Source organism: Engraulis encrasicolus, chromosome 1, assembly GCF_034702125.1.
Source record: "Engraulis encrasicolus isolate BLACKSEA-1 chromosome 1, IST_EnEncr_1.0, whole genome shotgun sequence".
Classification (NCBI taxonomy): Eukaryota; Metazoa; Chordata; class Actinopteri; order Clupeiformes; family Engraulidae; genus Engraulis; species Engraulis encrasicolus.
Genome location: NC_085857.1, coordinates 24,309,746 through 24,381,834, shown reverse-complemented (window position 1 = coordinate 24,381,834; position 72,089 = coordinate 24,309,746). Strand labels below are relative to the sequence as shown.

Genomic DNA, 72,089 nt, shown 5'->3' with positions numbered 1-72,089 from the left:
CAATAGACTCGAACCCTGCGTGTCCACAGGAACTGTTTCTCACCACCTGTAAAGACAGGTAAGAACAATAATTGTTATTGTTATTAATTAAGATTCGTGTGTGTTATCATTTATCAATATATTAATATTTATTTGAGTTTTTATTTGAAAATGTATGTATTGTGGTTTTTTTAATAGTTTCTTTCTGGAATAAAAATAACATATAATGGAGAGGCATAGACAGAGCAGAGAGAGAGAGAGAGAGAGAGAGAGAGAGAGAGAGAGAGAGAGAGAGAGAGAGAGAGAGAGAGAGAACTACATTGTAAGCACATAATGCTATCTCTGCTCATTTTGTGTGGATAAAGCGATAGTGTATGTAAAATATGTAAAAGTAAGTGTAATGAACAATGTTGTTGAAGGCATCAGATGGACATACAGTACGTCTCTTAGACGCAATACTTGGGTATGAATTTCTGTCTGTCTGTCTGTCTGTCTGTCCATCCGTCCGTCCGTCCGGACAGCCGGCCGGGTGGCCGTCCGTCCGTGCCCTGAAAGAAGGTTGTGTTACATTACATTACATTACATTGCATCATATGTCACATTACGTCCAAAGCGACTTACAATTGAAGACATGATGATAACAAACAACACTTGCAGATACAAAGGAAATATACAGAACAAAAGGTGCAAGTGCCAACTGAAGTTAGTTTTTACATCAGCAAAGAGGTCATTTGAGTAGAGACACAAAAAATTTACCCACATACCCAAAGCAGTAGCATGCCTCAACTCAGGCATCAGTGTAGTAAATATTCATGAAAGAGGAGAGTCTTCACCTGATTCTTGAAGGCTGAGAGAGATTATCCAAGTCTTGTTGTTTCTGAAAGTTTGTGCCACCAATGAAGGCCAATGACAAAGCGGGCAGGGGGCATGCCAAGGCGGTTTGTTTTGGAGGAGCGCAGCTCTCTGGCAGGAACAAACAGCCTTATGACCTGCAGGTAAGCTGGGGCTATTCCCAGAGATGTTTTTGTAGGCCTTGACCCAGGCAGCCACCGGTAGCCAGTGCAACTTGATAGATAGAGGAGTAACATCCCCCCCCCCCCCCCCATATTTCCATGATTTTATTCTTGGTTCAATCAGCTCTCATTCTTTTGACAGATTGCACCTGAGGAAAGTTTTTAAACAACCAGTTTTGCCCTCTTACTGGCAAGCAAATGAAATGAATTTGTCACAGAATTGCTGCTAGTTCGGGTTCCAATTGCTGTGCGTATTTGCATACTGAATGTGAGCAGTGTTTCCGTTTATTGGTAAATCATTTACAAGTTCCTGATAGAGCCATGTTGTATTTTGTTGGGGAAAAATCTGTCTGTCTGTCTGTCTGTCTGCCTGCCTGCCTGCCCCACCCTCTCTCTCTTTCAGTGTCTCTGCCCGTCTGTCTGTCTCTTCCACTCTCTCTCTGTCTCTCTCTGTCTCTCTCTGTCTCTCTCTCTCTCTCTCTCTCTCTCTCTCTCTCTCTCTCTCTCTCTCTCTCTCACACACACACACACACACACACACACACACACACACACACACACAAACACAATTACAACGGTGCATTCAATGCATCACCATACATTATAAACAGTACACAATATGCTATAATAGAGCCACTTGAAGAAATGCTGTCAACATGTGCCATCGGCACCCAGGCATGTCACAGCCAGAGGTGGCCATTTGAAGTAAAAACCAAAACCTGCCAGTTTCCTTCCAACATAACTTCACTGAGTAACTGGTCTACACTTACTTTATAGCTGCAATGCACATGATTATGTGCTAATTGGAGCAAATGTTGGTGTTCTCTTTTTAGGTTTTGTTTTTGCAGTAGTGGGGGCAGCCATGGCTCATGACCTTTAGATCAGAGGGTTGCAGGTTCAAATCCCGCACTTACCAGCACATTCACCCATGGCTGAAGTGCCCTTGAGCAAGGCACCTAAACCCACATTGCTCCAGGGCCTGTAATTAATACCCTGTACCTAAATAACTGTAAGTAGCTTTGGATAATAGTGCCAGCTACGTAAGTGTAATGAAAGGTAACAACGTCAAGGCAAGCCACCTCATCAGGTACAAATGGAATAATTGGTGTAACCGCTTTGTAATATTATGTGTTGTACTTACACCATAAATTTGCATTTAGCCTACTTTTTCTTTGGCCACCTCTGGTCACTGCTAGGTGTTAAATCCTCTTGTGTGTTTATTATTTTATTTTGTGAAGAACATTACGCCCACACAATACAGGTCTCTTTACACAATACAGTATACCAGAATTCTCATGAACCTATACATTCATAAACATAAATCATTTTGACAGTTTACTCTCAAATATAGGCCTACAGCCCATTGCTTCAGTGTTTTGAGTGGCATTGCAGAGCTCAACTGAAGATGGATACAGTCATCTTCTATTTACTTCCCCCTTCAGCTTTCATGTCAATTAAAAATGATTATTAGATGATAATGGCCTACAGATAAAAATATGGATTTGAGACATGATGCTACATGACATGATTTGTCTTTTCCGCAGGTGGGTTAACACAGTTATGCTATTCGCTAAAGGTTCCTCTGTTCTCAAAACATCGCTCTTCTGTTTTTTATCAGGTAATCATAGTCCCACATCACTATGTTAAGATTGAAAGTGAAAGCCCAATTGAGAAACTCCAACTCCCATTGTCATTGTGACACAGCACCCCATAGCACACAAGTTTTCACTGCACACAATCAAATTGCATTTATGCCTCACCCGTGCAAGGGGGCAGCTCCCAACGGCGCCCCAAGGGAGCAGTGCGGCAGGACGGTACCATGCCCAGAGTACCTCAGTCATGGAGGAGGATGGGGGAGAGCACTGGTTAATTACTCCCCCCACCAATCTGGCGGGCCAGGAGTCGAACTGGCAACCTTTGGGTTATAAGTCTGACGCCCTAACCTCTTACCCATGACGGCCCTGTTAAGTCTACACTGTAAAAGATTTCAAACTGAAATTTACAGCTAATTGATGGGGAATAATTGCCAGCAAATTGTTTTAAATTTACAACAAATTGCAGAAAAAAACAGTTGCCAGCAAGTCGTTTAAAATTACAACACTGTTCCGTTTTCAAAACTACTCTGACCATGGCACATGTCCTGCCCCCTCATCCGCCCGCCTCCTCCCGCCTCCACCCCGCTGCCCGCCTCCATGTCTAAGATGCCTTCAACATGGTATCGTCCCCATCCTCCACCATGACTGAGATAGCATGGTACCATAATGCCACTCTGCTCTAAGCATATACTTCTACAAGTTCAGCCTTGCATGGGTGAGGCACAAATAATAAATCACTCAGCATAGTGTTGTCACAGTGACAGTGATAGTTTCCTCAAGAGGACTTTCATTTATCAAATCATCTCAAAGGGGAATTCAAAAACAGTCACAATAAGGACTGTATGGAAATGCATTTGTCACCAATCAAGTGGTCTAAATGTAATATTATGCAAAAAACACCATAAAGCATGCTATGCTACAAGATGGCTCTCAAAAGATGAAACAACCCAACCAGTTAACCTGTCAGGCAGCCAACCAGTTAACCGGCCAGATAGCCAACTGGCCTTGACAGACTGGCTGGTTGACTGGCCAGCTGCCTGTCCGATTCACTGGCTGGTTGACTGGCTGCCTGGCTAAACCAGCCAGGCAGCCAGTCAACCGGACAGGCAGCCGGCCAGTCAACCAGCCAGTCAACAAGCAAGGCAGCAAGCCAGTCAACTGACCAGGCGGACAGGCTGTCAGTCAACCTGCCAGGCAGCTAGCTGGTCAACTGGCACTATGCTGTCAGCCACCTTGTCAACAAACCAACCACTCATCTAGTCAGCTAATCAATTGATTGCCAGTACCAGTGAGCGCCAGTGAGTCAGGCGCTATGCTGTGCCATTCAGACAAGCAACCAAAGCAGTGTGACAGTCCAGGTTTATATAGTGGGGCAAGTGAACCATGTGACCAGAGTAATCAGGCATTGGGCAGGTGCTGGCAATCATTGAATCACGGCATGAAAGTGATTAGTAATAAAGTGAGGCAAGGCACTAATTGACAGATTGGTTAGGCATAGAGTGTGACAACAGAGCAACAAGAGAGATCTGTATCAAAAAGCTAACAAGTTCCTAGAATGTTCCAATCATTGATGCTCCTGCTCTAGAACTACAGTTTAAAAACAGACTGGGCTCCTTCTAAGATAGTGTTTAAAAAAGTATAAGGATATTCTTAAATGGATTGGTTTTGGCCATTGTTTAATGCACATATCAAAACTTTTCAGTTTTTACAGTTTCAAAAAGTTTTCATTCTGATCCATGTTTACAAGTAAACATTCCATATCGTCGGCTTGCTACCAAAACCGCCTAAGTCCGAATTTGGTCGAAATGAGATTTTTGCATAAACTTACTCCCCTACCACAACTGCATCACCCTGCCTTTCTGCCAGGGTCATTGATCAATCACAACAGTAACCAGAGTCAAAAATCTGTATGTATAAAGTCACACACTGCCTATGAGAAAATGAATGACCAGGGACGTAGCTATAGGGAGGACAAGGAGGGCATTTGTCTGTAGGCCTAGGGCCCTCCTGCAGGTGGCAGGGGTAGGGGCCCTATTATGATCTTGGCAGGTGGTATGGGGGCCCTATCTATTCATCCTGGGGCCCTGTGCACAATTATTCTGCCAATGTGAATGACTTGGGTAACTTGACTTAGCCATTTTTGATGCAAGAAACAGTTTATTTACATCTGTTAAGAGTTTTCTCTCTCTCTCTCTCTCTCTCTCTCTCTCTCTCTCTCTCTCTCTCTCTCTCTCTCTCTCTCTCTCTCTCTCTCTCTCTCTCTCTCTCTCTCTCTCTCTCTCTCTCTCTCTCTCTCTCTCTCTTCAAAGACAATGGCCATGTTTCAAAACTTTATCCTTAGACATCTGTCTGAGATAATCTTGTTACCACACAATGGTTTTAGCCTTACATTAATTTATGATTTTAGCCTTTAAACGAATTGAGCAATTATTAATCATGAGCTTTACTTGATGTAATCATAGGTGTACAAAAAACTGCCATAGGCTTCATCCTCTTATGACAATCTGTTATTTTATACATTTATCTAATATTTTTTAATGTAGGTTTTGAACAGCATTGGGTTGATATCACGAGTGCAATACATGATTGCATACACAGTAGAATAATTAACTCCAATGTACAAAGGATCCAGTAGTGGTTCTATACCATATTCTGAATGCCACGGTCATGGTGTTGAAGTGGGCGGGGCACAGTTCTATGACCAGGTTACCTCGGTCATGGGCAAGGTTGGGAGGGTGGGGCAGTTCTATGAGCATGGAAAATAGCAGAAGTTAATCAAAGATGATACACAAGGAGGAGACAGTTTGTGACGAGGTACAAGGACCAAAAGAAGTGCCCCACCCCTTCATCCTCCTCCATGACTGATGGGACCTCAACATGGAGATTGGAGGCCACTGCATGGCTTACTCTACTGTATGTGACACCAGTGGTGTAGTCTACGTAGAACGCGGGTATACGGAGTATACCCACTTCTAAATTTCAGTATACCCACTTAAAATTGATTGATCCATTGTTTTGAATAGCACAAATATATACAGTATACCCACTTCAAAAAAATGCTCAACTACACAGTATACCCAGCATAAAAAGTAGACTACACCACTGTATGTGATACCGCAATCTGGATCTCTCCTGATATGAGAAATAAATGTATTACCACTGTAGCAACTTCTCTGGCACAATGGCAATAAGAGTTTTACTTTGGATGAAAATAATGATTTCATTGAAAGCTAATATGACTGAAAGTGTAAGAAAGTAAAAGAAATCTGTGAAAATCTGTTGGTAGACATGAGTTTTACCAGCATGCTAGATTGTTACAAGGTCTACAGAAATATTTCAATTATTCACCATTTCCAGGATTAAAGTTTTTTTTCCATTATTTTGAGTAATTACTACTTTTTGGGAATGCACGCACCAAGCAATACACGGGTGTTAAGTGCAGGTGCAGACGCCGACCTCTGTTGGTCTTTTGTCATTCAGGATTTAAGTTTGGAATAAAAATAAAAAAGAATAGTATAACTATCAAAATAATATGCAGTGCATTGTTCTTGTTGTGCTGCATCAAATAATTTATTTTAAAGTGTTTTGTTTTCCTTATATTAGGAGCCATTTCATGTTTGACTTGAAGCTTCACTCAAAATAAATAAAGAAAATAAATTAACATCTTAGACAGGTACTGTTTGTAGTGGACCAATGACACAGACAGGATGACAGGATGATGCAGATGTGGTAGGGAGTAAAGTTCTGCAAAAATCTCCTTTGACCAAAATTATTAGGGGGGACTAACAATTGCTCTTTGCCCAGGGTCTCAGATTTCCTAGAACCGCCACTGATGTTTGGCGCCCCCTTTGGCGATTAGTTTTTCCCTGTTTTCCGAAAACCCCAAAATCGGACTTAGGCGGTTTTGGTAGCAAGCCGACGATATATATATCGTCGGCTTGCTACCAAAACCGCCTAAGTCCGAATTTGGTCGAAATGAGATTTTTGCATAAACTTACTCCCCTACCACAGCTGCATCACCCTGCCTTTCTGCCAGGGTCATTGATCAATCACAACAGTAACCAGAGTCAAAAATCTGTATGTATAAAGTCACACACTGCCTATGAGAAAATGAATGACCAGGGACGTAGCTATAGGGAGGACAAGGGAGGCATTTGCCTGTAGGCCTAGGGCCCTCCTGCAGGTGGCAGGGGTAGGGGCCCTATTATGATCTTGGCAGGTGGTATGGGGGCCCTATCTATTCATCCTGGGGCCCTGTGCACAATTGTTCTGCCAATGTGAATGACTTGGGTAACTTGACTTAGCCATTTTTGATGCAAGAAACAGTTTATTTACATCTGTTAAGAGTTCTCTCTCTCTCTCTCTCTCTCTCTCTCTCTCTCTCTCTCTCTTCAAAGACAATGGCCATGTTTCAAAACTTCATCCTTAGACATCTGTCTGAGATAATCTTCTTACCACCCAATGGTTGTAGCCTTACATTAATTTATGGTTGCAGTCTTAAAAGGAATTGAGCAATTATTAATCATGTGCTTTATGTGATGTTATCACAGGTGTATGAAAGACTGCCATAACCCATATCCTCTCATGTCGATCTATTATTTCATACATTCATTCAATATTTTATAATGTAGATTTAAAACAGAATTGGATTGATATCACAAGTGCAATACATAATAGCATACACAGAATATCTATCTCAAATTTGTAATGGATCCAGTAGTGGTTCTATACCATATTCTGAATGCCACAGTCATGGTGTTGAAGTGGGCGGGCACAGTTCTATGACCAGGTTACCTCGGTCATGGGCAAGGTTGGGAGGGTGGGGCAGTTCTATGAGCATGGAAAATAGCAGAAGTTAATCAAAGATGATACACAAGGAGGAGACAGTTCGTGAGGAGGTACAAGGACCAAAAGAAGTGCCCCACCCCTTCATCCTCCTCCATGACTGATGGGACCTCAACATGGAGATTGGAGGCCACTGCATGGCTTACTCTGTGTGGCACTGCAATCTGGATTTGTCCTGATATGAGAAATGAATGTATTACCACTGTAGCAATTGCTCTGGCACAATGACAAAAAGAGTTTTACTTGGATGAGAATGTAAATAATGATTTCAATGAAAGCTAGCATGACTGTAAGTGTTAGAAAGTAAAATAAATCTGTGAAAATCTGTTGGTAGACATGAGATTTGCCAGCATGCTAGATTGTTACAAGGTCTACAAAAATATTTCAATTATTCACCATTTCCAGGATTAAAGTTTTTTTCCATTATTTTGAGTAATTACTACTTTTTGGGAATGCACGCACCAAGCAATACACGGGTGTTAAGTGCAGGTGCAGACGCCGACCTCTGTTGGTCTTTTGTCATTCAGGATTAAAGTTTGGAATAAAAATAAAAAAGAATAGTATAACTATCAAAATAATGTGCAGTGCATTGTTCTTGTTGTGCTGCATCAAATAATTTATTTTAAAGTGTTTTTCTTAGGAGCCATTTTATGTTTGACTTGCAGCTTCACTCAAAATAAATAAAGAAAATAAATTAACATCTTAGACAGGTACTGTTTGTAGTGGACCAATGACACAGACAGGATGACAGGATGATGCAGATGTGGTAGGGGAGTAAAGTTCTGCAAAAATCTCCTTTGACCAAAATTATTAGGGGGGACTAACAATTGCTCTTTGCCCAGGGTCTCAGATTTCCTAGAACCGCCACTGATGTTTGGCGCCCCCTTTGGCGCCTAGTTTTTCCCTGTTTTCTGAAAACCCCAAAATCGGACTTAGGCGGTTTTGGTAGCAAGCCGACGATATGTGGAATTGTCTACACAGTGGTTGGACAAAATAACTGAAACACCTGTCCTTTTAATGTGTGGGAAGTTTCATGGCTCAAGTGGGTCAGCCTGTTGGCCAATCTTCATTAATTGCACATTGCACCAGTAAGGTGAAGTTGAGTTGAATTGCTGGTGAAAAGTTACCAGCTAACTGTTGTAAAATTACAACAAATTTGCTGGCAAAAAAGTTGCCAGCTCATTGGTGTGAAATTAAAGCAAATTGCTGGTGAAAAGTTGCCAGCTAATTGAAGTAAAATTAAAGCAAATTGCTGGCAATAAAAAGTTGCCAGCTAATTGTTGTAAAATTACAACAAATTTGCTGGCAAAAAAAGTTGCCAGCTCATTGTTGTGAAATTAAAGCAAATTGCTGGTGAAAAGTTGCCAGCTAATTGAAGTAAAATTAAAGCAAATTGCTGGCAATAAAAAGTTGCCAGCTAATTGTTGAAAAATTACAACAAATTTGCTGGCAAAAAAGTTGCCAGCTCATTGTTGTGAAATTAAAGCTAATTGCTGGTGAAAAGTTGCCATCTAATTGAAGTAAAATTAAAGCAAATTGCTGGCAATAAAAAGTTGCCAGCTAATTGTTGTAAAATTACAACAAATTGCTAGCAACAAGTTGCCAGCTAATTGTTGCGTTCTTCCAACGCAAACACTGGAAACTTCACAACATACAGCCTTTGAAAATAATGGTCCTGGGCCTCTGCTTCCATTCCTTCTGATGGGATTTTGAGATATATTCTGTTGCCGAAGCCATCAAAAAGCCAAATTGAACCACAGGGGGGCTGCCACACCTGAGCATCGTTTATGCTCTATGACCTGCCCATCGTCTGTATAATTGGACAAACCATCATTAGCCTCTCCCATGCCCTTTTAGCAGAGAGAAGCCCGTTTTGAATTGCACTGAGCTGAAATTAGCGCACCTGGACGTCATTTACAATCAGCTGGCTCATGACCAAAGAAGGTAGATTGGATAAGCAGTATCACTCAATGGAAAATGCATTGGCCACAGTGTAGTAGTTGGGGGCAGTCGTGGCTCAGTGGTTAGAGCACTTGGTTGGCAACCCAAGGGTTCCCGGTTCAATGCCCGACCGGACCGCAGCTGAAGTGCCCTTGAGCAAGGCACCTAAGGCTCCCCGGGCGCCACTCAGCTGGCAGCCCACTGCTACGGACTAGTGTGTGTAATTCAATGTGATTCACTAGCCCAAATGGGATAAATGCTCCAATCCAAATTGGCTCCAATTGGCTTCGTAGTATGAGGGTGTTGCTTTAATGCCATAGAACTAATACATTTATGCTTAATGACATAGTGCACATGGTCAGTGTGTGCGATGCCATGATGGACAAAATTTGTTCTCCACAAATTTGGTCGAAAGAGGATATCCGGTTGTCAGTGCTCAGTTTGTGGCCAAATTTACTGCAGCTGCCGGTCAGCATTAATTGCGGGGGATAATTAAGGACAGGTGACAAACATTCACTATTGTATCCTATGACCTGTTCCACACTTTACCATGCTTCCAATTTGACCATGGAAGAAGAAAATTGGACTCCCACAAAATTTACTGCAGCTGCCGGTCAGCATTTATTGCGGGGGATAATTAAGGACAGGTGACAAACATTCACTATTGTATCCTATGACCTGTTCCACACTTTACCATGCTTCCAATTTGACCATGGAAGAAGAAAATTGGACTCCCCTTGCTATCATTCCGTACTACGCTCCGATGATGTCTGTAAACCCTCCTATGTCTACCTCCTTGCTCATGACCAGGTGTGTGCGATTGAAGAGTTCAAATTCTCTCCACCTCTATCAGGCCTGTATGCATGTTTTAAAAGCATCCAATCAGAATGTGACCTGAGCTCCATAATTTCTGCATGTGGCTTTGCATACATTTGCATTAGGACAGCAGCCCTGACAAAACAGATCTTTACAACAGTATGTTGTAAAAAGTACTATGTGCTGCTGTACATTTACAATTGTGAATTGTACTCTATATGATATCCCACAATGCATTGCACATTACAGCAGTGAATAGTAAACTGGTATATACATCTTCTTGATGTAGAATTCTAATGTGAAATCACAACAATCTTTTACAGTGTATAATTAGAAAATAGATACTAAATTCTAATACTAAACGAAAGCATGGTATAGCAATTTAAGTTCTGCCCTGACCAAAACAATCCCTAACCTTAACCTGTCAGCAAATACATGTTTTTGAGAAATACCTTTTCCAGTTGGTTGATAGGCTATCAAATTCATGTACTAAATGAAAGAATAGGATACTAACTGTCCCCAGACCAAAACAATCCCTAACCCTAACCTGTCCGTAAGAAATGTTTTTTGAGAAAAAAATCTTAGAAATTAGAAAAATCATGAAAGACAAGCCTGTGGGAACATAGACCTGCAGGAACATAGAGAAAGAACTTCCGTGAGTCCATCATGGAAAACACTTGCATAGCACGGTACAGGTATTTTGACAAAATCCGTGAAATTGACACAGATTTTGTCCCAAAAGTCTTTGTGCATTCCACAGAATTCTGAGAGATCATTTGCCATCGCAGCGTGTATGATTCATGATTAAGATGAAATTGTATCTCATGGGAATAAAGACTAATGTACAGTACTTAGAGGTTATTGTGTGGTCTTTCCTGTTTAAGGATGCCTGGCTGAATTCACTGTGGCCTCCACCTGGAATGACAAGTGTGCAGGTAAATGAAATGATCACGTAACCTGAAAATAGTAAAATTGTAAAAATAGTGTCATAGATGTTCTTATTCAGCATATTTGTTGTCCATCTGTATGAATACCTACACATGTAAACACATGAAATACAAGCAAATATTTATTTTTGAATGATGACATTTCAATCAGGTCTGCGGGAAAAGACAGATTTGCTTATGGTGTGTGTGTGTGTGCGTGCGTGCGTGCGTGCGTGCGTGCGTGCGTGCGTGCGTGCGTGCGTGCGTGCGTGCGTGCGTGCGTGCGTGCGTGCGTGCGTGCGTGCGTGCGTGCGTGCGTAGGGCTCGTCTGTGGAGTTGCACAGCTACTACAAATACCCTGATGGTCACACAGTTGACAAGACATTCTGGTTCATAGATGACAAAAAAGATACCGATTTGGCCCCTTTTCCACAGTATAAAGACCGGGTGAATTATATTAAAAAAGATCCCAGTCACCACACCCTGCAAATTAAGACACTTAAAGGGACACTGTGTGAGATTTTTAGTTGTTTATTTCCAGAATACATGCTGCCCATTCACTAATGTTACCTTTTTCATGAATACTTACCACCAGCATCAAATTGTAAGTTTTCATTATGACTGGAAAAATTGCACTTTTCATACATGAAAAGGGGGATCTTCTCCATGTTCCGCCATTTTGAATTTCCAAAAATAGCCATTTTTAGCTGCAAAAATGACTGTACTTGGACCATACTAGAAAATATTTGTTTATTACTTAGTAAACTTTCATGTAAAGATCAAATTTGGCAATAGGCAGCCCAGTTTCAAGGAGCAGCATAGTTGCAGTACCTTTTTTGACCATTTCCTGCACAGTGTCCCTTTAAGAGTGAAGACTCTAATAACTATGGATTCAGGTTTACAACCAACAAGAATGAAATGTTTTCTGGGAGTTATGTACCTCTATCTATCTATCTTGCCAACTAATGTAGCATTATTTAACTGGGCTTTTATACATAGTGCTCTTTCATATACAATGCCTCGTTTTTCAGATCTGCAGGTGCTGGTGGATCCTGCATCAGTGAAATGGGGATCCAGAGTGACACTGACCTGCAGCACCACCTGCAGTCTGAGTAGCAACCCCACCTACATCTGGTACAAGAACTCACAGCCTGTTACCAACAAATACACAGCTACTGGTAACATCCTGACCATAAACTCAATTCAGAATGAGGATGCTGGTCGTTACTCCTGTGCTGTAAGAGGACATGAAGACCTCCCATCACCAGCTGTGTGTAAGTACAAGATCACCTGATTATTGATATGTTGATTGAGATTCTTTTTGATGCTTTTTTGTTAGTCTCTCTCTCTCTCTCTCTCTCTCTCTCTCTCTCTCTCTCTCTCTCTCTCTCTCTCTCTCTCTCTCTCTCTCTCTCTCTCTCTCTCTCTCACACACACACACACACACACACACACACACACACACACACTGTGTCCCCCTAATGAATATTATTATTACACTGCAATGTGTGTGTGTGTGTGTGTGTGTGTGTGTGTGTGTGTGTGTGTGTGTGTGTGTGTGTGTGTGTGTGTGTGTGCGTGCGTGCGTGCGTGTGTGTGTGTGTGTGTGTGTGTGCGTGTGTGTGTGTGTGTGTGTGTGTGTGTGTGTGTGTGTGTGTGTGTGTGTGTGTTACAGGTGTTTTTAAATGCTGGGGTGTGGCCTACAACCCAGAGATCATGTGTGCCTTGGAGGGCTCATCAGTGGAGTTGCACAGCTACTACAAATACCCTGATGGTCACACAGTTGACAAGACATTCTGGTGTGTAAATGGCCATCAAGACCTGAAGACCGATGAACAGTACAAAGACTGTGTGACGTACCCCAAATCCCAATAACCACACTATAAGCATTAGAAACCTCAATAGTGATGACACCAGAGACTATAAATTCAGATTTGAAGCCAAAGAGGCAGGAGGGTGTAATGGGGTCAATGTCCAACTCACAGTCACAGGTTAAGTATTTGATTACATGCAATGCTAATGCAACGCTTTAAAATATATTTTAGTGGCTTTTACAAACTCTGCTTATGCCAACTTTTTCAGGTCTGCAAATGATCATAGATCCTCCAACAGTGAATGAGAAAGTCAAAGTGACACTGACCTGCAGCACCACCTGCAGTCTGAGTACCAACCCCACCTTCATCTGGTACAAGAACTCACAGCCTGTCACCAAAAAACACACAGCTACTGGCAACACCCTGACCATTAACTCAGCTACACCTGGAGATGCAGGAAACTACTCCTGTTCTGTAGCAGGCCATGAGAGTCTTGTTTCACCCGGAAGTACTCTGACGGTCAGATGTAAGTTTATAAGACGGATATAGTATTTCAACAGAATTATTATTTGGCAATTCCATTCCAATTGAACAAATGTCCACACACGTACGTCTAAAAATCCTCTGAGAATATTACCGGGTGTACCAGAGAGAAAGGATTGAAATCTTTGAAAAGTGAAATCGCATTCTTTCCAAGTTACAGACAAAGCATTGTTTATTATTTCATTAGTGAAATGACCCCATTATAAAACATGAGACAGAAAAAACAATACTGTTGACAAATTCATGGCAAGAACTTTAGTGTTACGGTTGGTTTAGAATTGTTATTGTGCTATATATTTTGCATAGAAACTGAAAGTGGAAAACATTTATTTCTCGCAGATGGCCCCAGAGGCACTTTGCTATCAGTTCAACCATCTGGTCAGATACTGGAGGGGTCTTCAGTGAATCTGACCTGCAGCAGTGATGCCAATCCACCTGTGCACACATACACATGGTTCAAGAATGGAGATCTGCCTTCAGTTGGGGCTGATCCAAGTTATATTCTTTCCGATATAAGTTCTGAGCGAAGTGGACTCTATCACTGTGTGGTTAAAAATGACTTTGGAAATGACAAATCCGCTGAAGTTCAAATAAATGTGGAATGTAAGCTTCAAACTTTAAAACAGCTAGTATCAGTCATACGGTAATAAACTACTATCCGCACGTATGACACCCTAGTCTGTTACCATAAGTTGCCATGTGCATTGTGGTTGGTCTTCTTTGTGACTTACAAAAAGTCATGATAACAAATATTACTATACATCTTCAACCATTTTTTGTCGTCATTTCTAGATAAACCAAGAAACATCACAGTGTTAATCAGTCCCGTTGGAGACATCAAAGAGGGCGACTCAGTGACTCTGACCTGCAACAGTAATGCCAACCCACCAGTGGAGAAGTACACCTGGCACAAGAAGAATCCCCATCCTGACTGGGTTGTAGATGGACAAAATTACACCATCAGAGCTGAGATCAGTACTGTAATGTACTTCTGTAGGGCAGAAAACACACATGGATCCAGGGATTCAAATGCCTTTCCTCTGAATGTGCAGTGTGAGTATGCTAACATTCATTCAGTAGTCACATGGCCCATAATGCACGTCGTACCACCAATGGCACGCTGTAATAGTCATAATAAGGTTAATTGCTACATACTAACTACACAATGACATAACAGAGGGCCTTTAGAAATGCACTATGACTCGGACATTTGCTACGTGTACATGATGTTTTTGAATCGGATCTAATAGATCGGATTTAAGTAGATCGGATTAAGAGTTATTTTGCGACGTGTATACATGGCAATTTCACTTAAATGCGATTAAACGTCTGGGGAAAATAAAGCATTGCGATTGGACTGAGGACGCACGTGCTGAGTGAGCCAAATAAGGCGTGGGGGCGTGGTCGCCAAACCTCCGGGGAACTACTGGGACACAAGCTTATCTTCAGCCCGAAAATGAATTCCCTCAGTGGAATCAAGGCTGGTAAAATCCCCTTTGGGTCTGGTTCTTTCAAATGCTAGTTAGCACCCTCCTAGCTTAGAAAAACGAACTGGTGAAAGGGTGATGTGGAGTAACTTTGTTGTGCTTAATTACTTCGTGGGGCACTTTTACATCAATATATGGAAGCCACAAAATTTATAGTCGCTTAGGGACTTTAAATAAAGCAAAACTTTCATGTGAAAATCAACAGGAAGTGTCGCCATCTTTTTCTCACTGACAAAGAGCACAGGCTTTTGGCGCCATCGTGTGGTCAACGAGCATGCGTGGAACGACCGGATTTATTGTAATTCTGATTAAAAGGTTACATGACAGAGGAACGTGTTTAATCGGATTTAAAAGAGGAATAAACCACCCACTTTAATCGGACTTAAGTTTAAATCGGAATAAACTTAAATCCTGTTCGGTAAGTGTTTACATGATGTTTTTAAAGTGGAATTAAGTTTTAATGAGATTTAAAGTGAGTTAAATCGGATTTAAATGCCTCATGTAAACGTACCAATTGCCATTCTACTAACAGCAAATTTATAATGCTGTGTTTTAACGTATTAACAAACTCACGAACACAGTGAGATGTACAATAAACATAAGCTCTTCGAGACACTTCTTTACGGTTGTTTTGAGAATACTATTATATTGTGCTGCAATGTACATTAAGCCAGGAAAGGAGTAAAATCCTTAGACTTCATAGCCATTAGGCCACTGTTGCCCTATGAGATCTTAGAAACACATTTTTGCTCCTGTTAAAAAACAAAATCCCAACAATAGTGCTGTAAACTTGAATTTTGAAAAATAATTTCACAACATTTGTCTACAAGCCTATTGGTTGCAAACTGTAATACTTATGCGTGAGTCATATACATTATTCTTTACAGATCCGCCTAAAACATCCTCTGTATCAGTGTATCCCCCTGGTGCAGTGTCAGAGGGCGACTCAGTGACTCTGACCTGCAGCAGTGATGCCAACCCACCTGCTGAGAACTACACCTGGTATGTAAACAGACATGGGTCCGTGTCCGTGTCTGGCCAAGGTCGGATCTACATCATCACTAACGTCACGGCTGATGATGGTGGAGATTACTACTGCTCAGCTGGGAACAAGCATGGAACCGTCAACTCCAGCACTACACATCTGGATGTGCTCTGTAAGTAGTATTTCACTTATCCAAACAGTTTGCCTGATTATCATGACTTTCACATTTCTTCGAGACTTGGTCTGTCCAAGATCATAACACCTAACATTCTTAAATGGGCATGGTTGACCCACCTTCCTTGGTTTGCTACTGGTCGAGTGCAGAACAGGCTGAGCCAAAGTTTAAATCAAACATTTCTAAGTCCCCAATAGAACATCTCTGCTTAAACAACGTCACTGCCTTGAACACGCCTGTACCCAGGACGGTTGGAAAAGCTCAAAGTTGATTAGTTCCCGACAAAGTGGGTGGAGTTCCCGCTGTGGAGGGAACCCGAATGTACATGAACAGGCAGTTTTCCTGAGTGAGTGTAGCTGAGCCGAAGGTGTTGCGTTACTGCGAGGGTGGAGCCTGGGTACAAAACAGTAGCTTGTGTATTTAACGTTCAGACTACCACTATCTACTGTATACTCAGCCTTAACATGTTCACACACACACACACACACACACACACACACACACACACACACACACACACACACACACACACACACACACACACACACACACACACACACACACACACACACACACACACACACACACAGTTTGGAGTTGAGCTGCACTTCCTGGAAAAAAGCATCAATTCAGGACATAGGTACTCAGTCCAGCCATCTTTCTCTCTCTCAGACACACACACATCCACAGACTGCCCAAGTAACACAGTATTGACTATGGACTGTTTTAGACTCCCCCAGGCACATCACCATCAGTCGCCCCAGTGACCTTCAGGACTCTATGATCTTGACCTGTAGCAGCGAAGCCAATCCCCTTCCTGATCGGTACACCTGGTACAGGCAGATAGACGACAATGGCTCCACAGTTCTCCATGGTTATGGGATGACCTTGACCCTCAAGGCTGGTCAGAGTGGGTTCTATAATTGTGAGGCGAAGAACGACCTTGGGTCCAGTAACTCCACCAGGGTGCTGGTGTTCATGGCGGCTGTCTCTGACAACAGTGGGAAGAGTGAGTATTACGAAATTGTATTTACATTTTAAAGAAGTGGTGTCTGTGTAACGTGCTTAACTCCTTCGTGTTGACACTCTGGTGCAACCAGTGCAGGACAAGAAATAAAAGAGAAAAAAGGTGCAGCATGGATGGCTTTTGTTTTTGCTTATTTATTTTTTTTAAAAAGTGCATTAACGCTCGTGTTTTGACGCCAACGTTTGTGTTGGAATTACATGAATGTAATGTGTAACTGTCTCTCCTCAGATTCCTGTTGGCACACCACTGTAATGTATCCTGTCTTTGGAGCCATCCTGGTGATCCTTCTCTTCCTATTGGCCGTCATAGTCAGCAGGCAAGTGGCAGAAAAAACATTATATCATGAATCGCTGTACAGTGTGAATGAATACATAAATACATACCTACATACTGTACATCCATACATTCATTCACACATACTGTACATACATACGTAAGGCAACTTTTCTCCTCTTCACTACACATACAGTACATACATGCATACATAATGCGCATACAGTTCACACACACATGCACAAACACACACACACACACACACACACACACACACACACACACACACACACACACACACACACACACACACACACACACACACAAAACATTGGATAAGCAAAAAAAACTAAATAGTGGTTAGCAGATGCTTATGTGTATTTCAGTGTGGTTTGTCACTGTCCACACAATGTAATAAAAGTGAACTATTTTCAGGTATGTGTACAAGCACAAGAGACTGCAGGCCAGTTCAACTGAAGCATCACTCAGCAATGTGAAGGTAAACACACAGCATTGCAAACATAACTCCAGCCGTAGAGACTCTATGATAGCATACCGATTTAATAGATATGGCCGAAATTCTGTGATGGGTGGTGCTTTCTCTTTATTCCCACAACTCTATGTTCTCGCAGTCTTATGTTCCAAGTTATGTTCCCACTCGATTTTGCTAGCGTTTCTCTCTCTCTCTCTCTCTCTCTCTCTCTCTCTCTCTCTCTCTCTCTCTCTCTCTCTCTCTCTCTCTCTGCACACAGTGTTTTAGTCAGCTGATGGTAGCGCCAAATACACATTGCATGCATGAGGCATTGGCTAGGGGCTAAGTTAACATCTCTGATTGCTCTTATTTCTCATTTTCTTATTCAGGAAGCCTCAGCTCCAGTGTACGCCAACATCTCCACAAAGCCCTTGCCCAGCCCCATTGCCCCCATCAAACAAGCTGCCGATCTTGGTGAAGACAGCAACAACATCTGTGGCAGCAATAACAAAGACGGAATCTTGTACGCCAGCGTCCAGTTTAAGGCTAAAGACAAGAAATACTGGTCATCTACAGAGCCCGGTGAAGGTAAAGGTGGCGTCTGCGCCTCAGCATTTCATGGAGAGTTTGGTTCATAATTCCAAAGGAGATTCAATACAGGAAAATGTTCTACTTTTCCAAAGCAGTTTATTTCTGAGTCATATCCAGCTCCTGTGCGTGACTCCTCGTCTGTTTCATCTTCAGAGTCTGCCAGCCTGGAGGGTGGGGTGCAGTACGCCAGCATTAAATTCAGGAGGTCCGAGCCAACCCCGCAGCTGGCAAACTCAGAGCTTCCTGTGGAGGGACTCAGTGCTGCCACCAAGTGAGTATAGGCTAGCATTACAGTAATAGCATACAGAGGGGTGCTGTGGCATGTGGCCTTAGGACTGTGTTGTGTTTTGCCAACCTCCCACATACGGTATAGCCTTGTATACCGATGCTCATGGGGGACCCGAGTTTGAGTCAGGCCTGGGCCCTGTCCCATCTCTCTCTCCCACTCTCGTCCTGTCATACTTCCGACTGTCTTATCATTAATAAAGACGCAAAAAAGGAAATATAGTAAGTACATATTCTTCTCATTCATCCAGCCAGGTAGTAGAGTAGAGTAGAGTAGAGTAGAGTAGAGTAACTTTATTAATCCCCAGGGGGAAATTCAGGTATCCAGTAGCTTACATAAATACACAAATAAACGAATGCCCACATGGACATTTCAAGACACAAATAACACAGGAATAGTCAGGGAGGGGAAAATAAAAATAAAAATAGTAAAGATAAAGAATGTGAAAAAGTAATATGTAAAAAATGTAAAAAGGTAATTGTGCAAAAAGACATTCTGTGAGTTGGGATAGACCATGTGCAGAAAACATACTCTGTCAGTTAAGGTAGACAGTCTTAACATCAACCAGGTCACATCAACCAAAGAGCAGTGATGTGCTGAATGGATTCATAGTCCATCTATCTGGACAGGTAAAACAAGGTTATTTGAAATACATTTGGTACTGGAGGATTGTAGCTTCCAAATGCTGCTTACTTTATCACTGACACAGAGTTCAGTTGTAAGTAACTAACTGGACTTCTTCGTGGAGCTTGGAAACACAAGAGGAATCTGTTAAAAGTCCAATGTAATATGAGATGAGAGTACAACAAGCAAACAACAGAAAACAATGTTAAATAATGTAAAATAAGAACAATCTTGACACTCTTGTTTTTGTTTTATTTTAAGAAGCTAGTCCATATTTGAACATGATCAAAAAGGCAACAATAGGGGGTGCTGTGGTGAAGCGTGCCAAACACCCTACATGTGGCCTTACATGGGGAACAGGGTTCGAGTCCGGCATTGGACAACCCTACCCGGTCTCTCTCTCTATCTCTCTCTCTCTCTCTCTCTCTCTCTCTCTCTCTCTCTCTCTCTCTCTCTCTCTCTCTCTCTCTCTCTCTCTCCTGTTCATTTCCTCTCTTCTCTCACTCATACAGTGCCGCCAGTTACTATTGGCACCCTTGAAGTTTAAGTACATTATGGGACATATCTCCAGACAACAAATAATAAGGTCAACCATGATTTTTCTATAGATAGCTTGTGGTTGATACTAATATAAAAATTATCAACAGCATTAAATACTAAACTATGAGAGGGAAAAAATTGAAGACGGTAAAGCGCCCGGGATCAATGGTATTGGCACCCTTCTGGTGGTGCCAATACTAACTGGCGGCGCTGTATTTAAGGCCCAAAAGCCTGAAAAACTTGCAAGTTCAGTAACCTTGGTTCATATTAAAGGGATCTCCATGTAGGCCTACTTGGCCTAATGGCAAAGGAGATGGGCCTTAGATCAGGGAGTTGCAGGTTTGAATCCCTCCCTTCTACTTGAACAAGGCACCTAACCCAACACTGCTCCTCAAGGAACTGTAACCAATACCCTGAACATAATAACTGTAAGTTACTTTGGTTTAAGTGTAATAGGCAGCTAAGTGTAATGTAAATGTAATGTCTTCTGTCCACAGGGAAGAAGTTGACTGTGACATCTACAGCAAAGTCAACAAGAAACCCAGGCCATGACAGACAAGGGCCCTACCTGACCGGACTCCTATTCTATGATGACCAATGATACTGTAGGCTACTTCAGTTAAATATCCCGTGTGAATTTTCAGAGGTGGCAATAGTGAAAGTAGAAGTAATCTAGAAATGCAGACCTCCACCAAGGAAGCTGGTTGATAGAACATTTGACTGTGTTACACCCCATCTTTTCACCCTCTTTTTTGTGGAGTTAGAAACTGGAATGTCAATCTCGCAATGCTGAAGAATCTTGAAAAAAATCCACCAAAATGTAATCATTTGTTCCTTTTGCCATTTCCAACAACTCAACAAAGTTTCATCCAAATCCGTTCATAACGTTTTGAGTCATCCTGCTGACAGACCGACAAACATAACCTCCTTGCTGGAAATAAAAACAAAACCTGCCATAGTGTCCTTCCAACACAAGTAACTTCACTGAGTAACTGGTCTATGGTTACAGTATCATGTGCCTGATTTTGTGCTGTTTGGATCCAATGTGGCTGTTTTCTTTTTAGGTTTCTGTTTTGTTTTTTGTTCAGGGACAACAATGTCCAGACACCTCATTAGGCACATGGGAATAACTGGTGTAACCATATGCGTAGCCAGGGGTGGGCCTAGGTGGGCCTGGGCCCGCCCACTTGACATCTAAGCCCAACCCATTCACACTTGACAGTCAACTGTTGCCTCATCGAACTATAATTAATGGCATAGCACTGAGCGATAATTAATCATTTTGTCAAAAGTCTGGTTCATCTTCTGTGACTTCTATGATTTCAATTTCAAAGTATCATTTTTGGGCGCGATATTATAATATCTACCTATTCGCTTTCGGGTTGGGCCCGTCTGATTTTTTCTGGGCCCGCCTATGCCCTGTAACCACTAATATCATGTGCTGGTGTTGTACTGTACTTGCACCATAGATTTACTTCTACTTTTACTCTCTGTCTATTTCATTAAGTGGCTTATTTCCAGAGCGTATGCTGCCTATTCACAAATGCCATTTCATTCATATCGTCGGCTTGCTACCAAAACCGCCTAAGTCCGAATTTGGTCGAAATGAGATTTTTGCACAAACTTACTCCCCTACCACAACTGCATCACCCTGCCTTTCTGCCAGGGTCATTGATCAATCACAACGGTAACCAGAGTCAAAAATCTGTATGTATAAAGTCATACACTGCCTATGAGAAAATGAATGACCAGGGACGTAGCTATAGGGAGGACAAGGAGGGCATTTGCCTGTAGGCCTAGGGCCCTCCTGCAGGTGGCAGGGGTAGGGGCCCTATTATGATCTTGGCAGGTGGTATGGGGGCCCTATCTATTCATCCTGGGGCCCTGTGCACAATTATTCTGCCAATGTGAATGACTTGGGTAACTTGACTTAGCCATTTTTGATGCAAGAAACAGTTTATTTACATCTGTTAAGAGTGTCTCTCTCTCTCTCTCTCTCTCTCTCTCTCTCTCTCTCTCTCTCTCTCTCTCTCTCTCTCTCTCTCTCTCGCTCTCTCTCTCTCGCTCTCTCTCTCTCTCTCTCTCTCTCTTCAAAGACAATGGCCATGTTTCAAAACTTCATCCTTAGACATCTGTCTGAGATAATCTGGTTAACACACAATGGTTGTAGCCTTACATTAATTTATGATTGTAGCCTTAAATAGAATTGAGCAATTAATAATCATGTGCTTTATTTGATATTATCACAGGTGTACAAAAGACTGCCATAGACTCCATCCTCCTATGACAATCTGTTATTTCATACATTTATCTAATATTATATAATGTAGATCTTGAAAAGCGTTGGGTTGATATCACTAGTGCAATACATTATTGCATACACAGTAAGATAACTAACTCCATTGTGTAAAGGATCCAGTAGTGGTTCTATACCATATTCTGAATGCCACGGTCATGGTGTTGAAGTGGGCGGGGCACAGTTCTATGACCAGGTTACCTCGGTCATGGGTAAGGTTGGGAGGGTGGGGCAGTTCTATGAGCATGGAAAATAGCAGAAGTGAATCAAAGATGATACACAAGGAGGAGACAGTTCGTGAGGAGGTACAGGGACCAACAGAAGTGCCCTACCCCTTCATCCTCCTCCATGACTGATGGGACCTCAACATGGAGATTGGAGGCCACTGCATGGCTTCCTCTGTGTGGTACTGCAATCTGATGAGAATGTAAATAATGTTTTTATTGAAAGCTAATATGACTGAAAGTGTTTGAAAGTAAAATAAATCTGTGAAAATCTGTTGGAAGACATGAGATTTACCAGCATACTAGATTGTTACAAGGTCTACAAAAATATTTCAATTATTCACCATTTCCAGGATTAAAGTTTTTTTTCCATTATTTTGAGTAATTACTACTTTTTTGGGAATGCACACACCAAGCAATACACGGGTGTTAAGTGCAGGCGCAGACGCCGACCTTTGTTGGTCTTTTGTCATTCAGGATTAAAGTTTGGAATAAAAATAAAAAAGAATAACTATCAAAATAATATGCAGTGCATTGTTCTTGTTGTGCTGCATCAAATAATTTATTTTAAAGTGTTTTGTTTTCCTTAGGAGCCATTTCATGTTTGACTTGCAGCTTCACTCAAAATAAATAAAGAAAATAAATTAACATCTTAGACAGGTACTGTTTGTAGTGGACCAATGACACAGACATGATGACAGGATGATGCAGATGTGGTAGGGGAGTAAAGTTCTGCAAAAATCTCCTTTGACCAAAATTATTAGGGGGGACTAACAATTGCTCTTTGCCCAGGGTCTCAGATTTCCTTGAACCGCCACTGATGTTTGGCGCCCCCTTTGGCGATTAGTTTTTGCCTGTTTTCCAAAAACCCTAAAATCGGACTTAGGCGGTTTTGGTAGCAAGCCGACGATATACAATATGCCCATGTCAGATATTTACAACCACCATCAATCTTTAGGCTACACAGGGTGGCACGTTCTGGCCAACTGAGAACCGTGCTGGAGCCCGTTCCCGCACCTAATCACGAACCGGCCGTCGTGTTCATGCAAAAGATCTTAGCATTCGCGAACCGGAGAGTTGGTTCGCAATGCGAACCGCAAAATACTTGTTTTTTCTCTGCGAACCGTGACGACAACGTGGCCGTTAGAAGGTTCATCCGGGTAATACAGTCATGTGCAGAAAAGGTTCAGAAACCGGTATGAACACGGACGGTTCGCAGGTAAGCACTTTAGTACCGAACGTAATTGGTGCGAGCACCAGCACCGCCTCCGTTCTGGTCGGCCTGAAAACCCCTAAGGGCAAGCAAGACCTAGAGCCGGTTCTGACCTCTATGGGGCCCTAGGCAAAAATGTGCCAAGGGGCCCCCATAAAGCGCGCACATCCCCCAACCCCCCCCCGCAAAACGTGAACCACAGACACAAAATTTGACTCAAATCAAGCTTAATTAAAAAGTCTCCCTTTCTGCGCTCTTGAGACAAAAACATCAACAATGTCATAACCAATTGTGAACATGTAGACAACGGTGGCTGTACTGAACATGCGACTACCTCAGCTTCAGGTGTACCTGGCTCATCTGTGTACTACCTGAACATTGTGCTGGCCCTCCACTGGCTGACTGACTGGAGCCTGAGCTGGTCAGAAACTTAAGCATAGTGCCTGTAAAATATAACTAAGGCTTCAATTAATTTAGCTCCATCAAATTGTTTGCATGTAAAATTACCATATTTTATAGCCTGCCCCCTAGTAGCTTGCCTTTAGTAATCTGGTCTAAAACGTTTTAAAAAAAAATGAATAGGCCTATGATAAGAAACTCATATGTAAAATAGAAATTATTTAGCTATATACCATGTGTTATTATGAATGTTATCGCACATTATTGTGAATATTATAATGTGTTCACTATTTATTGGGATTCACCTTCGTCACAAGTTTCAGTCATTCACCAAAGGTCTGGATTTATTAGTCTATCCAAGCAAGCCGCGCCCCCTTGCTATTGTTATCACCCACACACACACACACACACACACACACACACGCACGGCACTCCTTCTCTCTCTCACTCCCTCCTCCTCCATTGCTTAGACTGCACGGACGTCTTATCAAAAATCTTAAGCGCCTGTCAAAACCAAAATCAATGTCTGTGTATGTTGATATTTGTTTCTAAACAATCGAGAGGCAGCCACGCATAGCCTACAACAGCGCGCGCGCAAACTCTCTCACACACACAGAAAGGGTACCGTTTCTCTCTCACACTCCCTCCTTCGTTGCTTCGACTGCACTGACGTTTCATCGGCTAAACGAACGGCTCGTCAGATTATGATTCAACTAGTACACCTTTCGAAACAACAGTAAAACGTTGACAACACCACCCTTTCCTCTCACATTCTCTCTAGCCTAGGCTACCTGTTGATTCAGTTGAACTAATTGCACAAGCTAAACGAAACGCTACTCTTGTGGTTCTCAACAACTTCTACCTTTTAAAACAACAGTAAAATGTTAATCCCCCTTTTTCCAACATGTGACTGTATCGAAGACCTGGGCACTTTTTAACCCGGCATTGCTGTGCAATACAAAAGCCCATTGACACTTCTGCTCCATACGAAATTGGCCACAGAAGAAGGAGGATCACAATGAGTGGAAGCATAACCGTAACAACAGAGGAGTTACGTTGCCTACCTGACTGCTGTTCTCGTCGCTCATTATCATGAATTTCCTTTTTCTTTTTGTCGTTTCCACAGGGAAAATGTCATTTCATGTTGGACGTTTCACGTTTTGTGTGACGGAATCAATAATAAACAATGAAATCAGTTCGCGTTTTTTTTTTAACTATCAACGTCAGTAACGTAACGGGTCGCGCGAGGCCTTACGCTGCGAGCGTAGTGAGCGTATTGGAAGCGCCGGCTCTGGCAAGACCTAGGTCATGATGGCAACAGACCCCACCCTGAACCATACTGCTTTCTCTCTGACGACAGGCATTGTTGTGTTTTGTTTTAATTTATATCAAATTAAGTTGCTCATATTGCCAAAGTTCACAATAAGTTCACAATCTCTTCTCTTCTCTTCTCTTCTCTTCTCTTCTCTTCTCTTCTCTTCTCTTCTCTTCTCTTCTCTTCTCTTCTCTTTCTCTCTCTCTCTCTCTCTCTCTCTCTCTCTCTCTCTCTCTCTCTCTCTCTCTCTCTCTCTCTCTCGCACTCACAGAGACACACAAACACACACGCACACACTGTCACACGCCCTGTCTTTCACTTAAACACCAACACACTTAATCTGACACTCTCATATAGGCCTAATGGATGTAGTAGCAGAGATTCTTTAAGTCTCTTTACTGTCTCTGGTAGTAGGCAGAGCCATACAGAGGGGAGAGTTACGCGATTGGAGGACCAGGAATTAAATTGCAGCCCCGCCTTTCAACGAGATAAGGTCGTGCCTAAAGCGGCTGTCTTCCCATAGACTCAACATAGAACCACCACATTAACAGCCAAAAATAAGGACTAACGAACTATACTGCGGGCGGGGTAATCACCACAAATATGTAAACTATCAACTGTGTTGGTGGTGATAATCACAACAGTTTTACCATCTGTGATGTTTATCTGAAGTTATTACTACGAACAGTAAGTCTTGTCATATTCCCTGCATTGCATCGCATTGCATTTGCTGTGTGCTGCGCCCACTACTAGGCACTAACATTCGCAACGCTGAGCAGTACTGAGAAGCTAAAACAGCTAATTTTGCTAATGAGGAAGTCGGCCCTAGCACACAACAGAGATTGCCTGACTCTGTCCTCTGTATGGCTCTGGTAGTAGGTTATATAGCCTACAGCAGGGCTGGGCTGGTAGTCTGGCATACAGGGCATTTTCCCGGTGGGCCGACAGTCCCCAAGGGCCGTTACTGTTGTTGTTGTGGTTGTTTTCCTGGGGGTTGGCCCACAAATTAGAGCGGAAGGCCCATTGGTTCTTCACCAATGTAGATAGTGGATTCAGCCAGTGAAGATATTGTATGAAAGAGGCCTGTGTGTCTTTGGGGCCAATCTATGCCAAAAATGCCCGGGACACTTTTCGGTCCCTGTCCAACCCTGGCCTACAGTGGTTTCACCTTCTCTCATGGGTATAGACTTTACACAGCATCAGTCAACATACACAAACTACATCAGTCAACACAAACTATATCACACACGCAGGGCTCTAAATTAACTTTTTCCACCACCAGCCAATTTGGCTAGTAGACATTTTTTCTTACTAGCCAAATGGAAGGTCAACTAGCCATTTTTTTTATCTCACCAAAATAAACCATGCGTTAATTATGTTGCTTTTAATTATTCCATTAAACTATATCCTCAACACAGATAAACAATATAAACATTATACTCAACAATTTCACTGTTCAGTTTATTCTATAATTATTTAGTAATTATTTTTATTACCTGCATTTTCATTATTTTTCATTCAATTTCCTCTGAAAACAGTGAATTGCATCACACATGCCTCTCACATACCAGACCTACGCTGGACCATATACTGTAGGCCCTACAGACAGCCAAACACTACCCTATTACACCATCACCCAAACCTCACATGCAGTATAGGCCTAGGCCTATACCTCACACAAAAACAGCATGCCTTCAACACACATGTTGCACACATACCAGACTTTCAACATACACTAGCCAAACACTACAAAACCTCATATCCCCCACACAGTATCACTTACACTTCACACTCAGTAGGCCAAATGCCATGGATAATGCACAGAAGAGAGGGGTGGGGAGGAGAAGAGGAGGACACACACACATGCCCACACACGCACGCACACGCACACGCACACGCACACACACACAGCCAACTCAGTGCGATGTGTATGATGTCTGCATTGTGTGTTTCTTAATGCTGCTGCTGCTGCTGCTGCTTCACACCTTTAGGTTCCTGCAGGATTAATACTTGCTTCACTCTAATATCATGCGCTTGGAATGACAATAATTAGGCGACGCTATGTCTAAACTAGTAGCCTAGACATCCAATAACATCACGGAGACCACCAGCTTACTTTGCTACTTTCATAGCGTCGCTAGTTTTTTGTTAGCGTTTTTTTTTTTCACTTACTCGTTCATCCATGTCAAACTCGTGCATGGTCTTTCCGATGGCGTGGGCATTATTAGGAAACTCCATCGTAGGTAGGTACGGTAGTTGCGAGGACCTCGCAAATATCAGACGACTTCTGACAGCAGGGCTACACGGTTTTGACAGACAGCTGTCATGCTCCTCCACTCATGCCGTTTTCGCTCCACCACCACCACCACTCCATTTCAGCGTCACTACAGTTGCAAGTTGCATTCACCGACACATAACCTTTCTCTAACCACTGCCACATTCTTTTTCACCCGTCCAAAACCTAAAAAACCGAAGTAAACCGCGCTAGTCCGCTCATTGAAAATATTTGATCAACAGTAGTTCCAGCGCGGGCATCTAACATGCAGCCAATGAATGTGAAGCTGCGTTATTGTGATTAACGGCCAGCCAATGGGTGTGGGCTATATCATGACGGTAGGCCTAAGGTTCATGGGTAATGTAGGCGCCGTTTTACGTTCATCAGACGGCAGTCAGCCACAGATCTGTGCCGGCAGCTGTTTGACGTTCGGGCGCGCGCTAGAGTCTACCGGCCAATTTGGCTAGTGGATGATTTTTTCTACTAGCCAAAATTGATTTTCACCCGCATTTGGCGTGTTGGCGTGCGTTAATTTAGAGCCCTGCACACACGTATCCCAAGACTTACATGTACACATTCAGACTTACTCACACTTACTCTCACACACTACTGCCAGCCAGATTTCATCCAGATTTCAAGTTGTTTGTTGTAACTGATTCTCTATGCACCGTATTCATTGAAGCACTACTTTATATACTGTTTGAGAATGTGATATGATTAACACATGTCTGTGTGTGTTTTTGACTGCACTTGTGAGAATAAAGGATTTGAATTACTCTGCCTGCTGCTCAATGTGGGGTGGGAGAAGCTGGGGAAGACTGAAAACTTTATCCACCTTTTTACCCCGCCCATTTTAAAAAAAGGTTTATTGCTACCACTTTTGCCTTGTATTTTTTACTCCAAAGTATCCAGGTAGGCATTGCTTTGAAGTCGTCACTCTGCCTAAAATCTACTGACCCTGCACCAGCCTCGCCTGGTCAACTTAAAAATATGAGCCCTGCAGGTGTGTGTGTGTGTGTGTGTGTGTGTGTGTGTGTGTGTGTGTGTGTGTGTGTGTGTGTGTGTGTGTGTGTGTGTGTGTGTGTGTGTGTGTGTGTGTGTGTGTGTGTGTGTGTGTGTGTTCCCTAGATTAGTGGTGAGTGCAGCAGACTGAAGCTCAGTTTCACATGGCCGACAGAGAAACAAGGTCCCCTAGACCTGCCCCCCCCCCCCACACACACACACACACACCCCATAAGCCCTGGACCTGTGTGTGCACACATGTGTGTGGAAGCCATGCAGGGAAGCCAACAGCAGAGGGACATTGGTCAGCTGTCCCGGGCCCAGAACTGGGTCCTCATTACATTGTGTTGAGTGGTGGGGACCTTTCAGATGACTAGATGTCCTGGGGCCCGGCCAAAGCTGTCAGCGTCCCCTGCATACCTGCGTACATACATGCATGTGTGTGTGCATGTCTATGTGTGTCTCCATGTGCAGGGCTGGCTTGGGGAATAAATAGGGCCCGGGCACTTTTGGCTTAAAGGGACCCCTCATAATTCTGGTGTATGACAACCTCCAGAGCTGCTGTGGGAATGTGTGTGTGTTTTTGAGAGCACTTTGAGTCAACTCTTGTGATATAAAATGTGTATATTGTGCTATATAAGTACATGCTGTTGTTGTTATCTGTGTATATGAGGCCTTACTTTGTATTTGCTATTCTATTAGAGGGTTTAGAAAAGGAGAAACACACAGACAGACACACACACACACACACACACACACACACACACACACACACACACACACACATAGAGATACACACACACACACACACACAAGCATAATCAGAAGTAAAAACGTATGCATTGTGATTGGGATGAATGCTTACCATTGATAATTAAAAATGGAGAAGTGTGCGCGCACACACACACACACACACACACACACACACACACACACACACACACACACACACACACACACACACACACACACACACACACACACTTGCAACACACTTGCAACCCACACCCATTTTAGGCTTATTGCTAACTTAGGTAACCGTGTCGTACTGTGTCACTGACAGCAGGCTCGAACCCTGCATGTCCACCGGGGTGCAGGGTAGTGTTGATAACAGAGAGAGTAGAGAGAGAGAGGTTCCATTTGCCCATTGTTTCCGGGTTCTATTATTGCAAGGGGGAGGGGGGGGGGAATCCCCCTTTAGGCAGACCTAAGGACTGTTCTTTTCAATGCTAGGAGTATTATGACACGCCCTTTTAGGCAGACCGGAACCTGGTCATGTTAGCTGCCCATAGCAACCTATTACATTGTCATATCTCTATATACAGTATATCACGAAAGTGAATACACCCCTCACAGTTTTGCAGATTTTTGAGTATATCTTTTCATAGGAAAGCATTACAGAAATGTAACTTTTACACAATGATTAGTGACCTTTTAACAACATATTTAACCGCTTAAATTTCTTGTTCACTCAGAAAAAAACTAAATACAGCCATTAATGTTTGAACATGTACTCACAAAAGTGAGTACACCCCAGATTAAAATCCGGTAGAGAAGGGGCTATGTTGACTCGAATCGTCTCGAAATGAAACGAAATGAAAAGGGATGACAAGGGAGGTCATCAGTGTGCGTTTCAACCTTTCTTTGCATTGAACTTTTACATTTTGAGTCTGCATCTGGCTTAAATAGATTGGTGTGAGATTTGAATGCAATCCTATGGAGAATATCATGATCTGCTTCAGTAGTCACAGTGCATGTTGACATGCATGTTTCTTTTAGGTGTATTTCAGATTGCCAATGTTGACAGCATTCATGCATCCCCAAACCATGTCAGTCCCACTACCATGCTTGGCTTATGAGAGGATACACCTTTTTTGTAAAACTCACTTGTTTACCACCACACATGCTTGACACCATCTAAGCAAATTTGTTTATCTTGGTCTCTTCAGATCACACAACATGGTTCCAGTGATCCATATCCTTGGTCTGTTCATCTCTCTTGAGACCAAGATAAACACATTTGCTTTAGATGGTGTCAAGCATGTGTGTGGTAAACAAGTGAGTTGTACAAAAAGGTGTATCCTCTCATAAGCCAAGCAAGGTTTATTATGCAGTAGGCTATGTGTTCATTTGCATAGTTGTCTGGAAAGCAGCGTTCTGGTTTCCTGTTTTCCTGGTATCCAACAGTCCACCCTGTCAGGGCCTCTCTGTCACTGTCGCGGCTGGACTGGTGATCTGGCAGACAGGGCACTCTCCCATGCAGTGGGCTTATGGTCCTCAGGGGCCAATACTAATTCTGTTTGTTTGTTGTTGTTTGTTGTTTTTCCTTAGAGATCGGTCCCCGATTTAGATGGGGCGGCCCATCTGTGCATCTGTGAATATACAGTGAACCGAGCCCATCATAGTTGTAGTATGGGTGGTAAGTAGGGTGAGGGGCTGGTTTATGCCAAATTGCCCGGGCTGGTTTGTGGTCCCAGTGCAGCCCGGATTCTCTCACTGTCACCTGCGACACTCACCCTATGTCACATCTATTTAGTAGGTGTCTTCACTCCAGTCCACACCTGCTGATCAGGTGTTCATCACGGGTATTTAAAACAGGTCCTGGATCAACACGTGTCTCTCGCCAAGATAAAGAAAGCTCTTCATTATACTGGTGAGTAGAAGTTACGTAACACAATTGTCAATGCAATGACGCATGTGATAATGGCAAATGGGCTGTCATACATGCAGTAGAATAACTTACACAATATAACATGTCTAGGTTATGTTGATGTAGTTGATAGTTTGTACGTAATGTATGTGATTGTGACATTTTATATGATGGTACTTTTGTTAACCTTTTTATTTCTGAAAATATTGATGTGATAGCTGTGTCCGCTGATACTGTAGTTTTGGCTGGCCTGGGGCAAAATCATCTGAATGGGTCCCCCTATCTCAAGACATAGAATGTAATGGCAACAGAATTCTAAACACCCCCCTGCCCACCCCACGCCCCTGGGCCCGGGACAACTGACCCATTTGATACTACATTATAGCTGTACTTCCCGATCTATTTTATAGTAATGAAAAAGTGTAGTTGCCGTGTTGTGCCATCTGCAAGCTTAGTGCCAAAGTGTTGTAAAGTACAAAGTGATGCAATTGAAATCTATTTCAGTTGGCAGACAGGAAAAAGGGAAGTTACTGTCTTACTTTTGTAGAAAGTCACTTCACCAGTGACAGGAACCTGTTTGCAGTAACATTTCAGCGCTTGCAGAGTGGCATTTGTACAACACAATGTTGCATAAAAAAACGAGTTTCTCAACCCTCCACTGCACTCCATTTTTGGCATAGACCAGACCCTCACAGAGCCCTCTAATTTTCACCAAAATTAGGATTAGCTCGGTTCACTATCTATATGAATTTAAATTGAAGGTTTGTCTCTTAGGGAAAAAATGTCCATTTCAAACTAGCTTCACCTCAAAAGAGAGAAGTACAGTCGGACACTCCTCCTCCCTCTGTGTTTACTGTAAAACCTCACTCACTGTATGACCCCCCCCCATTTGAACATTAAAATCAGTTCTAGTGTACATGGACAGATGATCTCAATATGTTTGTCCCTCACGAAAACAAGTAAGTGGCATTTTTTAGTTGTTTATTTCCAGAATTTATGACTAGAAGAAATTATGAATAATTACCAGCAACACCCTTCCATTCATATATTCATTATAACTTGGAAATGTACACTTTTTATACATTAATAGATGGATCTTCCCCATGTCCACCATTTTGAAAAGTCAATCATAAACAACTGACAAGACCTACAGTGCCGTGGTCAGGACTAGTATGTATTCATTTATTATGTTATAAATATTCATGAAAAGTAAAAACTAAAATCACATGGCCTATAATAATTACTGTGTCTGTCTGTAAATATACCATACAATTTCTCTAGTTTAAGTTAATCAAACCCTTGTTGTTGAAAGTCGGCAAAAGGTTTGTTGAGAGTGTCAGATCCATCTGTCACCACTGTGTTACGTACAGTGGTTTTTTGCAACTGTTTGCTCACAAAGAAGTTGTGTAACTATTTCCAAACTGCTTCGCAAGTTAGCAAAACCGTTACTAATTCTCGTCCCATCCCTCCTGTACCATTCTCGTCCCATCGCTGTCATGGTGTTGTGATGTTTCAGGGCCAAGGGCAAGGTGGGTCAAGAGGGTTCCCATTATATTGCACGAATTGAAAGCGGGGCCCTTCCAGAGGATTTTTATCTCGGGCCTGCCTGGCCGTAGCTGTTAGCACCCCTGTATATTGCACATTAAATGTATATTTACTATTTAGTTACTAGATGGTTAGTGTGATACTACAGTATCGTAATGGTAATACTGTATGTCTTTCTCTTTTACAGGTTTATGTCATGTCACTTGTGGAGGACTACACAGTTCTTATGGCTGTCTGTTGCATTATATCAGGTAATTTATAATTTTCTTACATGTCACAATATCTCAAAACTGAACTTCAACTCTTATACCACTATAAGACACGACCCCTGTTACAAATTAGCTGTTAAAAAAGCTGTCGTAATGTAGGCTATTTATAAAGGGCCTGTGTAATGTCATAGTGGTAGCACTAATGCTTTCAGTAATTATGAAAGCATTTCACTGGTGGAACTCCGTGCATTAAGGGGCAGAGTGATTCTTGAGAATTTCAACATGCGGTTGTAATGCTCATAACTTGTCAGTGCCCAGCGACACCACATTTTTTTGTTCTGAGATCCTGGCCATTGTAATGGAAGCATGGCAAGTGTACATGTAAACATTTTTAAAGATTGTTAAAATATTCCAAATATCATTCAAAAAGTTCTACAACATAAGCAGACACTTTATAATACTGCAACTATGTTTTTGCAATGACATTAAAGGGACAGTTTGGTCAATTTCAACATGCAGTTGTAATGCTCACACTACCCTGGACTTGTCAGTGCCTGAGATTTTTTTTTCTTCTTCTTCAGCCGTTTCCGAGATCCTGGTCATTGTAATGGGGGCAGCTCTTTGTTTACATTTCAAAAAAACATTTTTATTTATTCCCAAAACATCCAAAAGGTTATAAAACATCAGCAGACAACTAGCAAACAGCAATACCTTTTGGGAAAATATTTGGAGTTGGCCTATGTTTCATTTTTTAAAAATGTAAACAAACGCTGCCCCCATTAGAATTGCTCATATCTCGGAAAGGGCTGAGCCGAAAAATGTGGCATCACCAGGTACTGACAAGTCAAGGGTAGCGTGAGCAATACAACTGCATGTTGAAATTGACCAAACTGTCCCTTTAAGTGTGTGTGTGTGTGTGTGTGTGTGTGTGTGTGTGTGTGTGTGTGTGTGTGTGTGTGTGTGTGTGTGTGTGTGTGTGTGTGTGTGTGTGTGTGTGTGTGTGTGTGTGTGTGTGTGTGTGTGTGTGTGTGTGTGTGTGTGTGTATTTGCATCTGACCCTGTGCCTGCTGTTATGGTTCCAGGTGCTGTAGGTCAATGGAGTGTCAGCTATAACCCAGAGAGTGTGTGTGCCTTGGAGGGCTCCTCAGTGGAGTTGCACAGCTACTACTCATACCCTGCAGGCCTCACCGTTAATAAGACATTCTGGTTCATCAGGTGAATTTGAATGAAAATACAAATATACATGTTTGTTTCGCCAGCAGTAATTTTGTCAAACATCTCATTAACTTAAGACCAGGGATGATAAGGTATTTGGACACTTAATTTATGGGTAGGCCTAACAAAGAAATCTTTTCTTAAGTGTTTGCAATGGTTTCATTTCTGTTACCTACTCCAATGAGGTTATGTTTTTTTCTTGGACCACATTGATTTTTGTTAGTTTGTGAGACAATAGCAAAAATGTTGAATGCTGACAGATTGGGAATAAAATGGATACCGCAGGCCTACAAATTATTATTTTTTTGTCACTAATCTATGTCACTTTCTGGCTACAGACTTTTTTGAGTGATTATTCATAGATGAATAACACCTAGAGTGTACTTTGAGGTTAGTTTCACATACTACTCTTACATCTAATTACTAAAGGATGGAATTCCCTGTCTTTGGCACACTTCTGTTGTCTGGGAGTGGAAGAAACCCAAAGGTTCTCTGAGGAATGTAAAAGTTATTTGAAAAACAGCATGGTTCTTACGTAAGAGGACCATGTAGGGCCTTGTAGGATTCTTCAATAGTGGCAGTCGAAGGGTTCCTCAAGAACCTTTAGGGGTTCCTTAAGGTTCTCAGAGGATTAGGAACCTTTTATATATCTTCTGAGCACCTAGTTCATCAGAAAACATATTTTTAGTTTTAGTGTATTTTAGTGGACAGTAGCTATATCTATCAACATGTAAAAGTATGTACTGTACTGGCACTGTACACACTAACCCTGAGGTAAATTGTACACCATATTTCATGTTGTTAGGTTGTTACACTTTTCCTAATTACTGTAACAGGGGAAGTAAAATAAAGTCTAACCTTTTTGTGTCAAAAGTAATACAGTACCACAGCTAACTTCCTGTTTTGTGTTAACAGTAGTACAGTGCCACATCACTGAGTGAGAAGTATTTAGGTATTTAAGTGTTTTTCAGTACAACAATGTCTCTATCTATCTCATTACGTACTGTGGAACACTTGATGTAACAGCCAAGTAATATCATGAGCTAGTGTTGTACTTAACCAAGAATTTACTTTTACTTTTGAGACCTCTGATTACAACACATTGTGTACAATTAGCTGGCCACCTGGCAGTGACAGAGATCCTGTTGATTTGATGGAAGATGATCGCTACAAGGGACGTGTGAACTACACTAGCAGCAGCAATAACAAGCACACTCTGACCATAAAACCACTAACGCTCCAAGACGCTGAGGATTATCGCTTCAGAATTTTAACCAATGTTCCAACTGAGAAGGTTGCAGGACCCAGTCTATCACTTTCAGTTACAGGTAATCTTTATGCTTTTATCATCATGATTGTGACATTGCAAGTTTTTGTGTCATATTGGCAAAGAGGCATCAGAAAAGCATAGCATAACACAATGTTGACCTTGAAATAGCACAGAAACGAGTATAGCTTCCAAGTTTGTGGCCTCGTTTGCAAGAATAGGGAGGGTTTTGGACAGCACAGATTCATTCATGTTTGAGATCGGTGCCCAAATTTTGAGAAACACAGACAAACAAGTAAATAAGAGGAATAACATCATGTAATGGCGGCCATTTCGTTCAGGTCTGCAGGTGCAGATTAATCCTCCAACAGTGAATGAGGGATCCAGAGTGACACTGACCTGCAGCACCACCTGCAGTCTGAGTAGCAACCCCACCTACATCTGGTACAGGAACACACAGGATGTCACCAGCAAATATACAGCTACTGGTAACACCCTGACCATAGACACAATAGCAGGGGAGGATGACGGCCGTTACTCCTGTGCTGTAAGAGGACACGAGGATCACCCATCACCTGCTGTGTGTAAGTAAAATTATTGCTGATTTTTTAGTAAGTAAGTAAGTAAGTACATTTTATTTATAAAGCACGTTTAAAAACAGTAAAACTGACCAAAGTGCTGTACATTGTCTAACTAAACTGTTAATCAAAACAGTAAAACAGTTTCAGCAGCATAATAAACTATTTTCAGCATAAAGGGCAATAAGGAAAAATATAGGCCTATGGTAAATGCAAATAAAATAAAGTAAAAAAAGTAATAATAAAATAAAATAAATATATAAGGTGTTACAGGACAAAAAGGTAAGAACTAAGAAGCAAATGCTAAAGTATAAAAATACGTTTTTAGTCCGGATTTAAAAGTAGAGGTAGTGGGGGCGAGTCTGATGTTGGGGTTCAAATCCTTCCAGAGGTGTGGAGCTGCCACGGCGAAGGCTCTGTCTCCTTTATTGACAAGACGGGACCAGGGCACTAGGAGAAGGCCTTTGTCTATTAGGTCTGTCAAAGTACTGGTACTGTACTAACTTATTTGTTTTTATCTTTGTTAAATAGTGTGTGTGTGTGTGTGTGTGTGTGTGTGTGTGTGTGTGTGTGTGTGTGTGTGTGTGTGTGTGTGTGTGTGTGTGTGCGCGTGCGTGCGTGTGTGTGTATGAGTGAGTGTGCACTTTGTGTACATGTTGTCTGTGTTTGTCTATTTAACCATCTAGGGCAATGTGCAATATATTTGTTTGAGGACAGTGTTGGTTTGCAGTGCAACACGTGTGTAGTGTACAAACGGTTAATAGTGTTTGCAATTACTTACTAAACTGTTGTGCAGTGAATATTGTGTGCAATATACAGTGTGTGTAATCAATGTGTGTACCTTTTTTATTATTTTCCTGCTCATGTTTGAAGTGATCACCTGTGTGACTATTGCATGAACTACACCTGTTAGGTGTCCACTTAAACACTGTCTGTCTTCAAGTTGTTGCCGCATGCCCTAGAGGCCACTATTTATTGTACGTCTTATTACTATTTGTTGTCAATAAAGTTTCTACTTTTGATTACAAAAGTAGTGTGTGTGTGTGTGTGTGTGTGTGTGTGTGTGTGTGTGTGTGTGTGTGTGTGTGTGTGTGTGTGTGTGTGTGTGTGTGTGTGTGTGTGTGTGTGTGTGTGTGTGTGTGTGTGTGTCTGTGTGTGTGTGTGTCTGTGTGTGTTTGTTTGTTTTGCAGGTGTTTTTAAATGCTATGGTGTGGCGTACAACCCAGAGAGTGTGTGTGCCTTGGAAGGCTCCTCAGTGGAGTTGCACAGCTACTACTCATACCCTGATGACCACATAGTCGTCAAGACATTTTGGTTTAAAGGGTGAATATGAATTGAATATGATACAGTATCCTTTATAATGCCATAGACATTGCATTGATTGTATGGGAGCATTTGTTGCCTGACAAGCCATAAGAAAATATGTCCCTCAGCTACTAGTTTACAAGTCTACAGCAGTTGGACACTGAAAATGAATTAACTTAGTTTCTAGTACCACAAAATGACTTTTAACCAACGAAGGCATTGGCAAAAGTGTTTGAAGTCAATGGTTTATGGCAATGAAGTTGTATTACCTCCACCAAGGTTATATTTCTTGATTCATGGTTTTTTTTCCACGTTGTTGTCCATCAGGAGGGCGGAAGAAAACATGGAGCCTGATGATTTGATAGAGGATGTACACTATCAGCGGCGAGCAAACTATACTTTAACTACTGAGAACATCCACACTCTACGCATCACAAACCTCAAGATCAATGACACTAGTGATTATCAATTCCGATTTATAACAAATGATCCCGGCGGGAAATTTGCAGGAGTCGAAGTCCCTCTCTCAGTGACAGGTGAACAATATGATTAAAAACCATTTTCATACTTAAATTAGCAGAATGCAAGTAAGTGTATTGAAACGTATGCATCTAAATTAAATTATTTTTCATTCAGGTCTGCAGGTGCTGGTGGATCCTGCATCAGTGAATAAGGGAGACACAGTGACACTGACCTGTAAAACCACCTGCAGTCTGAGTAGCAACCCCACCTACATCTGGTACAAGAACACACAGCCTGTCACCAACAAACACACAGCTACTGGCAACACCCTGACCATAAACTCCATTCAGAATGAGGATGCTGGTCGTTACTCCTGTGCTGTAAGAGGACATGAGGATCGCCCATCACCAGCTGTGTGTAAGTACCTTATATTTTTGCTGCTTTTTGTGTTGAAGTTCTGAGTACTGACTGTATCCTCATGTTTTATCTTAGATAAGAACATAAATATGTACTTCAGATAGCACATTATGGTTGCCTAGTTGCTGTGACTTGTGTGTATGTTCATGCTCATATTATCATTTTATGTAATCTCTCTCTCTCTCTCTCTCTCTCTCTCTCTCTCTCTCTCTCTCTCTCTCTCTCTCTCTCTCTCTCTCTCTCTCAGGTGTTTTTAAATGCTATGGTGTGGCGTACAACCCAGAGAGTGTGTGTGCCTTAGAGGGCTCCTCAGTGGAGTTGCACAGTTACTACTCATACCCTGATCGTTATACAATCACAAGCACATTCTGGTGTGTAGATGGCAAACGAGACCTGAAGACCAATGAACAGTACAAAGACTGTGTGACGTACCCCAAATCCCAATAACCACACTCTAGGCATTAGGAACCTGACTAGTGATGACACCGGAAACTATAGATTCAGGTTTGAAACCAAAGAAGGAGGAGGGTGGTCTGGGGTCAATGTTGCCGTCTCTGTAACAGGTAAAGAAGATGACTAATCTCATTCTACAGTACCCTTTAAATAAGATTTTAGAAGACTACAGGCACTAAACTTTGCAAACTAAACTCATGTAAACACTACAATGTCTTTCAGGTCTACAGGTGCAGATTAATCCTGCATTAGTGAATGAGGGATCCACAGTGACACTGACCTGCATCACCAGCTGCAGTCTGAGTAGCAACCCCACCTACATCTGGTACAAGAACTCACAGCCTGTCACCTACAAATACACAGCCACTGGTAACACCCTGACCATAAACTCAACCACAACTGAAGATGCAGGTGATTACTCCTGTGCTGTTGAAGAATATGAGAAGCTCCCTTCCCTTGAAAGAACTCTCACCGTCGAATGTAAGTTTGGATGATTTTTGGGGAATTAATGGGAACATCCCAGGGATTTGCAATATACTGAATAAATATTACTTTTTCACTTGTGGACACTGTGAAGTCTGTGTATCTATGCATTCAATTAGTCCAGCCATTAAGCATATAGGTGAGAGACTCAATGGCACAGATTTTAGTCTCCTCACACAAACTGACTCAATATTTGCAGTTTTGTGCGGTCTTGCAAAACATGGATGACCCCATACATACTGTAGGGCAAATGTGAAGTCAACCAGAAAATCTAAAAGATAATTATTACTACTACTACTACAAATAATAATAATAACAATAATACATACATTTTAAATGGCACTTTTCATGATGCTCAAAGTCGCTTTTATTTACAGACCATATATTCCATATATTGCCCATGGTCATGAATATCTAATTTCCCAGAAACAAATTACAGTCTGGGTGAATCACTGTTGGTTTCTCATGTGTCTACTTTGCCGGATTTGTAGATGCACCAAGAAACACCACAGTGTCAGTCAGCCCCGCTGGAGACATCAAAGAGGGAGACTCAGTGAACCTGACCTGCAACAGTGATGCCAACCCACCTGTGCACGCATTCACCTGGTACAAGAGGAAACACCATCCCGACTGGGTTGCAAATGGACAAAATGTCACCATCACAGCTGAGATCAGTACTGTAATGTACTACTGTACGGCAGAAAACACACAGGGATCCAGTGATTCCAATGATACTTCTCTGGATGTGCACTGTGAGTACTATTACAAACAGTACATGTTATTTAAACGTACTATGAGATGTATAATAAACATAGATAAATGGTACCTCAATGGTACTTCTTTGTGAGTACTATGAATAGGACAGGATTGTAATTATACCAATTTCCTCAAAACTGTTGCTCTTCACCATCTAATGTTTTGTTTAACCTCTTTGAGTCTCTATCAGAATTGTAATGGCTAAGTCTTAGCGTGCAATCTACAGCGCTCTGTAATGTCATACACTCTAAGAAAATTTCCCAGCAAAATAACGGCAGTTACTGGCAATTATATTTACCTGTAATTCTACTGTTATTTCACACCAAAAATAAAATACAGCTCATTGCTGTTTAATGTATCACAGTATATAACATTTTTTCAGCAGCAATTGAACTGTTAAATAACATTACTCTACAGATAAATAACAGTACATTTCAGTTAAAAAGTTGAATTGTACTGTGTGATGACAGGCAAATACTGGGTCATAGTTGTATTCATGAATATGGCCATGGCAACTTCCCACCCCACCCATCATTCTCCATAACTGTGGTACCCTGGCCATGTTACCACCCCACCCTCCCATCGTTCACCATGACTGGAGTGCCTTGAGCATGATACTATGGCGCAATGCTGTATTGAGAAAATGGTTTGCGGTGGTCCTTTGAAAGTGTGGGCATGAACAAAATGTCAGAGTACGCAGTGCTATGTTACAATGATAGTGTGCAAGGTGGGCTTTTTACTGTATCTCTTGATGAGCCAATGATGAATATAGCATTGGTCAGTCTTTAAAAAAATATTTTGCACCAAGTAGCACAGCAAACAAGCAGCACTACAAGCTAGCTCTCAAAGCAATGCCTAATTTGCAGCAGGCACATTATATGCCACAATGCCACAAATGATGCCACATACAGCAAGCTTTCACAAAGAGGAAAGTGTGCAAGCATGTAAGCAAGCTTGTAGGCAAGCTTGTAGGCAAACAAGTGCTATACTGTGCCATGCAGGCCAGCCAGCAGGCAGGCAAGCAACTGAAGTGTTGATAGTCCAGATTTATATACAGGTGCAAGAGTACCATGTGACCAGAGTCATCAGGCCCTTGGCAGGTGACGCCCGTAATTGAATAATGGCATAACAGCCCTACTCAGGTGAGGCCAGGCACTGATTATCAGATTGGTTTAGATGGGGCTGCTTGTTGCAAGAGTGTTACAAGTTCTTAAAATGTTTCAGCCATTCACACTTTCATCACTATCAAAATGCATGTGCTACTCACACTTTGCTGCATCAAGCACTTTTTAAGTATTGCAGTTTCCTTAGGAATTGTTTCATCATGCTTGATAGTATCAGATAATCTTTAACCAGTCAGAATGACTTCAGTTCTTCAGGTGGTATTGAAGTTTGATGGTGATCACGGACAAGTGGAGGATGAATGGGTTTCAATGGTGCTGCCTAAAATAACTTGTTATTTTCTAGAGATGCACCGGATCCGGTTCCGGTTCCGGTTCCTGATCCAGATCCGGATCCGTCAGGATAATAGAGTTTTTCACAGGGTCCGGGTCCGGCAGGATCTTAAGCAGTGGGTCCGGTATCCGGCATGTTACCTAAAAATCAGGGTCTGGTGCATGTCTAGCCTAGGCTTTTCAGTCTTTCACAACCCCAATCACTGCATGGAGTGAAATCCCTTTGGAAGCGGCTATTGAAGGCAGTGTGGCAATAAGCCAATGAGTCTAAACAATAGTTTGCGCCAACGTAATAAAAAGGGCCCACGTGTGCGAGTAGACTATATGTTTCAAACCTTTTGTAGGATCCGGTATCCGGTTCCGGATCCGGCAGGATCTTATTCAGTGGATCTGGTATCCGGCAGGATCCTAAAAATCAGGATCCGGTGCATCTCTAGTTTTTTCCACAACGGCGAATACTGCTATTGTGCAGTACTTACTGTTTTTGCTCAATATGTGACTCAAAGTAATATTTTCACAGTAGTTGTCTGTTTTTTCGAAAAGCAGTAGAATGCTGTTGCAGAATTTCCGTAAATAAACAGCTATTTGTTACAGTGTAGGAATGTTGTTTTGAAATAGTTGAGACTTTGCAACAGGGGGTGAACAGCTGGCCTGCCCCTACAAAGATATACAAACTAAACCTAAACAGAAAAAAATGGCCTAAGCTTTCAGTTCATTTTGTGCTCTCATTTTGAGTTAATTATAACGATGACCAAGATCTCTTGTTGGGCCAGTTAGGCTTCCTGAGGGTCTGTGTCCCCTTTTTGTTCCAGCTAGATGCTCTAGTCTAGAAATCTCCTTACTTGGTAACGCAAAGCCCTCCGCATACAGTACCTTAAGTCAGTGTTTCCCAACCTTTTTTGTCTCGTGTACCCCCTAAGCCTTTTCATTGTGCCTTGAGTACCCCCTAACTCAAGTGCTATATGGGTTTCTCTATTCCAACGTGAATATGTTCCATACATTTGATAAAATCAAAAATTTCCAAGTACCCCCTGCCGTGTGCTCGCGTACCCCTAGTGGTTCACATACCCCTGGTTGGGAAACACTGCCTTAAGTTATCTACTTTTCAAAGTATGGTTGTTGCGTTCACATTTAACACACAAAATTAAATCAATCTTGTTTTCATTTTAAGGGCTGAAAGGGACCACATGTGAAACACCTTAAGATACACATTACTGAGCCTTGTTCACACACTAAAACACAAAAGTGAATATATTTTAATTTAATTATTTCTAAACCATTGTCTAGTATTGCCATAAAAGGATACCAGTTGCAAACAATGCACCATATACATTTTGTTTTTTCCAGATCAACCTAAAAACACTTCTGTATCAGTGCATCCTTCTGCTGAAGTGTTGGAAGGTACTTCAGTGACTCTGACCTGCAGCAGTGATGCCCACCCACCTGTGGAGAACTACACCTGGTACAAGAAACTCGAGTCCAGTTCTTCCTCTTTGTGGTTACGAGTAGGAGAGAGTTACAACATCACCAGCATCACAGCTGAGGACAGCGGCCATTACTACTGCAGAGCAGAAAACAAATATGGGACCAGCAACTCCAGCACTACACATCTGGATGTGCTCTGTGAGTACTGTTGGATTACATGCTGTTATGTTTCAAATTAAATGTAAATGTCTGTTAGATGGTGCATGAAACAGACAGACATTCAATACCCTTTGACTGTTAAATACTTTTGTAATATTTTTACATTCTCAATGTGGGTCCAATGAAGTGTCACTTGAGTGTAATAGGGTGTCACTTCAGTAGTATACAACAAAATGCTAATTTCTCAGTACTTAACTTGACCGCCTGTCATAGACTTCCCCAGGAACACCAGAGTATCACTCAGCCCCCCTGACAGTGTTAAAGAGGGCGACTCAGTGACTCTGACCTGCAGCAGTGATGCCAACCCACCTGTGGAGAACTACACCTGGTACAAGACTGCTGGCCGTGTGACCGTTATCCAGGGAACTTGGAGGGTCCCCAACATTAACCTCACCCTCATCCCGGGTCTGGAAGGATATTACCATTGCGAGGCAGGAAACAGGCTCGGAAAGGACAACTCAACCACCGTCCAAGTCCAGTTCTCCAAGCCAGGTCCAGTACAATAGTATTATCCGCTGATTGTATACACGCTGTATGTTCCAATAGAGGAGGGTTAGTCAATCTAATTGTTTAATGCCGATTGTATGTCTTTACAGAGTCTGGCTTTAACAGGATGACTTTTACTTTCACTTTCACTTATCTACAGATCCTGGCTTTGACAAGATGATCGTGTTTGCTGTTGTGGGGGCCGTCTGTGCTTTAGCCGTCTTCGTCCTGGTGGCCATTGTAGCCTGGAGGTGTGTGACAGATAACACTGGACTTTCTTTTGCTATAAAAAAATAAAATAATAATAATAATAATAATCATAATAATAATAATAATAATAATAACAACAACAACTTGGTGTCATACAGCACCTTTCATGGAACCCAAAGTCACTTTACAAGGGGGTTGTGGGGGCTGTGGGGACAGGTTACAGGCCATACGCCTCAGTGAATAGATGTGAATGATTTTGTTATGTACCATAAACAAAAATATGTGTTTGTGACTTTATTTTTAACGTCTTGATGTTTTATGTTTCAAATGTAGGATATCTATGACCACATCAAACAAAACTTCAAGCAGCAAAAACAACTATGCACAGGTGGGTACTGAATGTAGAGATGAAACATTATAATATAGGGCAATCATGGGTGAGCGGTTAGGGCGTCAGACTTGCATCCCAAAGGTTGCCGGTTCGACTCCCGACCCGCTAGGTTGGTGGGGGCAGTAATCAACCAGTGCTCTCCCCCATCCTCCTCCATTACTGAGGTACCCTGAGCATGGTACCGTCCCACCGCACTGCTCCCCATGGGGCGCCACTGAGGGCTGCCCCCTTGCACGGGTGAGGCATAAATGCAATTTCATTGTGTGCAGTGTGTGCTGTGTCACAATGACAATGGGAGTTGGAGTTTCCCAATGGGCTTTCTTCTCTTTTCTAATAGCACATACTGAATGGCACAGATGCTGTATATATGTTGAAAAAGTGAGGAGAGTCACCAGAACACCACAGAATATTTGTTCTATTTTATTTACAGAAGTGCTAGCAGTCCTTGGAAGGGGCCGGCCCTGGGTAGCACCCTATAGGAGGGTCACCATCGTTAAACTCTGCCTATGCTCAAAATGGTCAATTAGAACTGTTTGTTTGCATGTTATTTCTGCGCTATATCCACATTATTGCGATAACAACATGGTATTGGCGTTTTTTTATCAGCAGTTATTTACCGTGTATTGGTTACAGTCCCTGGAGCAGTGTGGGATTGATCGCCTTGCTCAAGGGTAACTGTGCCATGGAGTGAAGTCGGGCGTGGAAGAGTGGGATTCAAACCTACAACCATCTGATCTGAAACCCATCTAACCATAAGGCAACGGCTACCCCATGGTTACCTCTTCACCTCCTCTTTCGTGCTTTGCAGGGGATGTCCAATCCTGTATACAACAATGACCACAACAATTGTGAAGACTCCACAGCCTGTTCCAATGACCAGAGTGTCACAGCACGCTGTGGTGTTGGTGACAATGACAAGGATGTCGATGCTGTCCAGTATTCCACCGTTAAGTTCATTAAGGTGAGGCCGAGGAGCAAGTGTCACTGAGACTATTGAGTCGGGAGAGAGAATAGATCCAGTACAAAAGTGTTGAGAGAATAGAAAAGAATAGAATATACTATAATAGAATTTAACAAAATGCCTTTTATTGTTACCGAAATCTAGTTCACATGTGTACAAAGAGAATCAAAGCATTTCAAATGCATCAGTGCAGCATGCCAAACATGTTCTATGACATTGTTTTTTAAAAGAAGAAAAGAAAAAGAATGAAAAAAGGCATTAATGGCTACCAGTAGCGGAACGATTGCATGCACAGCCCTCCAGGGCGAAACACTGATAGCCTGCCATAGAGCCTGCCAAGGTTACTAGGGCCCCCATAGGGCCAGGGTCCAGGGGCAAATGCCCTGCTTGCCCTCTTTATAGCTTCACCCCTGATCCTCCCCTTTCTATGTCTTGCAATGTAATAAGAAATGTAATTTCAAATTCTTTGTATGACCAGTGCATGAAAAGAAATTGACAATAAAACCTACTTGACTTGACTTGACTGTAGAAAAATCTAGAGGAAGAGCAACAGGGCAAACTCTCCAGCGAGGAAGAGGAAGAGGCGGAAGGGGAAGAGGTACAGTACAGCAGCGTGAAGTTTAAACAGGATGGGCCAGAGGACGTCCAGCACCCAAAACCTGAGGAGGAGCTCCATTATGCCAGCATCGACTTCAGGAAATCACAAGCAGAGGCCACGGTTAGTTATTACTTAATAAGTTGATTAGTTATTAGGTATGTGTGTGTCTGTCTGTCTGTCTGTCTGTCTGTCTGTCTGTCTGTCTGTCTGTCTGTCTGTCTGTCTGTCTGTCTGTCTGTATGTATGTATTATTATTATTATTATTATTATTATTATTATTATTATCAGCAGTATTAATACTTGATGAATTCACACATGCCTAATTAATAAATTCAGATTTCTTCAGAGGTTAGAGTTAGTTATTCAATAATTGTTTTTCATGGATTGAATATTATGAATTGTGAGTCTTTATTTATTGAATATTTATTCACACATTCACACTTCATTGATTGTCACATTCACATTTCATTGTAACATCCCATAAAAACACACATAGACATTTTATGCATGCAGTTTTCTAGAATTCAGTCGTTCATAGTTCACAGACATGGTTTGATGTGCTACAAAAATCCTCCTGCATTCATTTTTTTTCTTTTACCATTTTAATGGCTCTAATAATCTATTACAATTATTTATATGTTGTGTTTTTCTGGCCTTGACCCAATTAGAAGCAGGACACACCAGACTCATCTCAGCCCTACCCAGCACAGGAAAACACTGTCTACGCCTCAGTGAACCACCAGCAACTCAGCACTGCCCCCAAAGTGAGTATGGACTGACATTACTGATGTACGCTGGTATTTATTTTCTGCCTACTACATGTTGTGATGTAAACTCAGTGCTGCCCCAAGTGAGGATTTATTGACATTATCAGAACGCTAAGTTAATTTGGTATATAACTATAGAATTATATGAACTGACACTCTTTTAAAGGGGTATGCCACTATTTTGCTACATGCTACAGTGATCCATTGACTTTCACTAGCTTAGCTACATACTCCCTCTTTTAACTTGTCTTAAAGCAAGACAACGCTTAACATGAAAAATAAGACACTTTACCATCTTTACCAAACCCCAGCCAAGGATTTTAACTGTATTAAGCCCCAAAATAGTGGCATACCCCTTTAAGGGGACTTTATAGTTGATGTTTTCCTTTCTAACATTTATAGTATCTGCTGTTATTGATTACTTCTACTTCTGACTGTATCTGACCTCTTAACCACAGTATGTCATGACCATTTCTGATTGGCCAACATTGTCATACGCATGCACTCTTACACCTGTGTCATACTCTTGTAGTGAAGTGTCCTGACATTTATAACAATGTTCACACATTTCCTAGCCAAAGGCATATTGTCTGACAGATATGTTCTCTCGCCACAGGACAGTGAGTGACAGTAACATCTAGGAAGGCCGACCAGGACCCAGTGTTGCCAGATGGACTGTATAGGACAGTGGTTCCCAACCTATGCGTCGGGACCCCCCTTATGGGTCGCCACAGATCCACAGGGGGTCGCGGAGCCCTCTTGATTTTAAGGGGTTTCGTTTTAAATATATATATAGCCCATGTTGAATAAAAGACAAAGCATTTAGCTAATAAATGCATAGACGCAACAAATTTTAAGTGCTACATTAAACATTTATTCTATATTTGACCAAAGACGGATTGAGGAATAAAATAACTAAAATAAGTTTTCGCAGGAAACAGAGGGCATATTGTGACTCCGTCTCGTGCGGGCGTTCGCGTGGTTGGGTCACCAAAGCTTACAATAGTAAAAACATGGGTCCCTTAAGAAAAAGGTTGGGAACCACTGGTATAGGATCACCATCTAAAGCAGTGTTTCTCAACATGGGTGCCGGGGCACCCTGGGGTGCCGCGGGCCCCCTTCAGGGGTGCCGCGGAAACGTGGCTGATAAAGAAAATTATGTAATATAATACATATTTGTCTAAATTGATAAGTTAATGCTAGTCAGTGGAATTTTTCATCTGCCATTTTGCCCCAGTCAGCTGCAACTTCAAAAGTAGGTCGTGTGACGTTTCCAAATGTGTTGCTTTTCTAAGCTTGTGTGGTATCGAATGCGATGCCATGTTACGGCTTGTTGGTTTGGGGTGCCTTGAAATCTTTCATGAATTGAAAGGGTGCCTCATCTAAAAAAAGGTCGAGAAACACTGATCTAAAGAGTATTGGGCAGGTTTTTTTCTGTAGATTTATGACCATAGAATTCAATAAAATTTAGTTCAAATTTATCTAGATTTGTTGAATCCAACAGGTTTTTTTTGTTTTTGTCTTTTTACTTGAAATCATCAGTCACATCTGGCAACCCTGCAAGGATGCCAGAAACACATTTACTCAAGCCCAATTACTTCAACTCCTGGGCTAGGCTGCACAGGATGACCACGGACAACGTTACCCCTAGACTTCAAATGAGTTTTCACAGTATATTACACTTAGCTGACGCTTTTCTCCAAAGCACCTCACAGTTGTTTTACAGGGTATTGGTTACAGTCCCTGGAGCAGTATGGAGTTTGGTGCTTTGCTCAAAGGCACCTCAGCCATGGAGTGTGGTAGGGAATGGAAGAGTGGGATTTGACTTAAGGAAGAAAAATCCGCACTCACAAACTGCGTCTCATTATTTATTTATATTACCACCATGTCCAAAAAGCAAACGCGTTTCGGCTATCAAGCCTTCATCGGTGCGTGGTGGATTGGGATTTGAACCTGCAACCCTCTGATCTAAAGTGCATCTCCTGAACCACTGGGCCACAGCTGTCCAGTTTGTTACATAATAATGTATTGATATATTATGGGGGGCAGGAGGCGCCACTGCTTTGGTAAGAAGTTCCTTGCAAGGTCTGGGCAATATCCATTAACCCCCCACACATTACCACCTTGAAATCCCATGTAAGTCCCATAGCATGAAGGGGACAACATTAGTGGCAACATAAGAAACATGAGTGGGCTTGCATTTGTGTAGGTCTTTCTGTTTATGCTTTGTCCAGAAATGTTTGTTGTTACGAAGACAATGTTATACTTTCTTAAGGAGCTTATGTCACCTTTTCATCACAACTGTTCTGTCATAGTGCTACGGCAATGACATTTTACTAATAGTATTGTCATTTCATTGGCTTATTGCCATGCTGTCATGTTCTTCCTTGCTGTGTTATTGCCATTACTGTTATTTTGGCTGATTTGTTTTGTCCTCTTAAAATTTTGATTGAAGTGTCCTTGGGTATCTTGAAATAAAATGTATTAATAATTTATCATTATTATTATTATTATTTATTATTATTATTATAGAGGTTATTTCAGCTGTGTTTATGATTCTAATATTTCTGATGGTTAATTGATCGATCTTGTCATTGGTGCAATGTATTTGATTTAATACACAAAAACAAAAATATTCATGAATGAACTGTTGTGTGTTAAAAATAAAGACCACCAAATGCCAGATTATCTTCTCAACAAATAAAATTTACTAGCATCAGACATTACATTACACACTCAATTACCTTGATTTACAGTAGCATCCATGATATTTCACAATATTAAATGCCAGCAGAAAACGGTTGTAAATGTTTTTTTTCTTCACAGATATTGATTATTCAGTTCCTGTAGCTTGAGTCATTTAGTCCTAACAAACTCTGCAATCTCTGTAGCCACTCTTATTGTTACAGCAAACAAATACACATCATGAGCGTATACGTATATGGTGCAATAGAACTCAAAGGCAATGTGCAATTACAGAGTCAAACAAAATGGCAGTGCCGAAGAAAGACTTTTTAAAAATGTGAGTGCCGTGGGAGCAGGATGTGAAGAGGATTTTAAGCAATATAGTAAAATGTTATCCGGGAAAAGCATTTAGCCAATTTTCAAGTTCATATAGTCTTCAGCAGGAGTTGGATTATCACCACAGTTGTACTTCACACCTTCAGCCGAGACCTTAACAGTCTAAGGACAACATAAAAAGAAGCCTTCTTTAACTGAACCAACTGTATATTAATAAGATCACATATCTCCGACACATCAATCCTCTCTATAGTGGTAGTCTGCACAAGAGTATCGTGTAGATAGCCTGAATAGTTATAGTGTTTTTTGTTTTTTTTCAAACCATACCAGAAACTCTATGAATGAAGAGAATCGATTTGCTTTTTGATAGGAAACTAACGCCGGATCATCCCCTTGCCGAGGCAGGTCAATTTCATCCTGTAGCTAATTCCCAGACTTGACCACAACTCAAGCTTTTAAGAAAGTGGGACCAAATCTGTTTGTCCAAGCTGGGTATCTCGTCAGATTAAAATCTACCACAGTATCAAATCCAATTAAATTCAAGCAACATTTTTTCATCCACCCATCCCACATATTTCCTGAAAAGGGTTCTATTCTTTGCTGTGTTAACTATGAAATCAACAACTTATAAAAAGTAGCTAATTGAAAAACATTACAAACATACAATAGATAAAACATTTCCTCCATGGTGAAGGTAAAAAAATACAAATAATTGAATACTGTATGTGCACTTACTTCGAGAGTGGCGTACTCAGAAGAGCTTTTGGAACAGGGAACAGGAGCCATGTATGTGTGATCAGTGGAGATTTCTTCTGTGCGCTGGTCAAATGTATAATTTTTTAAAAGGTATGCTAGACACATGGTGACATTGTTGTGCTTTAACCCTCCTGTTATCCTTGGGGTCTATTTGACCCCTTTCAAAGTTTAACACCTGAAAAATACATGAAGTACTTATTTCTTCTGCCTCATCTTTGATGACTTTTCCTAAATAGATGGGATAAATGTGAAAAAAGTGAAATTTCAACAAAAATGTTTTTCCTAAGTTCTGTACACATTTTGGTTACATCCGTGTTCCTTGGGGTCAATTTGACCCCAATTGTTTCAAGTGTATAAAACACAAATGGAACATCCATATTTTGCAAATAAATGTTAAAATCTGTTTAGATAATGTGAAATACATGAAAATAAGCTATTCAGTCATGTTTCTTCTGAACATTTTGCTTTTGTTTGGGCCCTGATAACTAAAAATACTAATGATATGGAGGAGGCTTAAAACTAATTCACGGGCAACTTTTTGGACAGTGGTGGCTACTACAGCATTGACATTTTGACAAAATCCACCAACTGAACCTTGTTGTACCTAAAGCACCATCATGGCACTCACCACAGCACCCCCCCCCCCATTCCTGTACCCTGGGAGCTACTTTTGCACCCTCCCGCTATACACACACACTAGTATAACAAGGGTCACATATAGTCAGCATTGTTGTGCATGCTGTTCTGTGCCCAGCATACATCATTATAAGTGATGGTATATTTGAAGAGAAGCTTTATGATTGTGATCCAAATATTGAAATGGACTGTTCTGATGGTGACAAGCTATTGTACTTCTTTAGGTGGAGACGATCTCAAGGTTTGTTGCTATGTTGAGAGATATAATGGTGCTATTCTTCTCCTCTATTCAGTATGGTGTTCCAAATTGACATTGTTGTCTGCAGCATTGGTTATAAACTGCTGCAACCTGACATAGAGAAGGCAGGGACAGCAACAGCTGTAACTTTTGCGAAGGACATACACATTGACATCCATACCACAAGTTCTCCAGTTGGCATACATAGTGAATAGAAGTAAACATACAAGTTGCTATCCCGGTTCCTTCAAACATTACCGCACTAATATATCTACAAGGAGCACATGCAAACCTTTTTTCCTTATGTGTACACTAATTCAAGCGAAGAAACAATGTCGGAAACAATGATTTTCTATGATGTTCCCGAAACTCTTGGTTGGCAATGTATCCATGTTTTTACCTAAATATTATACTTTTGTTATAAATACACATTCAAACATTCAAAGAAAATGAATGTTGGACTTAAAAAAAACTTCTGAATGTTTGGGAATATGTCTATTTCTTTTAGGGTCAAATTGACCGATATGGTAATAGATAGATAATATCCTTGATAATCAAATGTGTTTTCTTTTCAAATGTTAATTAATACAAAATCATATTTAGGGAGTATATGGAGCCAATAGAATTTCAATAATATGTGTCCATCTGTTTTTAGACCAATTCATTACATTTTATTGCTATTTTTTCTAATTTTCGCCTAGTCATAGATTAAGTTTTTTTGGTGTGTGGGCTATGTGTGGGGGTGCTAGGATATATTGAAAGGACTTTTTATGTCACCAACAGAGTAATAATACATATCTGAGACATAAACATGTGACAAAGTGTTGTTTTCTACTGATTTTGTACACATTTAAGTGGTTGGGGTCAAATTGACCCCAAGGATCACGGATGTTCCAAAATTTGAGGGTAACAGGAGGGTTAACACTAACATTGCAATACATGTTGTTCTTTCATACAAAATTCAAATACACACATTAATAAAGACACATTTATAAAAATGTATTTTACAACAATCTGCAGTTATGTTAGAAAGCATTGAAACAATCAGAATTGCACAAGAAATGCACTCAGAGAGTGCAGACCTCTGCCAAGGAAGTAACATTGTTACACCCTATTTTTTCAAATCGTTCTGGAGTTAGAAACTGGAATTTAATCACTTGTTAATTTTGTCATTTCCAACAACTCCACACAATTTCATCGAAATCATGGTCACAACTTTTTCAGTTATCCTGCTGACAGACAAATAAATAGACAGACAGACTGACAAATAGACAAACAAACCAATTAGACCGAAAACATGCCCCCCTTGGCAGAGGTCAAAAGAACAAAAACAGAAAATATAGCTGCAAGCAGCAATGCGGGGCCAAGCAGTAAACTTGCCAAAGTCGCCACGGCAACAGAAGGAACTGCAGCGCCCCCTTTGGTCCAAATCTCGCCAATGTTGGTGTGCATTCCTCGGAAGGGAGTGTGATCAAGTGAAGCAACTTTAGTTTGAATCCGTTGAAGGCTTGCCGAGATATGAGCTCACTTCCTGTTACCTGTTGGTGGTGCTAGGGAGTTTGAGCTAGGGATCTGGATTTTTTTGTTGCAGGTCATGGGATTGTCTAGTATGTGTGGAAAAACTCCCAAAAGAATTTGACAGACGGTTGCTGAGATATGACCTCACTTCCTGTTTTGCCACTTATATGACAATTTTGATTGTCTGTCACCGCCAAACGATAAGAGGTATCAAAACTTATTTGAATACCCAAATGCCTATTAGTCTGAAGATGATGTTTACCTTTTTGCAGGTCATTTTGACAAAAAAATGTGGGACAAGTAGCAAAATTCAAAATGGCGGAATTTCTCTTCTGGGTTGACATGACATCATATAGTGCGTTGGATTTGGCTTGGCCTAAGGATTCTAGTGATAGTAATACATTTTACATGGAGCATATGGTTTAAAAGCTACAGGCAAAAACGTAGCTAAAACTTTGACCTGTTGGTGGCGCTACAGAATTTGAGCTGGGGATCAGTGGTAGGTCATGGGATGGACTACTATGTGTGTACAAAATCCAAGCCTAATTCGACAAACGGTTGCTGAGATATGACCCCACTTCCTGTTTTGCCACTTTTACGACAATTTTGATTGGCTGTCACGGCTAAACGATAAAAAGATATCCAATATTCATTGAGACCCCATGTGTAGCTCGGTCCAGAGATACTATATACCGAGTTTCGGGCAAAATGGTCAATAATTATGGGAGAAGTAGCATTTTTATTGAATTTCACAAAATTCAAAATGGCTGGAAAACTATCCAGGCGGATGACGTCATAGGGTGCGTTGGATTCGGCTTGGCCCAAGGATTCCAGGGATACCAAGGTTATGAAAATTGGCCCAGCGGTTCAAAAGTTACAAGCAGAAATGTACCTGCAACTTTGACCTGCTGGTGGCGCTAGAGCGTTGGGGCTGGGGACCTATGAATTGCTGTGAGTAATGCTGAGCCTGGCCCGAATATGTGTGCCGATTCTCGTCATTTTCCTACGCACGGTTCTATGGGCTGCCATAGACTTCCAGAGGAGAGGAAAGATGTTTAATAATAAGAATACCAGCTAATACATTAGGGGCCTTCGCCAGCTTTGCTGCTTGGCCCCTAATAAGAATACCAGCTAATACATTAGGGGCCTTCGCCAGCTTCGCTGCTTGGCCTCTAATAATGTGGAGGGAATGAATGAACAGCAATACTGTATGGGGGAATGAGTAAGTAACGATATCCACCTGACTGCCTGTAGTGGAGCCCCCAGAAGGTCTGGAGGGGGAGTTTCTAGTCGAGAACCTGAGAGAACAAAGAATAAGGCTGCTTACATTGACACAAGCAACTCGCTCTGACATACGTACATTAATATGCATAAAAACACACGTCAAGACATTTTAGCACGTGCCGCAAGTAGTATCTCCTCCAATGATGATGCATGTAATGCAAGAATGAAAAATTCAGGTGCCACGTTTTGCTACGCATTGAAGCATACCGAAATGAAGGGATGTGTAGCCTTGTGGTATGCGTATGCGTCCAGATGTGTTGACTATAAGTATATGTAAAATTAACTTTGACATTTACAACATATATTAACATAGGCCTACATTACATTGCACTACCATTTGCAGATGATTTCATCCCAGACAATTTACAGTGCCTTATATCCAAAGTGCTTCACAGTAAAATAGAGTATTACGTACATTATACTGTATATATATATATATATATATATATATATATATATATATATATATATATATATATATATAGTTTATAATAGTATATTGAGAATAAAATAAATTAAAATCAAATCAAAGTTTATAAACAAAATACATTTACTGCACTCTGAAGCTTAAAGCGATCCTATGCAACTTTGACATAAACACATAGATATAAACAACTTTATAGCGGCCTCTAGTGGTTCTGCCGAAAATGTGCATTGAACTAAATTAGACAGACATTGGCTTCGAGATTATGTGCGAATTAAATTTCGTCGTCTTCTGTAATTAACCAGATTCCCTTCCTTGCATTCAGTTCTCTCCACTTCTAAGGGGCTTTATCATATGTGAGATTCCCCCCCTTGCTTATGAGTTGGCTGCTTCGTAATTCACTTCACACAACTGCAATCATGTTTGCACTTCCCTCAGATGGATATTATTTGATCCACTTGTTCTCGGCAGATATCCCCGTCTTTATTTCACATTTCCAGTAACTATATAGTACCTGTAGCCTACATTAGAAGAACGAGGAAACAAACGGCGATTTTGTTGTCATAATAACGATTTCGAAGTCGAGGTGACAAGACGCGGTTTTATCTCCTGTGGTGTTGAAAGTGGACATCCATATGCCGACTATAGATCACGTTTCGTCTCCTCTTGATCGGCAACAACATATATTTTTAGCCTCGCTCGACTGATTGTGTCCTTTGACATCAAATAAAATGTGCGACATCAGATTTCAACTCGTATACATTTGTGTATCTTTGTAAACTAAACGAGGTGGCGTGGGTTTTGAGAATGCTAATGCATACATCCCAGTGTACTGAATGAATGATAAAATCCCCATCTTTTGGCGTTCGGCTCTCTCCGGTTTGAAGCCCTTTTCCAATGTTCACACAAGCGATTTATTTGCCTGTCCAAACCTTTCATCTCAATTATCTCGTGATTTATTTGCAGTCCCATTCGTTGTTTTCACTGCATGCCAGCGTGATATTTTACAATCAGCTAGCCAGTAGCCAGTAGCCAGTAGCCAGCTTTCAGCAAGCTGCTGCCTTATGTAGACCTCCTTGGCTGCTGCTTAGTTAGCAAACGAAGGAATAGGTCTCGCTCCGCTCATACAGCATAGAAATCTAGACGCCCCTAGCGGCCACAAATTGCACAACAACAAAAGGCGCGGCGCCGCCAGGCAAAACTGCAAGTGCTGTTTCGGAGCAGGAGCACTAGGCGGTGATGGAAATATTGCCCCATTACGGGTCAGTCAAGCAAAATCTTGAGTACCAAGCCATTTCATGACTATGAAAAAGTTGCATAGTGTTTCTTTAAGATTTGTAGCAGGCCATACTCACACTCTTTTGTAAGCAAGACCTCCGACCAAAGTCCCAACGGCAAATCCAGCAAGCATCCCTCCGATGACAGCTCCAGCCAGGGTCCTGTCTGAGTGGAAATTGGTCGCTTTGTAGAAACAAAAGCGTAAACAATAGTGATGATTTATAAACTGCCACTGGGGGACTCGTTTCTCAAAAGCATAACCAGTTAGCAACTTAGTAGATTGCCAAAGGGAAATTGCATTAAAAACAAGTAAATTGCAACAATGCTATTGAGAAATACACTCCAGAAACGCTTAAAAAAATACTTTTTTGTGTGTAATTGTTGGGATCCATGTCATAAATGATGGTCTAATGTTAATTGCTAGTGCTGTGATTGTTAACTTTCTACCTAGATATGACCAGACAAGTGTTTTATCCAGGAAGCAATTCAATGTAGGGTTGCCTCTGGTCACTGCGATGAATGAAAGATTTATTAAAACGCTATTTGAATCATTGAAACTCACATATATTACAGAGAGAGGTTTCTGGTGAAATGGTGCTTTCGTTGCCTTCTAAAGTAGAGGAGTAGATGCCTGAATCCTCAGTCACTGAAGACCCCTCCATAGGCTCACCAGATGGATGAACTGATGCCAAAGTGCTTCCAGGGATGTCTGTGAGAAACCCATATTGACTTTCAATTTATAGTAGGCTACTCATCTATACTACATCATCACAACATTGCTTTTTAACAGGAGCCTTAAGTAACGATAAAGACTTGATCATTACAATTTTGGTGACAGTGAGGTTCTTAACCCATTGACGCCTAAGGCACCTGCAAAAGAGGGTGCTGAATGCCTGAGCACTTTTTAAGAAAAGCTGCCCTCAGCCCATAAAAACCTAAATATCTCAGCTTCTGAAGCACACAAACATTTGCATAAAGCTGCATTTAAACGCTAAGACCCTCATCTTTCATTAGAGTGTGTTCATTCGTCTCAAACAAACAGAGATATTTAACAAAGTTGTCTCAAATCTCATGAGCCTGAATGTTGCGTAATGCAGCTCCAGGTGCCAGGGCCAATGTTGCGCAATGCAACATCAGGCATCAAAGGGTTAAGCAGGCTCTGAGCAAAGGGTTTGAGGCTCTAAGTGATGTCATAGCAATATGGTTATGATGTAATTGTGTCTTTTCAGCAAATATTAAATGGGCCAGTTAGCAGGTCCATCTGCACAAAGAGGTTACAAAATATATGTTTAATGTCTTCTTGTGTCTTTGTTAGTCAGGACGGTAAAGACTAGAGGGAAATGGGCTTGTGACATGACTCAGGACAGATTGGAACCAATGTGGCCCAATACTATATAGGCTATAGGCAGAGATTCTTTAAGTATATAGAGATATGCCAACATAATAGGTTTCTATGGGCACCTAACGCGACCAGGTTCCGGTCTGCCTAAAGGGCCGTGTCATAATGCTCCTACAATGAATAGAACAGTCCTTAGGTCTGCCTAGGCCTGCCTAAGGGGGGCCTTAATAGAACCAGGAAACAATGGGCCAATGGAACCTCTCTCTCTCTGACCGCACTTTCTTTATCTTTTCACAAACAAGTCTAAACAAACACTGACACTCATTTCAAAATAAAATAATTGTTCAGGTGCTGACATGAATGATTTTCTTTCTTCTAAATTTCATAAATATTTTAAACTTACATTCAACGGTGAGAGTTCTTTCAAGGGAAGGGAGCTTCTCATATCCCTTAACAGCACAGGAGTAATCACCTGCATCCTCATTCTGAATTGAGTTTATGGTCAGGTTGTTGCCAGTAGCTGTGTGTTTGTTGGTGACAGGCTGTGAGTTCTTGTACCAGATGTAGGTGGGGTTGCTACTCAGACTGCAGGTGGTGATGCAGGTCAGTGTCACTCTGGATCCCCAATTCACTGATGCAGGATTAATCTGCACCTGCAGACCTGAACGAAGGGACAGTGTGTAGACAAACTTACATTTTAAATGTGATTGTACACAGTAAAATGGGATTAGTAGTCAAAAGGATTCCAGTTTGTCAGAGTCAAAATTAGAGTAAACATTCAAACACCAGAAAGACTGATAGATTTATAACAGGGTGAGAAGTCAAATCACATCGACAGTGAAGTCAAAAGTTAGGGTAAAATTCTGCATACACATTTTAGTGTGTAAGGGGACTAGTCATATAATTTACCTGTGACTGAGATGGGGACATAAATCCCAAACCAACCTCCTTGCTCTTTGGTTATAAACCTGAATGCATACTTTTTAAAGTCATCACTAGTTAGATTCCTAATGCGTAGGGTGTGGTGACTGTGGTGTCCAGTATATGTCACCCGATTGTTGTAATGGTCATTTGTCTTCAGATCAGTATATCTGTGGTCTTGTATTGACCAGAATGTCTCCGTAACTGTGAGGCCATCAGGGTATGAGTAGTAGCTGTGCAACTCCACTGAGGAGCCCTCCAAGGCACACACACTCTCTGGGTTGTAGGCCACACCCCAGCATTTAAAAACACCTGTAACACACATATACGCACACACACACTCCTTATTGCTTCGGAAGTAAACAATATCGAAAGTAGCGATCTCTCTTAACAGGGCATAACAAATTCAGCTAGTTTGCATTCTTCTTTTGCACTCTGATGAATGAAAAGTGGCAACACATTCACTTACACACAGCTGGTGATGGGAGGTCCTCGTGTCCTCTTACAGCACAGGAGTAACGGCCGTCATCCTCATTCTGAATTGAGTTTATGGTCAGGGTGTTACCAGTAGCTGTGTATCTGTTGGTGACAGGCTGTGTGTTCTTGTACCAGATGTAGGTGGGGTTGCTACTCAGACTGCAGTTGGTGATGCAGGTCAGTGTCACTCTGGATCCCTCATTCACTGATTCAGGATTAATCTGCACCTGCAGATCTGAATGAAAAAAAAAACATAAAACCTTGTGCAGTATGACTACAGTATGACCATTTTACTATTTCAGGTTTAATTTATTTTAGGATCATATAGTTCACCTGACACTGAGAGATGGACTTTGCCTCCAAAAAATTTGCCATCGGCAACATTTGTTATAAAACGGAACTGATAGTCATTTGTGTCATTAAGCGTGAGGTTGTTGATGCGTAGAGTGTTTTTGTAAGTGTCTCCGGTATAGTTCACTCGCCCCTGGTAGTGCAAATCTTCTATCAGATCATCAGGCTCTCTGCCGCCTGGCCACCTGATGAACCACAATGTGAAAAAAGTCAACATGAAACATGACATTAATACAGAATCTACCATTGCCATGCCACTTTGTAACCACTGATGTCCATTGTCATACAAAAACAAAATACTAACACTTCAAACGCTCAAAAGCAGCATAAAATATTTTCTTTTGCCAAAAATGCTTTGTCAATACAATGCACATCGCTGGATAAAACACATACTGTAGCTATAGTCCCATTCAAATTCACCTGATGAACCAGAATGTTTTAGTAACGGTGAGGCCATCAGGGTATGAGTAGTAGCTGTGCAACTCCACTGAGGATCCCTCCAAGGCACACACACTCTCTGGGTTGTAGGCCACACCCCAGCATTTCGACACACCTGTAACACACACACACACACACACACACTGTGAAAAGATTCACTGCATTTATACATGTTATTATGAATTTATAACCTCATCTTAACCTTTTACTATTCCTATATTATGTTCTCATTCTATTCTTATGGTCTAGCTGGGGAAGTCCTAGTGACATATTCTTGTGTGTAAGCTTTTCTGTAATGGGCCACGGGACCCTCAATATTGGAGACATGTGCATCTAATTTGTGTGGTCACAAGGCTGCTGAACAACGAAATATGAAATTGCATACGTTGGACAACAAGACAATGGACTGCTTCTGGCCATGAGGGACCCCACATGCACAGAAGAAGCTCACACCATGGACTATGGGGTTGGGGAATGGTTAAATAGAATTGCTTTTTGTATCTACTTCAGGACTTATTGAGTGGAAGACTTCATGTCTCCACGCAATAACTACTCCGGCCGCTAAACAATAAAATCTGCTCGCAGATTTTAAATGCTACCTCTGTTTCCTGTGTGTTCTTTCAGGTCAATTTTATAAGGTAATAAAGTGAAATTGTTAAAGTGATAATGTGAAATTATTCACACACACACACACACACACACACACACACACACACACACACACACACACACACACACGCACACGCACACACACACACACACACACACACACACACACACACACACACACAAGCCATCACCAGGGGCAGCTGCAAATCAGTAGAAACAACAAAAAAGATTCCAAAACTCAATTAACACACAAACATGAACAAAAAGGCCCTTGTATTATTTAGGGGTACATTTCAGGTATTTTTTCTGTATCTATCTTTTTTTCAATAAATAACTTAGATGTTTCCATGGTATACACCCTTAAATCACTTTCAAATATTTCAATGAAAAGGAACATTTTGTTGTTTATTTCGTAAACCATGTTGTGAACAAATGTTATGCCATCTTAAACATAGGCCTCTATAAAAAAAAATACTACATATTTGAAACACACTTTGTTTGAAAGTGCATAGGTCCATTGACGAGCATTTTAGAGACAAACCCATACTCTTGTTGTCAGAACAACTGTGTCATATAACAACTCTGTCATAACAACTGTCACAGCTGATGAGTGACACAGTTAATGGTAACACAGCTTGACATTTGCCATGTTTAGAGAATTGTGCTGCTAACTGCAGACGTCAGAGCTTTCACCACAAGACCTTGATCAATTCGTTTTATCTGTATGTTTGTATATCATTTCTAAATTTGGTTCTTATAAATATGTTGATAACACATTTGAGGGACAATTATAATTAAGTATGGATTATAATATTGAAGAGGTGAACTCAAAACTTACAAAAAGGTCTTCACATTTCCATCCAAAGAGAACATGACATTTTATAATGTTGGTCATATGAATTAGGACCAAACCATTCTCTTTTTTCAGAGAAAAAATATGTTGTGTTGACTTTTTGTAGTATATAAAAGACAAATGTGTGCTGATGTACAACGGTCATTGGTTGAAGTTAAAAGTTAGTGAAATTGACAAATGCAGTACATGGACTTGAAATGAACCTCTAATTATAGAATGACTCACAAATGTACACACTGGCCAGGAACCCAAATTACAGTATAGTAGGGTGGTTAAGTGAGTTTTGACTTCAAGTCATGATGCAAAGGTCCCCTTTGGCATGGAAGTAACCTCTCTACTAGTAAGATTTAAAACAAAGTACATTTTTCTCAACAAAGAAAGAACAACATTCCGGTAAGTTAGCACCTTGACAAATACATAAAACATAGACACTTTTACTTACACACAGCAGGTGATGGGAGATCCTCATGTCCTCTTACAGCACAGGAGTAAAGGCCAGCATCATACCAAGTAAATGAGTTTATGGTTAGTGTGTTGCCAGTGACGGTGTGTTTGATGGTGACAGGCTGTGTTTCCTTGTACCAGATGTAAGTAGTGTTGTTACTCAGACTGCAGTTGGTCTTGCAGGTCAGTTTCACTCTGGATCCCCAATTCACTGATGCAGGATTAATCTGCACCTGCAGACCTGGATGAAGCGATTAGTGTTTACAGCACGTTATTTCACTTTTGTTATATATTTTGTGTCTGTAGTCTTCTAAAAAAGTAATTTTCACATATTTCACATATCACATATTCATCACTAATGAAAAAATGACTAAAACAATTAAACATAACATGGCAAATTTTAGATCAGATCCTCACTTCCCATGGATGTAGCCAAAACATTCATGCATGGTCTTGTCTTTTCTCATATCTCATATTGCATCACCTGTTGGGGGCAGGCCAATGAATCTACCATAAGTCCATTAGTATCACAATTTAAACATGCTTTAAAAATTCTTGACAAAAAAACACTTCAATACCACCACTGCAATATTTTGGAGAAACATAATTTATTAAGTTTTGAAAATTTTAGACAGCTTTCAAGCCTCTGTTTAGTATAAAATAAGATTTTACATGGTCTTGCCCCAGCTCGTCTATTGCAGTTTATATGTCATCGCCCTGCTAGATCCATAAAATCCTCTAGGCAGTCCTCTTTTTCCAACAAGGCCACATTAAAATAGAATGCTTTTCCAGGTAACCTGAAGAGCTGTGGCTCTTTCAAGAACGTTAAATTACAACTTAAATATGCTCTTAAAGAGACCCAAACCTGTAACCATTGACACAAAATGATACCAATATCCTATGGGAAATGGTTTTATTTTTTATTTTAAAAATATTTTTTATATATTGTTTGAGTGGGTGTGGATTGTTGTGTCGGTGGGGGTCGGCGGGTACAGGGGACATGAGTGATTTATTTATTGTTTTTATCTGTATTTTCAATTAGTTTTTGACTGCTGCTTTACTTTAGTATTCTATTCTATATTATTTTAATGTTTACTGCCAGGGACTGCAGATGAAAACTAGCCCAAGGATAAATCTGGTGTAATGCATGGAATGGAAACATTTATTAAGCGGAAACAAAGTCCCAATGTTTACAAGTAATGTAGTCAGTCCTTCGCCCGGTGCTGAAGCGAACGACTGAGGTGTTGCTGCAAAACGAAGTAGGGGCTGTTCGTCAGTACTACTGTCGGATTTGGAACGAATAGCAAGGTTAGCTAGTTCACCTTTGTTTTGGGAAGCACGTCACTCTTGCTTGTGGTTTGGGGCGGGTTCAGGCAGAGTTCAAGCAACATTGATCAATTACTGCCACCAAGTGCACAAGCCTCTGACCCATATTACAACAAATGTCTAGTCATGTTACGAACAGGGCTGACAAAAAAACACCAACACAGTGTTCAAATATGGAAAAAATATTGTCCAAATATAGTAGGAAATTCTATGTTCCACAATCGTGCTTCACGAGCTCCGATCAATCATAGCTGCGCCAAAAAAAGAACCCTGTTTGATTACAATCGGGATTTGAACCCACACCAAAAGCAGCATCTCGCATGAATACAGAGTATTTAATCGCTCACCTATCTCCTTACATAACAAAACCAATAGCATATTTGGATTAAACTCCAACAAGCATAGGCTACATGGAAATACATGCAGCCTATAAGTTGCCATTGCGAAATGCGCTGTTCACTATTTTTTTTTTTATAAGGCACCAGTGTACGGTGATCCTTCTTGTTTTCCTTGCATTTTAGGCTATGCCTTAGTCCACAAGAACTCCAAACCATAGGCGCCGAAACCGTGGGTGCTCCAGGGCCCGGGCACCCACGGGAATCGGTGGGCACCCACAGGAATCTGTGGCACCCATCAAGCACCCACGGACAAACCCGAGCACTAAAGCAGTATTATTCGCGAGAGAAGTTTAAAGATGAAATGGCTTTTGCAGTAGGCCTATAACTGTCATTTTGTAACGTAAGGTATTATAATTTGTCATCTTGTAACGCAAGATACTTCACGCGCCAATCCTTTTCCCCTCTGTGGTGCGTTGCTCTTCCACACAATCAGACAGTAACCATAGAAACGGTGTTGGATTGACCATATGGCATACAGGGCTTTTGCCCATTGGCCTTGTTGACGCCCCTCAATGGTATCAGTCCTTATGATGATAGCAGACCTCTTCGAGATAGCAGACATTGATAAAACATGTTGTTAGGTACAGAAACGTTCATATTACATTAGTAAAATCCCGTTGAAGGCTTCATTGTCGCTCCAAATGCCTCATTGACTAATCTAAACTGAAAATGCCCGACATGAATTTTCAGAACAGTTCAGCGTCTGCAAACGGTTCAGAAGTAGAGTTCTATCACAGGCTGCGTGAAGCTGTTTGGTTATATTGCCTTGTTTCACAAGTTTTGGAAGTTATGGAAGGATCTAAACCTGCTTTTCAGTAGGCCTACAAGCTAGGACTCCTTACAGACAAAGGTTTGCAGTCGGAAAGTTTAGTCTTCAAAATGGTAAGTCGCTGTCATATTATCCTGGGGTTATTATATGGTTGTGACGTCATCTGTCGAATGCTCCATTCATTTCAACGGGGCTCCCCAACGTTCGGACGTCTGTTATTTTTCGATAACGGACGGGTTGGTCTATAACAGACCGCTGTCAATGGCAACAAGACTTTTCACTGCTAAAGCGACTTTTCAACAAGACTCTAATCAGCTGCTGTGATAGACAGCACCCGTTGTCCTGGCTACCGCTGTCAATGGCAACAAGACGTTCACTGCTAAAGCCACTGGCTTGTATACAAGTCAGTGGCTAAAGCGAATGTTTCATATCACTCCGCAGGGGGTCCGGTGTTTTGTCACTCTAATCAGCTGCTGTGATAGACAACACCTGTTGTCCTGGCTAGCCTACCTAGCTGTTGCCTAGCGGTGTTCCACAACGGCAATGTTTTGTTTTGCGCAGCAACAATCTTAACATTAAATATGTCTAAAGAAATGTCCCCGCATGTGTGAATCATTTAAGTATATCCATATAATAAGCGGGTTAACTTTCGGCGAGTCGGTCGCTTTGTGGAATAGCAGCACTTCAGAGAGAACAAGACCCCTCCGCTCCGCGTCGGGGTCTAAAGATTCTCTCTGTCGTGCTGCTATTCCACGGTAGCGACCTTCTCGCCGAACGTTAACCCTTACATATCCCATGTGTAGCACCGCCGTGTGCCGTTTTATGTTATGGTCATTTTCCTCTACTCTGGGTCTAAGTGCTGGGATGATCACGTTGAGTCTACTCTCGACATATCCATACTTTTATTGTGCGCTGTTGGATGATTTTGCCATTTTATTTAGCTTTTCTGGCTTCTAGCACTGTTGGCTTTAGTCATGATGACTGAGTAGCCTAGTTTGAACATAGCTAACATGAAGTGCATGGCCACGTGCCGCATTGTTGGACTCGAACCTAACATTTCAACATCTTTCTGTGATACGTAATACCGAGGCTATTTGTGTGTAATATGAATGCTGCGTTCATGTGCTAAATCTAAAGTGCGTGGCTGAACGCCAGTCTGATTTCAATGTGGACGCCTTGCTGTTCTTGTTCTTTATTGATATCCTGTTTGGACGCAGTCTGGCTACTGCACAATACTGCTATGCTTGGTAAAAATGTACTCAATACAATACTTACATCATGCATGGTTTAATTTTATTAAGGAAAAGGATGATGTGTGATCTTAGGGTCTGTGTAGCTATGAGCTGGCACCTTTAAGCTTATTCATAATGCCGACTAGAGGCACCAGCAAACGTGGCCTTGGCTTTGCGTTCAATTTATAGGCCTACATGATTGTAATGTTCAATTTTCAATTGAAATATAGGCGATTTTATTTTAAAATATTGATTTGACACCCACAAGGAAAATAAATAGGATAGGCCTAAAATTATTATTTAGCCTACCCATTCAAATAAAGTAACCAACTCATGAAACGGTTATATTATTGGAAAAAAGCAAGGCATGGCAAACAAACGGGACTTTCTGTGGGTCGCGACCCCCGGTTGGGAACCGCGAGCACCCACGGGCAAAAACAAAAGTCGGCGCCTATGCTCCAAACTATATCGTAGGCTACAACAAGTTCAAAAATGGACATTATGCAACTGCCCTAGTCTGTTGAAATAGTGCGTAATGGAAAGGCACTCGGAAAGGCCAGCGTGATGACAAGAACTGGACACTTCTTCGCGTTACTAGTTCTTATGTCATAGTATTCATATTCTTCTTTTTATTTCAATTCTACTATTGTAATACAAGTCTGTCACAAGCAGCCGGCAAATAGGCTACTGTTAAAGCAAATGTTGTTTCAGCAGTGAGCACACGCAAAATAGCGCCATGGCCCATGGCGCACGAATTAGTCAGTAGTGAAGTCAGGGGGATCAGAAAACAACACAGCCCTTCTCTCTCTACCTGTGTGAATTGGGCCATCGTTTTGTGCTTTTGTAAAATACATGTGAAAAGCAGTTAGTTACTTGGCCTTAATGTGACTGCGTGCGTGGCTGTGAGGCAGAAACTCTCGGATGCCAGAGCTCGACACGCGCGCCTAACAGCACGCGTGGATTGGCCACTTTGCGCACACACACAGAGGGTAGATGAACAGTTGCACAGAGGAATAAGCACCTGCACCTTAATGTAGGCCTATCTTACTGAGGGAATCGAAATCTTGTCACACCGAAAATGCCTTCGTGCTTACCATTCACCGCCCATTGCTCTTCAGTCATTGATGGCGATAGTGATGTGTAGACCGACATTTGGTTACTGCATTTAATGGGGTGGATTTTGGGGATATGATTGTGTTAACAGGTCTTTTCCGACGTTGAAGGACTTTGAATGTGCCACGTTTACAGACATTAACAGCCCCTTCCATAGGACTACATCCATCCCTTCCTGCGCGTCTTTATGTACAACAGCAAAAATGGCAGTTCCACCAGCTTACGTTGCACGTAAAGACGTGCAGGCTGGATAATTAAATACACACTTTCTGATATGTTTTATTAATTCTCGAGCGTAATTTCAGTTATCATTTCAAGCAGCATTTAACTGCACTCTGCCTGGCCATGACCTGTTGAAAGTGTTGCGTTGCCCATGAGCGTGAGAATGACTTCGCTTGCCGTTCTGGAAAAAAAGGTGTGATTGGTGGTTATTATAGGCTACTTTATTCACCGGGGATTGAACTCACGCACGCCTCCTATAAGGAAACGGCATTCTAACCACTCACCCACCAACCGTGCTTCCAAATTAGTGGTAGGCTATAGACTACAATATTAATCCAAACATTATATGCAAAACCTAAGTAAAATTAATACATGGTGGATTGTAATGTTGCATTTGGTAACTGCTGTTGAAGAGGGGTGAAGTCGGGGACATGATTGTGTTGACAAAGATTTCTGGACTTTGATAGATGTAATTAGCCTACTGAATTTGACAGGCACTGTGTGGTACAGCGTCACTGCTTTGCGATAAATGCACCCGAGCTGAGGGGAGACACTCCGAGCATTTCCGAAAACTTCATTGTGCGTCTGAACTTACTTGGTTAGAATTTCATTGGACTTACATCGTACCTACATCGGACCACCTTGGTCTAAGGGTTTCGAGAAATCATAGTTGTTGGTTAGTTGTTGTGTCAGACTTCGTTCGGACTTACTTGGTCCAAAGGCTAATTTTGGTCGGATTCGAGAAATCCACCCCAGGGCAGTAAAAATAGAAAATGGATCTCCTCCTAGGCCTTTCGAGACAGAGACAACGTTCAAACACTAAAACGACCGGCTCGGCTTGGAGATCATTTGTAGTGATATAGCGTGTCCATGTCTCTTGTCGTTTTTCCGTTTTTAGCGATTTTGTGGAAGTTTGGGTCCCCCTTGAAAACAATAGTAGAACCTTCAGTAGACAGTGTTCCGTCACTCTACAGATCAGAGTGTAGGAGGCTTTTTTCGGTCATAAAACATCAACACTTTAACCTAGAAGTTTAGTTGACGTGTTGTTAGCGAGCTCTATGAGGTGTCTCCAAACTGTGAAAGTTTCATGTCCCAACTCCCATTACTTTTTCAATGGCAGGTGTGTAAAAACGGCAGGGCTGGCCCAATGGCTTTTCCCATTGGCTCTTGAAGTGCCTTTTTGAAGAGGTCAGCACATGTTCCACAAGAGGTCCATTTGTGACTGAACCGTTTAACCTATAAACTTCATTCAAAGACTGTTAGAAACATCACATTCATGACTTCAATCTGTGAACAGGACATGTTCTTTTTAGTTTTTTTAACAACAGCAAGCTTAAGACCTAGAAACTATTTTGGATTCTGCCCTCTGCCTTAGAGCACCATGCTAAATGCCATACTGTCAATCAGAAAAGGTGCAGCCAATATAGGGTTCCATCTCAACTGTCACTTTCTCTCAACATTCTATTCTTAAAGGATAGTTCCGGCGTAAAATGAAAGTTTCACCATCGCTTTCCCATGCCACATAATGTATCTAATGATGAGCCATTCCGGGCAATGCCGCGCCGTTATGGAGTTAGCTAATTTTAAGCTTTTTGGTGAAAAACGCAGCCAACGCATCACGGCGGGGCCAATTATAAACCTATTATTTTCTGATGTTTCCCCGCTATAAACAACTTCAAAAACGCTACACACTTCATCACAAAGGTCTCGTCAATCAAACCGAGGCACAGAGAATGTCATCGGACCACACAATCTTTCACTGGCCAGTGTTTTCAGAGGTGTCTCACTGTTGCAACTCTCTGACCCGGATGCCAGGGCGCGCGAGGTCAGAAGGACCATTACGCAACGGAGGAGGGCTGGAGGAATTTATAAAGTCGTACTAGAAGTACTCTTACAGATGTAAGTACACCACCAGTGGTGTGTTATTACAAAGCTGAATCCATGTTATATTATACCGTGTTGCAATTACTTTGTAAGAGTAGTCTGCCTACCTGTACTCTCCATGCAACTCTTCAAATCTGCTGCCTGCACACACGGTAGTATAGCGATCCCTCCGGGTTTTTACGCCAGTTTCGTCCACTTCTAATGCTATTAGCCATTCCCGTAATATGGCTGGTTTAGACAGTGGCAGTCGGTGAAAACGGTCGGGGTTCCAGCTTTTCATTTTACGGTCGTAGCCGGTGCGAACCGCGGACCATGTTTAGCCTACCTAGCCACCTGATTGAGTAGCCTGCATCCGGGTCAGAGAGTTGCAACAGTGAGACACCTCTGAAAACACTGGCCAGTGAAAGATTGTGTGGTCCGATGACATTCTCTGTGCCTCGGTTTGATTGACGAGACCTTTGTGATGAAGTGTGTAGCGTTTTTGAAGTTGTTTATAGCGGGGAAACATCAGAAAATAATAGGTTTATAATTGGCCCCGCCGTGATGCGTTGGCTGCGTTTTTCACCAAAAAGCTTAAAATAAGCTAACTCCATAACGGCGCGGCATTGCCCGGAATGGCTCATCATTAGATACATTATGTGGCATGGGAAAGCGATGGTGAAACTTTCATTTTACGCCGGAACTATCCTTTAACGAGCACCTGCAACTACAGTTCTAGAAGTCTATTGTTCAACTCTTCAATGTAATATGATATTGTGTTGCTGGAATGTTTATGACAATGAGCTCCTTGCCTCAATGGTTAAGTTGCTGGATTAGAGATATGGAGGTTGGGATTTTGAAGCCCACTCAGACCCATGTTGATTTTCAAAATTATATCATATGCAGTGTTCCTTAGCCAACTTCAAATACCATGTATGTCATTTAGTATCAATGGCAAAGGTGCTGGATTAGAGATATGGAGGTTGTGAGTTCGAATCCCACTCGGACCCATGTTGATTTTCAAAATTATATCATATGCAGTGTTCCTTAGCCAATTTAAAATACCATGTATGTCATTTAGTATATCCCCAAAACGCGGAGCTACAACACTTTCAAGATGGCTGAATCCAAGATGGCTGAATTGTTTGGCCCATAACTTCTGACTGGGTGGATGGATTTTTTCCAACATTTCTTTTAGCTTTGTTTTCTCAATAGTACTTTGTTTTTAATTTAGGGATAGAGATATCAAAAATAAATATGCTCAGGTCTGCCCCAAAAGGCAAGCCCGTTTCCAGCATTTTATGTGAGAATGCAATCTAGTTATGCTTGCTTGCTTGCTTTGTTGCTTTCTTGTGCAGGGCAGTAAAAATAGAAAATGGATCTCCTCCTAGGCCTTTCGAGATAGAGACACCGTTCAAACACTAAAACGACCGGCTCGGCTTGGAGATCATTTGTTCTGATATAGCGTGTCTGTGTCTCTTGTCGTTTTTCCGTATTTGCCAATTTTGTGCAAGTTTGAGTCCCCATTGAAAACAATGAACGGAACCTTCATGCAGGCACTCCATCCTTCTAGGGATCAGAGTGTAGGAGGCTTTTTTGTTCATAAAACATCAACACTTTCACCTAGAAGTTTAGTTGACGCGTTGTTAGCGAGCTCTAGAACATGACTGCACACCGTGAAAATATCATGTCCCAACTCCCATTACTTTTTAAATGGCAGGTGTGTAAAAACGGCAGGGCTGGCCCCATTGCTTTTCCCATTGACTCTTGAAGTGCCTTTCTGAAGAGGTCAGCACATCTTCCACAAGAGGTCCATTTGTGACTGAACCGTTTAAACTATAAACTTCATGCAACGACTGTTAAAAAGATCACAGATATGACTCCAATCTGTATGCAGGACATGTGCCAATTCTTTTTAGTTTTTTTTACAACGATAATCTTAAGACCTAGAAACTGTTATTGATTCTGCAGTCTGCCTTAGAGCACCATACTAACTGCTATACAGACAATCACAACAGGTGCTGCCAATAAAGGGTTCCATCTCAACTGTCACTTTCTCTCAACATTCTATTCTTAACGAGCAGCTGCACTACAGTTCTAGAAGTCTATTGTTCAGCTCTTCAATGCAATGTGATATTGTCTTGCTGGCATGCTTTTGACAGGCAGCTGCTTGGCCCAATGGTAAAGGTGCTGGATTAGAGATATGGAGGTTGGGAGTTTGAATCCCACTCGGACCCATGTTGATTTTCAAAATTATATCATATGCAGTGTTCCTTAGCCAACTTAAAATACCATGTATGTCATTTAGTATCAATGGCAAAGGTGCTGGATTACAGATATGGAGGTTGGGAGTTCGAATCCCACTCGGACCCATGTTGATTTTCAAAATTATATCATATGCAGTGTTCCTTAGCCAACTTAAAATACCATGTATGTCATTTAGTATCAATGGCAAAGGTGCTGGATTAGAGATATGGAGCTTGTGAGTTCGAATCCCACTCGAACCCATGTTGATTTTCAAAATTATATCATACCTGTATGCAGTGTTCCTTAGCCAACTTAAAATAGCATGTATGTCATTTAGTATAACCCCCAAAACGCGGAGCTACAACACTTTCAAGATGGCTGAATTGTTTGGCCCATAACTTCTGACTGGGTGGATGGATTTTTTCCAACATTTCTTTTAGCTTTGTTTTCTCAATAGTACTTTGTTTTTAATTTAGGGATAGAGATATCAAAAATAAAACTGCTCATCTCTGTCCCAAAAAGGCAAGCCCGCTTCCAGCATTTTCTTTGAGAATGCAATCTAGTGTTTTAATCCCACATGGTCCTAATAAACTTGATTGATTGATTGATTGATCACCATCAAATTTTGACCTGAAGTGGAAAAAAAATACAAAATACATTGAAAGTTACTTATTTAAATATGAATAAATTGTGAACACAATTGCTCTACAAAAGTACAAATGCTATTGTGGTAATATCAGCTGCAACATGAATCAAAATACGTAATCCAAATGTGTTATCACTAATTTGAAAAACAAACGAACACAAAATACAAAAACAACAACAGCAACAAAAATTGGAAAGACTATTGACATTACAATGGACAACAATGGCAAGTTAAAATTCATAATTAAATAAAATTCAATAGTAGTGTATTAGGGTGTGTTTATCAACAGTGCCGTAGCTAACTAAGTTCACAACTTGGTTGCATTGCAATGTCCCATTGGCAACCTACCAAGTTGCTTACTCGTTAGCAAGGATTCCTTCTTACCTATGATACACATCACCAGCACTGCAGGTGCGCACGTTGGACAAGCCACAAATGAAGTTAATAATCATGAAGATACCTGTGACTGAGAGGGGTAGATCTGTTCCTGTAGCCTTTCCATTTGAATCATTGGTTAAAATCCTAAAGCGATAGTTGTTAGCATCTTGGAGCGTTAGTGGTTTTATGGTCAGAGTGTGCGTGTTATTGCTGCTGCTGGTGTAGTTCACACGTCCCTTGTAGCGATCATCCTCCATCAAATCCTCAGCTGGCCACCTGATGGCACAAAATGTATTGTAAGGGAAAAAAGGGTTACACTCTTTAGAACGCCCCCTGTTATATAAATTACGTACAGGGTAACAAAATATCTGTAATATCATTTAACATGATGTAACTACTTACAATGTACACTGTAACAAATAGCTGTTTATTTACGGCAATTCTACAACAGCATTCTACTGTTTTTCGAAAAAACAGACAACTACTGTGAAAATATTACTTTGAGTCACATATTGAGCATAAACAGTAAGTACTGCACAATAGCAGTATTCGCCGTTGTGGAAAAAACTAGAGATGCACCGGATCCTGATTTTTAGGATCCTGCCGGATACCAGATCCACTGAATAAGATCCTGCCGGATCCGGAACCGGATACCGGATCCTACAAAAGGGTTGAAACATATAGTCTACTCGCACACGTGGGCCCTTTTTATTACGTTGGCGCAAACTATTTTTTAGACTCATTGGCTTATTGCCACACTGCCTGCAATAGCCGCTTCCAAAGGGATTTCACTCCATGCAG

At 41.4% G+C, this 72,089-nt stretch overlaps 1 protein-coding gene and 1 long non-coding RNA gene across 2 annotated transcripts; both read left to right on the top strand.

Annotated features, from left to right (window-relative positions):
• Window positions 1-34,799: 34,799 nt before the first annotated feature.
• Window positions 34,800-45,169, top strand: LOC134456668 (B-cell receptor CD22-like). Its single transcript, XM_063208124.1, has 14 exons — window positions 34,800-34,810; window positions 35,392-35,603; window positions 35,884-36,126; window positions 37,311-37,443; window positions 37,753-37,961; window positions 38,062-38,304; window positions 38,748-38,867; window positions 38,980-39,237; window positions 39,732-39,992; window positions 42,798-43,073; window positions 43,308-43,586; window positions 43,741-43,831; window positions 44,124-44,178; window positions 44,990-45,169. Exons 1-14 carry the CDS (start codon window positions 34,800-34,802, stop codon window positions 45,167-45,169), a joined length of 2,571 nt encoding a protein of 856 aa, XP_063064194.1.
• A 585-nt stretch (window positions 45,170-45,754) lies between these two features.
• LOC134449233 (uncharacterized) lies at window positions 45,755-47,192 on the top strand. Its single transcript, XR_010034925.1, has 3 exons — window positions 45,755-45,860; window positions 46,409-46,504; window positions 47,124-47,192. It is a non-coding gene; the product is annotated as an uncharacterized LOC134449233 (long non-coding RNA).
• Window positions 47,193-72,089: the final 24,897 nt, after the last annotated feature.

What these genes read in the sequence shown, in the direction of transcription:
- LOC134456668 (XM_063208124.1), top strand. An exon ending in TACTTCTCTGGATGTGCACT is followed by an intron (nt 39,993 to 42,797) that starts GTGAGTACTATT and finishes TGTTTTTTCCAG; the next exon opens with ATCAACCTAAAAACACTTCT. An exon ending in GCAAAAACAACTATGCACAG is followed by an intron (nt 44,179 to 44,989) that starts GTGGGTACTGAA and finishes CGTGCTTTGCAG; the next exon opens with GGGATGTCCAATCCTGTATA.